The 72,089-nt window shown below is 35.4% G+C and overlaps 1 protein-coding gene and 1 non-coding gene across 2 annotated transcripts; one reads left to right on the top strand and one right to left on the bottom strand.

The window, feature by feature from the left end:
- Positions 1 to 31,380: 31,380 nt before the first annotated feature.
- LOC143389938 (transport and Golgi organization protein 1 homolog) lies at positions 31,381 to 56,368 on the bottom strand. Its single transcript, XM_076842648.1, has 24 exons — positions 56,307 to 56,368; positions 50,284 to 50,415; positions 48,034 to 48,055; positions 47,040 to 47,128; positions 46,722 to 46,799; positions 46,525 to 46,635; positions 45,217 to 45,288; positions 44,915 to 45,019; positions 44,149 to 44,271; positions 43,942 to 44,050; positions 42,853 to 42,908; positions 42,674 to 42,764; positions 42,361 to 42,502; positions 37,526 to 37,627; positions 36,611 to 36,671; positions 36,463 to 36,498; positions 36,319 to 36,386; positions 36,107 to 36,207; positions 35,789 to 35,926; positions 34,955 to 35,023; positions 34,775 to 34,851; positions 34,578 to 34,649; positions 32,991 to 33,153; positions 31,381 to 31,980 (listed from the first exon to the last, which is right to left on the bottom strand). Exons 1-24 carry the CDS (start codon positions 56,349 to 56,351, stop codon positions 31,667 to 31,669), a joined length of 2,376 nt encoding a protein of 791 aa, XP_076698763.1. The 5' UTR covers positions 56,352 to 56,368; the 3' UTR covers positions 31,381 to 31,666.
- On the top strand, positions 53,165 to 53,271 carry LOC143389956 (U6 spliceosomal RNA). Its single transcript, XR_013090191.1, has one exon. It is a non-coding gene; the product is annotated as a U6 spliceosomal RNA (small nuclear RNA).
- Positions 56,369 to 72,089: the final 15,721 nt, after the last annotated feature.

Below are 72,089 nucleotides of genomic sequence, written 5' to 3'. Positions count from 1 at the left end.
TTTTGGCTTAAAGAGTGTTATTGGATAATGGGTGTTCCCTGAAAGCTCACATGTGGAAAAACACATGAGAGTTTAAAGGTAAAATGATTGGATTATGAGAATCATAATTAAATTATTGTACTTAGTCCCCTAATAGGAATTAACTGGATGGTAACTGTAGGTAGCTAGATGTGATTGGATGACTTGGGTCACAGGGGGCCTGCCTTTAGGGATATATATTTTGTCCATGGTGAGGAATATATTTCTCTCTACTTCCTAGTGTGATTTCCTGAACTGCTTTTTTTTTCTCTCTGCTTTTTACCACACTCCTCCACTGTGATGTTCTGCCCCACACTGAGCCACAAGGAATAGAACCAGCTATCTATAGACTGAACCCTCTGAATATTCCCCAAATAAACTTTCCTTCTTTAAAATTGTTCTTCTGAAGTCCTTTGGTCACAAAAGTGAAAAAGCTGACTAAAACAAAGAGTTTAGAAATAGGCCATCACATACTATACTCTTGTAATACTAGTAAAAGTTGATACTTAACTATGCAGCCCAATTATGTTAAAATTTCAATTTGAAGGTCTGAAAAAACTGGATCTGTGAATTATTGAAGCAAAGATGTCCTCTTTGGAGTCCAATGAGAATAAATAGAATTTTATTACTGGAATTAAGAAACAGTAAATTTTCTAACATTTATAAGTGGTAAGATTATTTTGATGATCACCTCTCCTCTGAGTTCAATTGAAATTTTGAAATGGTGATTTTAAAGATATTATGATATATAAAATCATCAAAGTTGAGCTGCTTATGTGAAATTAACAGTTATTCAACTAATGCTCAGTGTAACCCAGATTTTTCTGCTTATTGAAGGTAGATACTTTCTAAATTTTCCAATGTATCTTAGTCCTTCTACTCATTTATGACTTTGAAAAGAGATACTCAGAATATGAGTAGCTTTTTATTACATGTACATATAGATGGAAGGAGGATCCATAAATTTAATATTCTGCTTATTTTCAAGATCATTCCCCCTTAACATCTGCCCTTTTTTGTGTTGCTAAGGTTGGAACCCTGTACACTGCACATTATGCACACATGGTTTACCACTTAACTGTGCCACCAGTCCCAAATTCTAACTTCAGATTGGTGAGTTTCATCATTCATGTCTAAGATTAATTTTTATATGGTTGAATTTAGTTAAACATTTCTGTTGCTCTTAACAATACCAAAAGTGAAAATAAATATGAATTTACATTTTGTTCATGTTATGGTTCTTTGGTCTGTATTATTATAATATAGTTTATAATATACATTAATGTCACAAAATAATCAATACTTTATTGGTTCTTCTAATTTAAATGTTTGGGAGTATTTCACATACTTTACTTCCCAGATAAATTTTAGTAAAAAAAAAAATTTGTTTTGTCTCTTATTAAAACAAAATCATCCAAAAAGTTTTATGGGGAAAAAAAATGAAGAAAACAAAATGTTGTCTTTTCAATGATGAGGTTTATTTACATACATGGTATTTATAATTGAGTATTTCATATGTTTCTAAAAATTTCTGTTTTTTAATAATTTCTACATAATTCTATTGAAAGCCTCTATACATATGATATGTTACAAAGATATCATTTTTATAAAATATTTATGTGTTACTTTGTTTTGTTAAATAAAATGTAATAAAACCAAATATGTTTCTGGGCTCTAAATTTACTTTTTTTCAAAGTTTAGTACTTCTTTCTTTTTGAACATGCTTCCTCTTTTATACCAGCCCCCATATTTTAACTGTATGAAGTAATATAGCAGTAGCCTTATGCTATCATATAACTATATACTATAATGGCTCACTATGATACTTATTGAGGAGCATTATGAATAACAGTTGTTTACAACTTCATCTTTAGTTCAGAGGATTTATTTCATGTTCTCTTAAATGCTATGTAATTTTTTTTTTATCTAATGTTGTTTTTTATTTCACCAATTTGGTTTTTTTTTTTAATTTTTGAACATTTCTCTTTATATAAAGTCATTATTCAAGTCCCTAACTGCTTTTCTCTTGGTCTGTAATTCACTTCATTTTTTATCAAAATGCTTAGTTGTATGTAAGGTCTAGTTCTCTCACAGTCACTTGTCTTTATACCTTTCAATGGTATAATTTTGAATAAAATTTTTATCATAATGTTGCCGAGTTTATAATTTTTTAACATTTTGTAATTTTTTAGAAGAAATAGCACCTTTTTTGTGATTGTTGAGATTGAAATTAAGGGTGCCATTTCACTGAATTACATTCCTAGCATTTTTTTTAATTTAATTTTGAGATGAGATGTTAGTAAGTTTCCCATGCTGGCCTTAAAATTTCAATCATTATGCCTTATCCTCCCAAATAGATGGTATTAGAAGCATGTATTAGGATATTAACACTATACACCCCCCATTTTTATTTTGGTGAGACACTTCTTCAGCACATATACCCAGCTTTTAATAATCTCTTTGAAGTAATCAGTCATGACTTTTAAAATTTAAATTACATTTATATCACTTTTCCTAGTACAGTCATGTATTACTAACTAAAATTATTTCTAGTATTTTTAAAACTAATTTAATAAATGATGTGGGGTTCTTTATTGCTTTTGTTTTTGTTTTGTTTGTTTGATTGTTTTCCAGAGATTATTTTGTCATCTCTTTAGGGCTTGATGAAGAGTCTTCTTCTTTTTTTTCCAGAATAATTATATCCCCTATTATTGAATGGGTCCATGTAAAATGTGTTGAAAATAATGATTTTTAAATGTTCATTCAATCCTCACATTTCCAAGGCTATTGGGGGCAGGGAAAGGACAATATTAATAACCAAGAAATGATTACTAGTGGGAGCACAGTACCATTGTCTCACTTGAAGTGTAATATAGATGTTTCAGTGATAAGATAGTGTAAGAACCATCACCCTAGGTTTTGGGGATCCTATAAATCACCATGAATGGCTTTAAATCTTACTCTTCTTCAAAATAAAATTTTTGCTACTTGCTTGAAAAATGAAGCACTATGTATGAGAAAGGTGAATAAGACTTAAGTTCTCTGGAGGTGCTGAGGTTGATCTTCAATTATAGTGTATAAATAGTCCAATCAGGAGGGTCTTACAATTTTCTCATCTTTTCCAAGAATAAGGAATGGAACATTCAGATGTACTGACCTTAAGTAACAAAAAATGCATTTCAGGGAGATGATATCACCATGTAAGTTTTTAGGGCAGAATCTTGGAAATAGGAAGAAAATCTATGCATATATATGCATATCTATAGAAAATAAAATATTTGAGTGAAAACACTGAAAAGTATTTCTTTAACTCCATTGGGATCACATAAAAATGAAAAAAAATAGCTCATTTAATTTTAGTTACAACATAGTTACAATATTTTTAAATGTTGTAAAACACGCTCATGGATGCTAAACAAAACTAATGATATATAATGTACTTAATTTAGTAAGTAATACTGAAAAGTCATAAACATATCACAAAACTTTTGCTACCACATCAATAGGTACCTACTCTGTAGCAATATATCTTATCTAAATGCAACTTAGTTGCATATGCAAGTTTTTCATAACATAAGATTTAAGATTCACCTTGGCATGGTGGCATATGCCTAAAATGTCAGCAGCTGGGGGTGGTGAGGGAGGAACATTGAAAGTTCAAAGCCAGCCTCAGCAAAAGCAGGGTGCTAAGAAAATTATTGATGCCCTGTATCTAAATAAAATACAAAGAAAAGGGCTGAGGATATGTCTGAGTGTTCAAGTGCCCCTGAGTTCAATCTTCAGTTCCAGCTAGAAGAAAAAATATAAATAATTATAGAAAATACAAAATAGGCTTGTGGATGTGACTCAGTGGTCAAGTACTCCTAGGTAAGAATACTAATTTTAACCTTAAAAGCAGTTGAAGAAGCATGAATTATAATATTTTTATACTGAAAAATCTATTTTACCTTTTTTTTGAGATTTTAAATCTCACTGTGCCTCATATAGATAGATAAGTAAAATGGCAACTTGTAGCAGTAATTCACTTGCAGGTCAGCATGGGAAAAGAAAGAAGAAGAAGACGCATAGCAAGCGAAGCAGCAGCAGAAAAAAAGTCCTTTATTGTGTACAAGCAATCTTTTTACAGTATTGTGAACAAAGAAGGCAGCCTTCCAACATCAATAAATCAGGTCTTTCAGCTAATTAAACATAGCATACAGAAGTTTTACTTTCTAATCAAAAGTGACCTGCTTCTCATGGCTAATCTACTTTCAGCCCGGAGTATGTTGAGCTCTGCTCTTTGTTAAGAACAGATAATAAAATTTTTCTCAGCTCCCTCCTAGCCCACTTGGCAGAACATCCTGTTTGCAGGCAAGTCCTCCCAAGGACAGCAAACACCTCGTTTTCAAGCATGTCCGCTGTTACCTTATCTAAACCTTGAAGGAGCCTCTCGTTTGCGAGCAGGCATGTCCGCTGTTACCTATCTATACCTTGACAGAATATCCCGTTTGCAGGCAGACTCCATCAAGGACAGTAATAGTAACACAGTCACATCTGATTCTCTACAGCAACTAAAAGTATAACTTTAATATATTTGAACACTGCTAAGGAAGAAGTTCACATAATCTTGGGTGACTCTGGCTACACCTAAAAGCCTAGTTACTGATATAGAAGACAATCTCTTATGTGAGGATCCATCACAGTATGTGTGTGTGTGTGTGTGTGTGTGTGTGTGTGTGTGTGTGTGTGTGTATTTAGATATATTTTATTTTGTGAGCCTTGAAATTCAGGTTTACAGCACAGTATTTTTTTTCAAATCTAAAAGCGCACCCTCAGTTTATTTGAAGAGCACTTATTAGTTGATGGCTAAATTTTACAAGAAATATAAAAGTATCACTTTTACATGATTCTCCTGAGAATTGAATATCATAAAATGCAATCCCTTAGTGAATATTCAACCAGGGGCTGTATGTGTACCTCATTGGTAGAGTACTTGTGTAATGTGCATGAGGCCCTAGTTTCAATTTTTGGAACCATAAAAAATATCATAAGAAAACGTACAGAAAAAAGCTCAGATTTCTCACAGTGGCCACCATCACAGTCTCAAACCCTCTGTTGACTTTCACTTCTTTCCTTTCTTTTTACTCAGTTTCTCACATTTGCATTTGTGTTTACTTTACAAATATCCTCATAAAACAAATCTTTACCTCATGGAAAGTATGATGATGACAAAACTAAGATATCAAAAAAAGATATTCTCAGTGCCCCTTATTTTATGAAACTACAAGTCAAAGACTTCTGTAATTCCAGTGGCTAAGAAGGATGAGGCAGAAGTTTTTTAAGTTCAAAACCAGCCTCAGCAATGAGCAGAGTGCTAAGCAACTTAGTGAGACCCTGTCCCTAAATAAATTACAAGATTGAGCTGAAGTTAAATATTAAGTGCTCCTGAGTTTAATCCCCAGTACCCCCTGCAATAAGGTCAAAGGTTTTGATATAAAACTTAGAAGACACAAATATCTATGAGCTAGAAAAGTAGATGGGACTCTAATTTTGGCCAAATCACATTCATTCAATATGAGATGACAGAAAAAACAGTCAACAAAATGCTCATGTTTCCAATTGACAAAGTGTGGAACCAACCTGGATGCCTTTCTATAGGGAAATAAAGACATGGATACACACAAACACACACAATGGAATATTACTGAGCATTAAAAGAGAATAAAATTATGGCATTTGCAGGTAAATGGATGGAGTTGGAGAATATCATGTTAAGTGAAGGAAATCAATCCCTCCCCCCCAAAAAAGACAAATTCATTCTCTGATAAGCAGACACTAATTCATAACTTTGAGAAGTGTGGGAACAGTGGAGTAATTTTGGATATGTTCAAGGGGACTACGGGAAGAGGAGGGGCAATGAAAACAAGAAAGATGGTGAAATGAGACCAACATCATTAACCTGGGTAATTTTATGAATGCATGAACGGTGTGACCCTATTTTTTGTACTACCACAGATGGAAAACTGTGTGCTCTAGGTGTGTACAATGAATCAAAGAATATTCTACTGTTCTTTATAGCTGATTAGATAAAAATAAATAAATAAATAAATTTTAAAAATTGCCCAAGTTAGTTCACATCACAAGGAAGATTTGAATAGGAATCAAAACTACACATACATACAAATTAGAAATTAAGATCTGCTCTTTAAGCTATTCCTGAAACTCAGAAAATTCAATAAAGCTTTAATCATGTTTTCTAGCAGCTTTGGTTAATGTTTTGATAAATATTACTTAATGCTGTTCAATAATGATCATAATAAAAATTTGTTCATATAAAAGGCTTCATATGCACTAATCTCTGATTTTCTACTACTGCTAAAAATAAAAGAATTAGACACGTATTAGAATAAAATAACCGGAAATTATTCTCTTACATTAATGGATAACTTAAATACTAGATTTTGAATGTGAGTGACTGTGAATGGACTCATATAAAAGTCATGGAAAGGCTATCTTACATCTAAAGGCTCTAAGAGAAGATTTTTTTTTACATTTTCTCATATCTAATGGCTTCTGGTATTCCTTTGTTTATGAGCATAAACGCTTCCCTTCTGTGTTTATTGGGCCTCCTAAACAAAGAAGATAGATAAGCCTTTCTCATAGGGAAGATGTTGCTAACATAGCGAGTAATTACCCTCTAACTCCAACAGGGTCTGACAACCTATTTTAGGATATGAAAGACCCTCAAAAAGATTTGTATTTTCAAATATTGTTTTCAAAGATTGACAAAAGTCAGTTTATTTTGCAGAATGAGTGATGTAGTTCTGTGCCTCTGCAGTCCAGAACAGTTGGTAAAAGAGCCAGAAACATAATATTAGGACAGGGAATTACATTTCAGAGCTGACAAAATCTTGAATACAAAAGAAAACATAAATTCAGAGAGAATCATAGCCATATAAGCCCATTTGACAGAATTAAATTTATAAGAAAAACAGAGGACAGAGGCATTTTAAAACAATTTAGTGTATTTTTTTCTATATTGTTATCAATGTTTTCCACAATTATAGATTTCTGGATCATGTTGATTACTACTTCATGTACCTACAATGGATATGGCACACTGAATTTACACCCATACTCATGCACTTATCACTTATCTTTTTTCTCTATAGAAATGCATATGTATATGAACATATTTTTCCCACATTTCCAAGATTTTGCCCTGAAATTTCTGTGATATCACTTCTCTGAAATGCATTTTTGTTATTTCACGTAAGTACATCTAAGTGTTTTACTCCATATAGTTTGAAAATATGCGACAATTTTAAGGCCCTTCTTATTTGCCATTTATACACTATAATTAAAGATCAACATCAGCACCTTCAGAAAATTTAAGTCTAATTCACCTTTTGGCAGGTAGGAGAAATTTTATTTTTAAAAAGAGTAATAGATTTAAAGTCATTCACGTTGACTTAGAGAATCCCAAAAACCTAGGGTGGTGGTGCTAACACAACCTTACCACTGAAACATATGGATTACACTCCAGGTCGAACACTTGTACTATGCTTCCACTGGAAATAGTTTCTTGGTTATGAATATTGACTTTTCTCTGCCCCAATATTCTTTGAAATGTGGAAATTGCATGAACTCTCTAGAATCATTTTCAACACAATTAGCATAAACCCATTCGATAATAGGAGACCTCCATATTTTTTAAAAAAACAAAGAGCTTTCACCAACCTAAAGAGGTGATAAAATAATCTCTGAGTAAAAAAAAAATAACAGTCATTCATTAGATTGGTTTTAAAAAATATTAAAAAAAATTTAGTTAGTAATACATAACTGTACTCTAGAAAAAGTAATATAAATGTAATTTTAATTTTTGAAGTTGCTACTGATTACTTCAAAGAGAGTATAAAAAGTTGGGTACATGGGCTGGAGTTGTGTCTCAGTGGTAGAGTACTTGGCTAGCATGTGCAAGACACTGACTTTGATTCTCAGCACCACATATAAGTAAATAAATATCCATCAAAAACTAATAAAATATTTTTTAAAAGCTTGGTACAATTCTTTATGCCTGTAATTCTTGTGGCTTAAAATGCTGGGAAAGGAGGATTTTGAGTTCAAATCCAGCCTCAGCACAAGCAGAGTGCTAAGCAACTTAGTGACACCATGTCTCTAAATAATATACACAATAGTGCTCTGGGAATGTCTCAGTGATCAGGTTCCACTGGGTTCAATCCCAGACACCATAATAAAAAGTGGATTTTTAGTGTTAACATTATAATATATGCCTCTAATGCCATCAATTTGGGAGGATAAGGCATGAGGATTGAAATTTTAAGGACAGGTTGGGCAGCTTACTAACATGGTGTTTCAACATTAAATTCAAAAAATGGCTGGGAATGTAATTTATTAAAATGGCATCCTAGATATCAATCTCAATAATCATAAAAAAGAGGTGTTATATCTTCTCAAAAAGTTACACAAAATAAGTTAAAAATTTATAAACTGGGCAAAACTAAAATAAAAATTTTATTCATAAATGATAGCATTGAAAGGTACAAAGAGAAGTGACAGTGGGAGACAGACAGGACAAGCAAGGTGTTAAGCAACTCAGTGATATTCTGTCTCTAAATAATATAAAAATTGTGCTCTGGGTGTGGCTCAGTGATCACACCAAGAGCTAGAACTCACATACAACTAAGCACTTTTAATTAAAAAAAGAAGTGAAATACACAACAAGGGAGAAGCAGGTAAGAGACTTAAATTACCAATTTATTTTGATGAAATTTTCAAAATAATAATAATAATAATAACATTTTAACAAATGAGAGAAATAGAAAATAGCATCAGATACAAAAATTACATAGTATTGATGAGAACAGAAAACAAATTTTCATTAACTAGAAATGTAGTTGTATATAACAGTTATTGTTCTGTACAAAGTGTTTACTTATTTAATATATATGATGCTTCTCACTAAGTATCATAGTGAGCGAGGATAATACTTAGTTACATTATAGCATAAGGCTACTTCTATATTATTTCATACAGTAGAATTATGGGGGCTGGAATAAAGAGGAGGTATATTTAAGAAGAAAGAAATACTAAAGTTTGAGGCAAAATTGAACTTTAGAACCTAGAAATATTTTGGTTTCATTACACCCTATTTATCAAAGTGAACAAAATATTACATAAGTATTATATAAAAGTGATATCTGTATAACATATTACATGTATAGAGGCTTTCAAGGGAATTATGTAGAGCTTATTACAAAATAGAAATTTTCAGAAACACATAAAAAACTGAATTAGAAATACCATGTGTGTAAATAAACCTCATCACTGTAAAGACAACCATTTTTTTCTCAATTTAAAGTACAATATTTCCCCATAAAAATTTTAGCATGATTTTGTTTTAATAAAAGCAGAGAGAAAACCAAACTTTTTTTTCTGAAATTTATATGGGAAGTAAAATATGCAAAATACTCACAAACCTTTAATTCAGAAGAACAAATAAAATAGTGATTGTTATGTGACACTAATGTATATTATAAACTATATTGCAATAATACAGATGAAAGAATCATAACATGAACAAAATCTGAATTCATATTTATGTTCATTTTGGTATTGCTAAGAGCAACAGAAAGGTCTATCTAAATTCAATCATGTGAAAAATAACATTAGACGTGAATGGATGAAACTCACCAATTTAAACTTAGAAATTGGGACTGATGGCACAATTCATGTGTGCATAATGTGCAGGGTACTGGGTTACAACCTTAGCAACACAAAAAAAAAGATGATGTTAAGGAGAAAATTATACTGAAAATAAAGAAGAATTTTAAAATTATGGATCATTCTTCCACCTATAAATACACTTAACAAAAAACTATTAATGTTATAAGTGTCTTCTTTTAAAGTAAAAAAAAAATGAGTAGACTGACTAAGAAACATTGCACAATTTAGAAAATATCTACCTTTAATCAGTACAAAATGCTAGATTACACTGGGCATTAGATTTATGTTGAGCAAAGTACCACATTTGGGACCAAATTTCCAAAGGCCAGAATAACCCTCAGTAAAGAAAAATGTGGGAGAAATGGTCCACATGTATCTAAGGCACAGAAAATGTCTGATTTTCTAGGTATCATGAATATATTCCCAACAGTTTCGTGAGCTGGGATAAATGAAAAGAAGTAGCCAAATATCAAAGGTGCCAGTTCATCTCAAGACATTATCAGCATATTTTATCAACTGTTCTTGCTGGCAGTATTGTATTGTGGGTGTAGTAGTGTAAAATAAAGTGAATCACCAATACCCTGAGTGAGATTTTAGACCTTCCAGAGCCCTGTCCCAACTCTGCTGACCACAGTAATAACTCCACAACTACCGAATGCTTCTAAAATAAAGTTTTTCAACTTTAACAATTTTTTTTCAAGTTATTATGTTCTGAAGTTTCCAATTTTAGATGCAAAGGTAACTGAGCATGTGCAAATATCTGTAAATTGCAAACAAATAAATTTGCATTCTTTTTCTAGGACTTTTATGGACTATGGTTTCTAACAGTCATTCACAAAAGAAGTCAGAAAATAAAATCCCTATTTATTCCCAAGATATCTTTACACAACACTCTTACACTGGCTACTTTGCATAAACTTGTCTCAGGGATTTAATGCATAAATCAAGTAAATTTCCTGCAGCCTGTACAGTGTTTTTGGAATGGCTACTATAATAATCAAGTAGTCATACATATAGTGGTAATATAGGGTTACTAATTACAACAAACTGTGTTTGTGTTTTGCTTCGAAAATGATGATGGAATTCAAAAGTAATGTGTTATAAAAGAAATCATGAAAAAGCAAGTAAAGCAACATGGAAATATACATGGGTTCTGATACAGGGAGTGAATGAAAGTAAATCGTATGCATATCAATTTGTGAATTGTGGATAAAAAGATACATCCTATGATGTATCATTTCTGAAGAAAGAGGAATATAACAATTTTGAATGAAAATTTACTTCAAAATACACATCATGTCCCATATGAATATACTTTCATAGATGTTAAACTGGGTCACTTACTGTAGAAATATTAGGGTTAGTACACAATATTCCCTGAAGTTCATTTTGAGTATTCAGAAATGAATATCTATGTCAAGAAAATGAATATTTCTGAGAAATATCTTGTGAAAAGTTGATTATAAATCCACACAGATGGACATGAAAGAATCAAGGTAGTATAAGTATATGACACATGTATTTCATGTTTGCAAATCCAAACTATATATATATATATATATATATATATATATATATATATATATATATATATATATAAATGTAATAATATGTATGCCAATCAAAATTCATAATGGGATATATATCCTTCACATATGTACCCAAAATATTCATTTTCCTCTACATTGTTTCATGTATAAACTTGTTGAAGTATAAAGCCCACCACAGCTTGAATTGTCAGTTACCTCAGTGTATTGGGGGGCAGTGAGCTCTTCATGAAATGTGTATTTTTCAAACTGAGAGTGCCATCAAGAATATACCTGTGATGGCAGTAGGATTATATATATGTATACAGAAATACACATTGTGACCCAGGTGACAGAGACAGGGAGTCAGGAAGTTACATATTTGTTAATTTTGAAAATTCATGGAGAAGTAAAACGAGAAAAATATGTGACAGGTTTTATAATATGTATCTCTGATGAAGAAAAAGGCAAATCTAAGTATACACCATGCCTCCTATCAAACGTTTCTACTTCTATTCCTTTAGGATTATTTTTATCGATGTTAGGATAAGGAGTCAGAGTCTAGTAGGTTATGGGTTAGTGTCAGAGATTCAATATTTCAAATGGCAAAACGGAAAATGAGTATAATATATATGCGAACATGTGGCACATAAAAATCTTCCACTGTCATCCGCCACAATGCCTTGACATTACTATCACCCCAAATAAGACACAATGAGAGGAGAAGAGAAAAAAAATCTGTGAATACATATCTGGAATTGGAAATTCTGAGGAGCTCACAAACTTGGGTGTGGCAGAAGAGATCCCAAAAGTAGGGGACAGGGTAAATGTTCCCCAAACATGGGAGCTTTGCTGGCCTAATGACTTCTTGACTATCTGCCTCTGACATTTGTGCACTAGAAATATAGCTTTGTGCTTTAGCTTCCTTTGTAGTGAGACCATCAAAGCTTGTTCTGAGTCTATTTGAACAAGAGGACATGGGTTCATATTTTCCAATATGAACAGGAGGAAGCAGAGCGGAATCCTCTCTTCGTAGGTAACTGTGGCCATGGGGGTATGAATGTCTCCCTGGGTGGATTGTGAAGCCTTTGGCTCACCCTCCAGTTTTAATGGATTTCTTGCAGCTTCCCTGGAAAATTGGTGTTTGTTTTTGAAATACAAAGAGGTCAACTGGGACACAGTGCTGGAGGGAGCTCTGTCACGTGGCGTGAGTCAGGGTCTCAAGGAAAACACACAAACTGGGCTGCTATCCCATATATCTTTCCCACTTGAGCGTAGCAACTTGATTCTGAGCATCGCACCAAATCCTCTCCCCACAACAACATGCCTTTATATTTTAGGGTCTGATGGCTGCACCTTGTCAGTCACATGTCATTTGGAAGCCAATGACAAAACCACAGGGGCCCACCACCGATGTTGGATCACACACCTGGACTCCATTGCTCCAGGCCCAGTTCCCTGCTGGCTCCTACTCACTGGCATCTCTGTTCTTCACCATGGTCATGAATTCCACTCAGTCAAAAACGGCACTTGCTGGTTCAGTCATGATGAGCAACAGGAGATCTAAACGTTCTCCAGGGATTTCTGCTCATGGGATTCTCAAAAACTTCATGGTATTAGCCTAGCCATATTTAAAGAATGAAGAAGCAGGCACTGTGGGTTTTGATTCATTCAGGAGCCATTAGGTGTTGAGGAATCTGCTTTCAGTAAAAGCTCTGGAGATCGCACACAGGCAACACTTTTCAAGGAGTGGTGAAAGGTCACAGGAATCCAGGCCCATTGGGGTCGAAAATATGAGGTTCATGTGAGTTTTGGCTCTCAACTATAGCTGAAAAGGCTTTCACAGCAAAATCATGTGAAATCCTGGCTGAGATTCCCAGTGCTGTGGAGAAAGCCACCCTCGGCCTAGATCTCAGTTTCCAAAGGCTCCTCTAATGCCTGGCCTTGTAAAATCCCAACTCAATTCAAGGCAATAGTTTTTTGAGATCAGTTCCAGAACTCAGTCTCTAATGGCATCACACCAGAGTTCAAGTTGAGGTGGACCCAGTCATCTTTTCCAACCCCCACACAAAAGACCGCTATTCTAACCAAAACACTACAACATGGCCCTCATCTTCTTCCATACAGACACTCATCATAACATTATGGCTGGGGGTTTGCATAGGGGGAGCAGTCTAAGATGGTGTGCAAAGTAAGCTCTCATGCCCATCATATGCCAAATGTCTTGGTGGCCTGGACACCCTTCCTGAGAAATAGGATAGATAAAATGGGCCTGTAGTTAATACTGCTCTGCTTCTCAAATTAGAGGCCTCCTGACTGCCAGGGGTAGATTCTTTATGTGTACTGGACTCAAGAAAAAACCCAAACACCTGTATCCTAGTTACTGGAGGTCTTGCAACAATTCATTTGACCCAGAGGATCCCTGTTCTTACTTCATAGGGGTCAGGAGCCTGACCAGAGGAAGGCAAGAGACTTCATCCAATAGTGCACTTCTTTTTCATCCTTTTAGATTGGGATGGACACATGGGATTTTTCTTGAGTTTCCTGGGGTGCTGAGAATGTAATTCACAGCCACACACAGGGCCAAGAGTCTGATTCAGACACAGCTTTTACAAAGCACTTTACTTCAAAGGCACAGATTAGGCCTCTTCATTTCCATTTGAAACTGTTTTCTTGAGGAGTCCCAAAGGAGTTCCCTAAGGCAAACACCTCCCTGACATTCAGGGGATCAGAACAATAGGGAAGAAAGAAGCCTGGAGAAAAACTTTTCTTTAATTGAACACTGTGGCACTGACAGCTCCTAATCATGCAACTTTGGTTACTATCTATCCAAGCAGGGATTCTCCAGAGAGATCCTTACCAGTCATGCTAATTTTTGAGTTTTCTGAGATGCTTGGCATGCCCTTCAGCAATCCAGTCCATGGCCATGTCACAGAGCTTGAATGTGGTACACATCTTGGACCCAAAACCACGAACCCCTTCAGAGAGTGGCCAAAATTCAGGAAGAATACAGGAACTTAGGATCTTGGTAGGTGTTGCCCATCTGCAAGGCAAGCAGCAGTCCATTCATAAATTGGCCATGAGGAGTCCTGCAAAGATTTCCACTAGACAGCACACATTCACGGCTGCATTCTTCTCTCTACTCTCTTTAACCACAACCCAATGGGATCCACTGACATAAAAAGGCTCACTAGTTAACAGTCCATTTCAATCCAACAACAACAGCAAAAAACATTTTTCTTTCATGTTCTCAGAACATGAGACAAAATGACAAATTGAAACACACACCCACTAAGACACACAAACTGCCCCTGTATTTGGTCTGCATCTATCCACTCTGTCCTCTGAGTGGTGGGTGAAAATATGTTCCCCAGCTGTGGCCTGCCCTGTCTCAGCTCTTGTCTCCTTGGCCGTCTCTGTGTAGTTGTCAGGAGCCAGCAATGAGCCAACACTTCTTTCTCAGGAAAGGCCCCTGTTCAGACCATTCAAGGCATTTGGCTATCCACACATCACTAGGTGCCAAGAAAGGATGACTCTGGCCTTGGTACAGACAAACAAGTGAGCCCACTGAGACTGGAACTGCCTCTGGGTGCCTTGCCTCCTGGATCCCAAGTTCAGAGAGTTCCATCACCAAGGAAGTGACATGAGGTCACTTCCTTCAGGGAAGTTAATGAGGTCACTGCCTTGGCAACCACTTTGTCCTAACAGTTGTTTCCAAGAGTCCCATGAGATGGAGGCTGCCCCACCTTCCTGTGATATTTTCACAAGACATAAAGCTCTATATACCCTAGGAGCCTGGGATCAGCAATCCACACAGGCCTGATTGTGTTCATCTTCCCTGCATTGAGAAGAGAGAGGCTGATTCAGCCACATCCCTTCATCCTGACTGGGTTGTTGGCCATGGTAGATGACTTTTGACTGCAGAGGTCCTACCTCGCTGCCTACATTTGCTCCAGGGATCATTTCTGCATCTACCTTTGAGATTCTCAGCAGCTGTAGGATTCCCTACATACCTGTATGGCAAGATCAACTCAGGACCTGCTGTTATGTGAAAATTGATTGAGGGAACAGAGTATGATTAAGGGTCATATCATGTTCGATTTGGGTTAAGAGTCATTCCGCTGGATGAATACGGGTATAGGGCAACTGGGATATTTGTAACAATGTAAGGTGAAATGTAAGTAAGAAAATAGAAAACTAGGTAAGATCTGAAGCACACAAGGGTGTTGGGCCCTTGATTTGGATACATAGTTTTCAATTATGTTCTGCAGAGACGAATCCTCTAAATCCATATACAATGGCATAAGATCTTGTACCTGGGACTACTGAATGTAAAAAAGAACTTCCAGTAAAATAGAGAGAGTAGGCAGGATTCCAGACTAGGGTAAGGAAGAAGAGTGAGTTTAGGATTTGGACAAAAGGCCCTTTTTGCAATCCAATGAATTTCTATTAGAGAGTAAATGGGAATGTCAGCACACAAAAAGAGTCAGTCACAACAATGCACTTGGGGAAATAGGGATGTTAGGAGATTGGGGAAAGTATAAAATGAGTGATAAGATCAGGGATGTTTTCAACAGGGGGATGGTTGAAAACACTATTTTAGGAAGAAACAAGTGTATACTCACCATAGGATTGAAATTTGAAAACAATAGGCAATGCAGACGTAGATGATTTTAGTAATCCATGCTGTCATTAAAATTAGGCTTTGGTAGAATCATAAGATAAGTGTGAGTTTTGCATTTTGTGTCCAGAAGATGATGTGATGAAAAGAATACATGGAGCAGGTGACATGCGTATTTCTTCCACCATTTCTGGGAGCATGTTTTGAAACCTTATCATTTAGAGTTTGGGGATAAAAATAGGTGTACCCTGGGTCTACGTACATAGAGATGATGCATGAATAGACCATATGGTGAATAAAAAGTATAATAGTTTATTATTCTAAATAATGGATTGAAATGATATTTTCAAAAATACATGAAATCTGGTATTCACATACAAACATTCAATCCAAGTAGTCATACATCTACTGGTAATATTAGGGTTACTAATTACAACAAACTGTGTTTGTGTTTTGCTTCGAAAATGATATTAAGACAGTACGTGGCACATCACAAATACTCACAAGTGTTAGCTATTTCTTATTTACATAGCAATTCCATGTGGAAGAACATTTCTTCTGATCTTTGCTCTAGATCTGAGAGCAGATGATCTAGCTGGAATAGCACAGTTTACACTGGAGTGTGTGTAGTGATTTCTTTCTTATTCTTGTTAGTCTTTAGATTTTATGAATGTACTTGACTTGTTCTCATATTACACTATGAAATTGGATATGTTAATTCTTCACTTAGAAATCTTCCTTTTAATGCATTGGCTCAATTTACAACTATCATGGTTTTATCTTTGATGCAAAAACATGCACCCTTTTTCATATAACCTGGGAGCTATAGATGATATGGTATTATTTTAGTGTTTGATCTTCTTTTATGTTTATTATTTCTTCACTCATTGATATAGATTCTCTAGTCATTTGTTTACTAGAGCATGATAACCTCTAGAACTGGAAATTCAGTCATTCATTCAATAAAATATTTCTTCAACAAAGATCTGTTTATTCCTTGTGCATTCTACAAAAGGAACAGTTCCCACACCTTTCAGGATGCTTATTGTGTAGTCAGCAAGACAGAGCCAAAAGCACATGATTATGATTAGAGATGTGCACCAATGTCATAGGTTGGCAAAAAGAAGGGCTGAGGGAGTTCAATAAATCTAGCCAGATTTAGGACTCACTGAGTATGTAGGAGTTGACCATGCAGAGAGAGAGCACATCATAGACCATTCTGAAACACCTTAAATAGGCACCTTTCTATGTAATCTATGATCTTAATTACAGTCAGCTTCCTTCATCATGGAGCACAATGTTTGACATTCTACCTTGAATTAAACAAGAAATTCAGACTTGCAATCACTGCCTCCATATTAAATTATTCGAAGCATAATGATTACATTAAACATTACTGTGTAGTCTCAGGCAAAAAGACTGTTGGTAAGGAATGTAGCATCAGCCCTACCATTTTAACTGAAAGATCTAGATGATGACAGATTTTAAAATTGACTCATCCCAAAGTAACAACAAGTTTAATATCAACTTGGAAAAAAATAATCTTAACATCAAAAAGACTTTGAAAGTTGTAAAGCAATCGTCTTTTGACTGTCAAAAAAAAAAGGGTAGTAAAGAGGTAAGACATAAAAGAGGTAACATTCTTGGGGGTTTTGTGGGGTGGGGTAGGGTGGGTTCTTTTTTTGTCTTTTTTGGAACTAGGCGTCAAATCCAGGATTTTGCAAATGCAAGGCAGACACTTTGCCACAGAGCTACATCCCAACCCAACATTCTTAATATATAAAGAAAAATTTTAATTTTAATAACCAAAGCAGAATACATGAGAGGAACAGACGACATGAGCGAGTGTGCGTGCGTGCGCACACGCACACACACACACACACACACATACACACACACACAGACATTTATAAATACCCATTAAACATATAAAAAGATACTCAACTTTATTTTTAATAAAAAAACATAAATTAAAGCTACTGTTGGTGAGTCTTAGGGGAAATAGGTACTTATTAATCACTGGTGGGAATAGAAAAATGGTACAGTTCTTTTGGAGGGAAATTGAGCATTCTCTAACAACATATAAGTACATATTTTTTCCTTAGCAATCCCATTCCTGAGAATTTACTCTGGAGATGCACCCGCAAAATACAGGAAAAAGAGGGGGGGAAACACTTGCATATATACCAGATTCTCTGTTGAGGTGTTTTTTATAATGATAAAAAGTTCGAAATAATGTAACTGCCATATGAAGATTGACTGAATAAACTATGATACATAGGATGCCGTAGAAAATAATTCAGAAAATCTCCATGAACTAATGAGTGATTTTCCAAAACATATTATTAGCAGAATTTATCAAGGTAGTTCGCATTAGCAGATTAAGGGGAAAGATTTCATAATGTTGTCAACAATGCAGAAAAAGTTCTCAGTTAAGTTTGAAATACAGCCTTGATTTTAAACAATTCTTGGCAAAGAACAGAAAAACATCCTTAACTTGATAAAACATGGCTACATGACATTTACAGCCCAAAATCATTTAATGATGAATTTGAACAAAACAAGAGTGTCTATTACTTCTTTTCATCAGAATTGTTTTGGAAGCCCTAGCTACTGCACTAGGATAAGAAAAATGAAATATAAAAGGAGGGATGTTCTTTATTTGCATATTTATGAATATATAGAGAATATGCAAAAAACCTATTCATAACTCATTAATAAGATAATGCGGTTTCTGGATATAAAATCTGTACAAACAAATCAATTCTATCTCAAACAAGTAATAGTTGCTTAGAAAATGAACCATTATAATATTTATAGTAGTATTAAATAATATCAAGGACCTTATTATAAATTCAACAAAAGAAATATAAGAATTTTATGTAGAAAATAAACCTTTGTTGAAAGAAAGAAAAGAATATCAAAAGGAAAAAAAACTGGAGTAATCTTGAAATTAGGGAAAAAGATGGAAGAGTGACTTAATAATTGTTATGGTTGGTGAGATGTTGAATTGTACATTCTCTTTTACTTTTTTCATTTCTCTTGATTGAATTGTTTATGAGAATGCATTTTATAAAAACAGTGAAGTCATTATTCTTTTTTTCATTTGTTCATAATAGTTATTCTTGACATTAGATTCATTTGGATTAATTATAAATGCATGGAATATAATTTGCTCCAATTCGGTTCCTTCACCCTCCCCATCCTCCCTCCCACTGTTCCCTTTGATCCACTTTACTGATCTATTTATTTACATTTTTTAAAATTAGCATCTTATATATATTCAAAATGATGAGTTTCATCATAGTATATTCACATATGTGCATTGGAAAGGTAGTTTGGGTTCATTCCACAGTTTTTCCCTACCCACTCCCCATTGCCTTCTTTTTCTTTTATTGATTTTATTTTTTTAAATACATGACAATGGAGTGTATTACAATTCTTATTACACATATAGAGCACAATTTTTTATATCTTTGTATAAAGCATATTCACGCCAATTCACGTTATACATCTACTTGGTTTTTTTTTTCATTACTAATCTTATTACACATATATGCCACAATTTTTCATATCTCTGTTTCTATATAAAGTAGGTTGACAGCCAATTTGTGTCTTCAGACATGTACTTTGGATAATGATGTCCATCACATTCATTCCACATTCATTAGGAGGCTAATTCCCTGCCTCCTCCCTTTCCCTCACTCCCCTCTTCCCTATCTACAATCCATCTATTCATCCCATGTTCCTCCTCCCTACCCTATTATAAGTCAGCCTCCTTATATCAGAGAAAACATTTCACATTTGTTTTTTGGGGATTGGCTAACTTCACTTAGCATTATCTTCTCCAATGCCAACCATTTACCTGCAAATGCCATGATTTTATTCTCTTTTTAAAAAGTTCATTGTGTATATATGCCACATTTTTAAAAATCCATTCATCCACTGAAGGGCATGTAGGTTGGCTCCACAGTTTAGCTATTGTGAATTGTGCTGCTATAAACATTGATGTGGCTCTGTCCCTGTAGTATGTTGTTTTTAAGTCCTTTGAGTATAGTCCAAGGAGAGCAATAGCTCGGTCAAATGGTGGTTCCATTCCCAGATTTTCAAAGAATCTCCATACTGCTTTCCAGATTGGCTACACCAATTTGCAGTCTCACCAGCAATGTCTGAGTATGCCTTTTTCCCTACATCCTTGCCAACACTTATTGTTGTTTGTCTTCATAATAGCTGCCATTCTGATTAGAGTTGTATCTTAGTTTTGATTTGCATTTCTCTGATTGCTAGAGATGTTGAAAATTTTTTCATATATTTGTTGATTGATTGTATATCCTCTTCTGAGAAGTGTTTGTTGAAGTAGTTGGCCCATTTTTTGATTGGGTTACTTGTTTTTTAGCTTTTTGAGTTCTTTATATACCCTAGAGACTAGTGCTCTATCTGATGTGTGAGGGGTAAAGATTTTCTCCCAGGATGTAGGCTCTCTGTTCACCTCACGGATTGTTTATTTTGCTGAGAAAAAACTTTTTAGTTTGAATCCATCCCATTTATTGATTCCTGGTTTTAATTCTTGTGCCATAGGAGTCTTATTAAGGAAGTTGGGGCCTAACCCATATGATGAAGATTAGGGCCTACCTTTTTCTTCTGTTAGACACAGAGTCTCTGGCTTAATTCCTAGGTCCTTGATCCATTTTAAGTTTTGTGCATGGTGAGAGTTATGAGTTTAATTTCATTTTGTTGCATATGGATTTCCAGTTTTCCCAGAACCATTTGTTGAAAATGCTAACTTTTTTCCAGTGCATGTTTTTGGCACCTTTGTCTAAAAACTGCCCCATTTACAGTAACCTCAAAAAAAAAATAAGATACTTGAGAATCAACGAAAGAAGTCAAAGATCTATACAGTGAAAACTACAGAACCCTAAACAGAGAAATCAAAGAAGATCTTAGAAGATGGAAAGATCTACACATTCCCTTCTTAAAAAGAGAAAGGGAGGAGGAGGGAGGGAGAGGGGGAAGGTGGGCAGGGTCAGATCAGAATATGATAGCCCAAAGAGTGGGGTTTTGGCCTGCTGAGAACTTCTAACTGAAGGAGATTGGAATCCCGAAAGCAACCTCAGCAGCAAAGCCTCTTCCCTCCTCCTGCCCTCCTGTCCTTCACCCTTCTCTCCCAAAGCCTTCTCTCATAAAACCTAGAAAGCACTCTCTCTCTCTCTCTCTCTCTCTCTCTCTCTCTCTCTCTCTCTCTCTCTCTCTCCCCTACCCTCCCTGCTATTCCCTTCCTGCCCCCTTACCCTCCCTTCCCCCCTCCCTTAAAAACCCTCATTCCAGACAGGACCTGCCTTAGGTCCAGAAGAAAAGAAGGCTATACAGAGAGGCCAAGAAGAATCTGACCAGACAGGGCTTGCTAGGACCCTGGCAGCCTTTTACCATTAGCTCACACCCCCTTTCCAGTCATTTCTACATGGCCATCCATTCTTCATGGCACATAAACATAAAAAGAGGAGTTTTCCCTGGATCTGTAGGTCTTTATTTCTGAAGGCTTTTAGGTCAAATAAAGTTCTATTAAATAAATGTTATGATTTTTAAAATGTAAAGATACATACTAGTTCATAAATTAGAAGAAGCAATTTATAAAGATAGACTCTTTCTGAAACTCATCTGAATTTTTATTGCAGTTCCTAGACCTTTTATACAGCTATAGAATTAAGATACTGTATTAGTGATAAGAGGATAAACAGTCCGGTAAGACAGAAAACTCAGAAAGTGATTACCACATGATTTATGATTGAGGTGGGACTGCAGATCAGTGGTGGAAAATGTCAGTTTTTTTAATGAGTAGTGCTGAGACAATTGAGTATTTATGTGAAATTGAATGAAATTAAAGCTCCTACTATACACCATAGACAATAATTCTGTGTGACATATAGAATTAAGTGTGAATGGCAAAACAATAAAATGCTTTCAAGATAATACCTTTATGATTTTGGAGTGGGGTAAGTTTTCTTAAATATAACATAAAAAGCACTGATTGTAAAGGAAGATATTAAGAAATTTGATATTACTAGCAGTAAGTATTTATCATAATCAGAAGACACCATGACAGACAAAAGTCATTTTTAACATTCAAAACTAATACTTGGTGTTAGAAGTTAGCAACGGTTGCTATCTTTTGGAAGAGTGAATTGGATCGGGTGTGGGGAAGGACACTCCCAGGAGGCTGATCATATCTTTCCTAGATCTGATGCTAGTTATACAGGTGTATTCACTTTGTGAAAGTTCAGCAAACTGTGCTAACAATTTGTACATTTTAAAATGTAAATGCTCTACTTCAAAAAAAAGTCTTTATAAAAGAAAACTACTAAGAAGCTATTGTAAAACATTTGTCCAACAAAATAATAGAGACCTCCTACAGCTCAATAAGATAGACATCTCAATAAAAAATCGAGCAAAATATCTGAACACACTTCAGAAAAGAGGAAATCATTTATTTGATTTATTCGAAAAGGTGCTCAACCTTATTAATCTTCAGAGGAATGCAAATTAAAATGATTGATCTCTTTATACCAAAATTGGCTAACATGAAGAATATGAGAAAACAGTACCTAGTGAGGATGTGGAGCAATGGGAACACTACTGCACTTGGGCTAGGAATAAAAATTGGCACAACCACCTTGGGAAATGGATTGTCATTACATAGTAGGTATGGAGGTAACATGCCAGGTGACTTAATGATTCCTCTGTTTCAGAAATGGGTGCTTATGGGCACCAGAAGATGTTCAGAAGAGTATTTATAATAGCCTTGTTAACTATATCCAAACACTTGATGTAATTCAAATATCTATCAACACAAGAATTTGTACATAAACTGTAGCATATTTATACAGCTATGTACTACATAATAGAATGAACTTTTCTGCAGAAAAATTCATATATGATATACATACATGTGAATATGTATGTATATAAATATAAATGTATACATATTCACATTTTTCATAAAATTTCAGAGGTGTTTCTTAGCTCTCTGAAGTTCATCCCAGATGTCCAGGTACAAGCCCCTCTTCTAAAAGTACCCTCATTTGTCAATCAAAGAAGATGCATAAAAGGTATTATGTATATATTTAATGATATCAGCCTGAGCCCATTTAGGTTTGTTAATGCAACAGTGGAATGCAGCCTTCAGGCCTTCCCATTCTTGCATTTGTCTGTATTGTCTTCATATTTGTTTAAATTAGAAAGTAATACATTCTTAACAGCATTGTTGAGGTATAATTTGTTTATCATAACATTTCCCTTCTGTAAGAATAAAATTCATTGATTTTTGACACCTCTATAGAGTTTTGCATCTGTCATCACTATACAAGTTCAGAACATTTCCATCAACTCCCCAAATTTCCTCAAGCCATATTTGCCATCAATCAAATGTGTATTTTCAAATTTAGTGTGTTGATTGCTTCATGTATTTCAAATAACTCATCATTAAAAGTAGCATAACACATTGATGAATAGAAACTTGAAAAACATCAACCAAAATCTTTTGTTAAATGTATTTTGAGGTTCAGTATACATACTTGATTAAAATCAGCTTATTTGCATCTGTTCTCTATTGGTAGTTTAAAAAAAGGGAACATACTGAACAGTTGATTTCTTCCTTCATATGTTCTTTGTGGGTGAATGTTGTCATGTTGTTCTGGGTGGGTTTTTAGTTTTAAAAATTTTAGTTGGTTTTGGGGAAAATGTTCAGTTATACAAATGGCCCTTTTATATGGCAGTCTGTATAGTACTAATTTCTGAGAATAAATTATACAAAATAGAAGAATAGAAGTTAGACTATATAGTTAAATTAAAACATAAATATCAAATTGTAAATTATTCTTTATTAGGAGTAACTAAAGGAAAGAATGTATTGATCAACTCTGATATTAAATGTCTCAGACATTAGAACAGAATAACAAGTATTTTAAAAGCTTTTCTTGTCTTTGTTCTACCACTTCATATTAAGATGCTGAGTATAATATAGAAGTACATATGGAATATAAATATTATGTGAGCATATTATACTATTATGTATAATTGGGCTTCCTCAAGTGATGTTTTTAACAAACTTTTATTATACATACTATACACTATTATTATAGAAATTATTATTTCTGCTTAAAGGTGATTGTATGGTTGGGAAATGCAGATATATTATGTGTAAAATTAAATATTTTTCTAAAAAAGTATAAATCAGATGTTCATGAATTTTGGAAATAAAAATACACAATGCCTAGCTAGTTCTTAAGAGGTAGGCTATATCTTCTGTTTGTCAAAGTATTTACTCTGAATTATTAGTGGAGCTAAATTTATTGAGGTTTCTCTGTTGCCAGGTACTTTATTACCAAGGTTGCCATCAAAACCGGGAATGACGTTACTCACTATCAGGATTGAGAAAATTGGTCTGAAAGACGCTGGACAGTGCATCGATCCCTATATTACACTTAGTGTAAAGGGTAAATAAGTGGCAAATTGCATTATGTTTTTTCTCATATGGGACAAAGTTTTTGACAGGGGATGGTCTTGTATATGTGACAACTTACTTTAATGCATTTTATAATGAGGCAAAATCCTAGAAGAGATCATAACAGAACATAGTTCTGAAAGACTTACAAAATATATTTCCTACTTGCTTTTGAGTTTGTATAGATTTTTGCTCTTCAGATTCCAGCTAACGTGCGGACTAAACATACACATTATCCTTAACAGCAGCTACAGCCTTCAGGATGTAGATTAACAATAGCACTCCTCACCTTCCATGGGTGTGTAGTTTTCTACACAAAGCCCCATGTCCTGTTTTCCCATCTCTCCTGCTTCAGCCCCTCTTCTTCCTGTGCTACTGAGGTATCTACATAGGTGAGTCCTACAGAGGCAGATGAAAATCAGGGGACAGGGAAGTAGGGTGCGTCCATAACATCCATGCCCTGAAAGCAATCCCGTGGGATGATGATGTGATTAAGGAATAAATTATACCATTTTACAGAAATAACTATAGTTAGTACAAATGACATTTTCATCTGTAGTTTTGCACCAAAGGAACAGATTGGTGCTGAAATTAAATGGAGGAACTTTTATCAATTGCAGAAATAAAGTCAGGTCCATGGGTTCATTAGTGCTAATTAAAAGAAAAATATGACCACAAAGAAAAAGATTTATTTAAAGAACATAATCCACAGCACTAATACTGGTATACTTTTAAATTCCGATGTTATCAGTTATCAAATATATAGTGTACTGGAAAATATTTACATTGTTTGATAGACCATTTGTAAAACTGCATACTCATTCAGAAAGTATACTTAAAACACAAAAATATTTAATGATGCTGTAAATGTTAAGTTACCTTTGCATATGTTAAACTGAAATATTTTTATGTAAATATTTTTTAATATTAAATGTACTAAATTGTTTTTGAGCTTTTTGAAACACATAAATGAATAACACATAAACACTGAGGAGTTATTAAATGAGTCCATGTTGAATTTGATTAAACTGAGATTTTAAAACCCAGAAAATTAAAACTATATATAATGTAACATCTGGTTGTTGTAAATTCAGGGTATGTTGTAAACAGTGTAACCAGAATTTAGATAATATATATGAAAAATTATTCATTAACAAAAGGGTTTTTGTTGGCTGTTCTCATCCATTTTTGGTTCTTAACAGGGAAATTAGGATAAGGTTAGGTTTAAAGGATTTTCTAAATAAGCCATATACTTGATCAAAGTTAGAAATTCGTGGCAGAGCTCCATTGTGGCAAATTATATACTCCAGATTTTTTTTTTTTTTTGCATAGAAAAATATAGTGGGCTATTCCCTAAGGAAAACATGTTTGTTCTTTTTACCATTTGACTATGAAGATCAAGTTTTGTCCACTTGGCCATGTAAAGGCTTCCTTGTCCCCTTCATGAGGTCTCCTATCCAGTCTATATTCATTTCTCTCCACATACCCCATGAACTTCAACAACTCTCACATACTTGCTCACACCAAATAGGAATCTCTTAGCCTGGGAATCTCCTCTCAGCTCTTTCCATGCCTCTTTAGGAACTGTAACCTTTGCAGTTTCTAGATTTTCCGTCTGTATATGTGAATGCTCATAAGCAGAAACTTATGTTTCTCCAGATCTGAATGGCATAGATTTAACTCCTTTGCAAGATACTCCTGTGGCTTCAAGAAGATACATATGTTCATTTTAATGTGGACATTGAGCTCCAGAAGCATATTGAAAAATTAACCAAAGGTTTGTAATTATCAGTTACTGACTTCTTAAGGACTTATTAAGGACAGTACTTATCTGGGATTGTGTTGATAGTGTACTTAACACAAGATTTTATGTCACATAGTTATGAATATTGACTTAAAGAAAGTCAAATCAACATTTTTTTTAAATATGAGAATTACCAGTTGCATTATCTAGCTGTGTAATAATGTGGTTAAATATTATTTGACAGGGAAGTTTTTCTCATAATACAGAGTTAAGGAAGCAGGTTCTCTAATAATTACCTTAAGTCCTTTTAGGAACCTAATGATTACTTTCTAACAGTTAAAGAATTATTTTTTTTTCTTTCAATAAGATGCATTGGGTAAAAAGATACTATAACTGGCAGTTAGTTTGTAAGAATATGGAAAGGACAATCTGGGCATGGTGGTTTCAGGAGGGAGAGAAATAAAATATCAAAGGAACTCTTTTAAATTTCTATTCTATCTAATATAGGTGCTTATTGAAACCATTTCTATAGGTACTGCTGATACTTAAGTAACTTCTGTTTTTCTTGTGGTATTTAATATTTTATATTCTTTGGTAGTTTAGGATTCTACCTGTGTACATAACTTACATTCTTGCTATACAATTTTGTTGTACTTTGTAAAATTAAATAATATGGAGAAATGTCACTCAGACATCGTAGAAGAGCTTGGAGTGACAGCCACAGTGAGTTATCAACAGTTGTGTCATCAGACTGTTTGACACATGTTACTTTGTAAAATCATAGGCTTCTGGTGACACACAAGAAATGTGTGGTCTCTGGCTTATGTGGTTTGTTTTAATTCCTTAGGTGCAGCTATCTTTTTTGAATTCAAACACGCAAGCCTAAAAAACGGTTTACCAGCACTAAGTGTTTTGCTTTCATGGAGATGGATGAGATTAAACCTGGTCCAATTGTAATAGAACTGTAAGTGATATACATATAGGATTCATACTGTTCTAATGGTTACTAGTTCATGTTTCTTCTTAGTCCCTCTTATCTAGAATGTAACATTGGAGTAAATCAATCATCAAAGTATTTTAAACAATCATCTTTCTATTGTGGTTACAGATACAAGAAACCCACTGACTTTAAAAGAAAGAAATTGCAGTTATTGACCAAGAAACCACTTTATCTTCATCTACATCAAACTTTGCACAAGGAATGATTCTGACATGAGTAATGTGGAATTTCTGTGAATTTTACCACTCAGTAGAAACCATCATAGCTCTGGCTAGCATATTCATCCTTCAGGAGGCAGGAAGTGAGCCGTACCTATAGGCCAGTGAGTCCATTGCAAAGCTGTATCACAGAACTAAAGTCCAGCACCTCATTGTTATGACTCCTTTGGATACAAGGTTTATTGTAGATTTTGAAACATGTTTTTACTTTCCTATTAATTGTGCAATTAATAGTCTTTTTCCTAATTTACCACTGTTCCTACCCTGCTTCCTGGAACAATACTGCTGTGGTAGGTATGCTCATCTTCAAACTTTAAAATACAGCAATAAGAATGTGCTAGAGTTTACACATTTGCTCACTTTTGCTCCAATATGGTGTTTTGATTTGAATTAACTTCAAACTTTTGAATTGAAGTGGGTAGGATAGTACCAGATTGCTTTGAAAGGAAATTGGATCAGTTATGGTCTGTCTTATAGGCTGTTCCCTGGAGCTGGCCTAAATTCACCCTCATCTGATAGTTCTACTTAGAAATAGTATGCCTTGACCACATCAATATCTTATATGGGAGTGGTGCCCCCCAGATTGTAGCTGTGATTTTTTTCCAGATGACCAGATTGTTTTTCTGAAAGTGAGCATATTTTTAGTCATGTTTATTAGTTGTTCTACATCACATTGCTATTGTTTCTAGGGTTAACATTAATGATTCTAGGGTTAACATTAAAACCATCTCTCTCAGAATAATTATAAATTTTTGGGTGGGTTTAAATCATGTCATCTAAAAATAATTGAGTCAGATGCTAATGAGATACTGCTGTTTTTCTGACAACTGATTGTGAAACCTTAAAACCTGCATACCTTGTCTTTATAAAGTGATGAGTATCCAAAATCTGGAAAGATATTCTATTTTTTTAAATATAGGTAGATACAACTGCCATTTATTTCCTATTTAGATATATTGACATTCATATGAAAATATGCAGGTCATTAGCCTATTATAATTTCACCATTTACATTACTTTTAACTTAATGATGAGACATAAATAAAACTTTCATAGTACACAAGGTGGATATTTGATACACAGAACATAAAGATTTGTGAGGAGCTTTTTTGTGGGTTACATGTAGAACCCATGTATTTTAATATTCACTATTTTAAATGAACAATGCATGAAGGGAATGCAATACTTGGCCTATTTTTAAACTAGTGTAAACCCTAATCATACCATCTGTTTGCTTTTTAAAACGAATAACAGTTATTTTAGCCCTTGCACTTCAAGAGATCTAGTCTTTAATTTTTCAGTTGTCTGTTAGGTCAATTTTGTTTACTAGATGAATGTTAATAAAACTATATGAGCCTGAAAAAATTCTCAACCAAATTTAGTCTTTTCTTTCATCTGGATTGGGTTAATTTCACAAGTGCAAAAATAGTTCAGTCTACAGTAGTTCTAGGAAATGAAGAATTTGCCTTAATAAAATGTTCACTCAACTGAAACTCCAAGTAGTCAAAATTTCCAGACTGTAAACTTCTCAAGAGAAGGGCCTCATCTTCTCCATGTCATGTAAACTTTCCAAGGTGATTGGCAGCACTCTGTACCCTGTGGAGTACTCAGTACCTTTTTGTTTGATGTTACTGATGTTTGAAGTTGCTCCCTTAAAATCTACTATTAAAATGTAGCAAAACTGATACATTGTTTTTTTCTGTTTTTTTCATAGACTATAAAACATGTATATCAAAGTGATAATTTAAAAAAAAAAAACCTTTTTTTTTTTGGTTGTAGATGCACACAGTACCTTTATATTTATATGTGGTGCTGAGGATCAAACCTAGTGCCTCACATGCAACTCCAGCCCCTCAAAGTGATAATTTATATGAAGAAACATTTAGCATCCTTCACATAAGAATGCTTTTTTTTTAACCTCTATTTATTTATGTGATGCTGAGGATTAAACCCAAGGCCTTGCCTGTGCTAGGCAAGTACTCTACCACTGAGCCACAACCCCAGCTGCCACCAAAGAATGAGGTTATATGAAAAAAAAGACGATGCTTTGTATGAATGTCTTTCATCAGCATTAAACAAACTTAAATTGAACATTGTCATCAGCTTAGCTTTAATTCAGACCTGAATGACCAAACATCCCCCGCCAAAAAAGGTGGTTTTACCTTGAAGCAATTAACACAAAACAATCTGTATCTCACAAATTAGTTGTTTAAATTTACTTTCTAGTGTAGGAGGGGATGAGTCACTGGACAATAATTACAACTATAGCAGTAATACTTTCAGGTTGAAACACTACTGCTTCACAAATGAAATGATTTTAGTAACTAAACTCAAACACAATTTGCTGGAGAGGACTACTAAAACTTTTTTGAGATACAAAAGTATAATTGAATCAAGGGACAGTATTCTCTCACAACCGGTATATGGGCAACTACCTTGGGCTTTGCTACAGAAGTGGTACAATCAGATGGATGTAAGGAGAGGCAACTATGGGTGGGTTCAGAACTGCTCAGATAAACTACGTAGAACGCATTATAGCTTACTAATAGAATAAATACAAAAAAGGGTTTAGAGGGAAAACTAATGTTGCTTTGAATAAAAAAATAAATCTTCCTTTCCTTGAAAATCTATCTTCCTAGCTGACATCACCTTTATTTAAATGCTATTCTAAAATTAGAAGTTATAGTAACTTCGGCATTGCTTTGTGTCCTGTAGAGGTTGAAAGATACATTCAAAATTGGTGTTTGTGATTTAAATTTTATTTTACATGGTTAAAAATGGCATAAGCTATTATATGGTTTTCCTCTTACACATAGCTGCTGCTTCTGATATTAAATGGAGGCTATGTAGATTGAATTCTTCCTAACGGACTCAAATTCTTTTTGATTCTGAGTCATCTTCAGTAGTTTAGAGATTTTGTTTCACAGAGATTTTGTTTCACACTGAAGCTTTTGCCCCTATTTTGAGAATACTTAGGGGACATAAAAAGAACAATGATATGTTCTAGGTTTCAACAATCCTATTACTTTCTAGAACTTTAAAGAATGGAAGAATATGGTCTAGCAGTAAACAAAAGTACCAGGCTTTTATAATTTTATTTAAATCTTAAACCTCTTAAAATGTACTGTTAAAATTGCTGTAATTAAAATTACAGCTCTGGAGAGCTAGTTCTTAGAAACATTGTTTTAAAGACAGTAGTTACAGATTCAGGACTTGCTTTAATTGATTTTTAAATAAAATATATTTGAGTATCTGTAAAAAAAAGGAATTTAATTCAGCCCATAGTTGCTGATTAAAGACATAAGCCTTAGAGTTTCATTCATTCTTTCTCAGAGGATTATACTTTTCTAATTTTTTTATCATATTCCTTGAAAATCAGTGGCAAGGTATGGGAAAGAGAAGAGTGTGTGTGTGTACATTTTTTAAAAGAAATTTCCTTATTTTTTATAGACACAACATACCACCCTATATTTTACTGTTGTAATGCAATAATGGCGAAAGCAGTAGAACTTCAGGTCAAACAACTCTTGCTACTAATGTAAACTCATTCTCAGAAAACCATTCTCACATGGACAGTCATTAGAAAAAAGAACATGAATGTGCTACAAAAATAGAGCCACAAGACTTCTCACAAGTAAAAGAAATTCCTTTGTATAAGTCCACAGTTGACCAAGGTCCAGCCTCCTTAACAGTGAGCAACAGGAAATATGCTGCCAAGTCACCATCTTCAGTTCTGTGAGTTTACATGCTTCCCCAATGGCACAAAGTCTCATGACGATCCAATGAATCAACAGACACTTGGGAAATATTAATATACAATTTTTTATGAACTATTACAACAAAGAACTTCAGCAAGAAGGAAAATGAAGTTTATGATCTTTGAGTAAACATTTTTAGCGTAACAGTCTCTGCGACCAGATATTTAAAAAGAAAAAATCAAGCTTATAAAACACCATTTCTCTGTCATCAACTGGAATACACTAAAAATAGGATAATGGAAATACATGTTCTTAAAGCATTTCCACAGGAAATGTCCATAATTATGACATTCTAAATCATTTAGCAATTGTACATGCTACATTAACTAAAACAAAGGTATTCCTTATTGCATATTTTAAAGTTGGAAGGATACTCTAGTTTAAGTGGGGGATATTTAGGGGGAAAATATTTTGGCTCCAAATGTATACTGCGCCAAGGCAGCTTCATTCTAAAAACATAAACCATTTAAAATAAACTTATATATTTTGAAGCCAATAATCCTTCAACATAATGAATAGTTCATAGTCCACTTTCTGACTAAGTGTCAGAGGTTAATTTTATGGGCCCTGTTTTAAGGCCTGTGAACAGCCCTCACTACTCTGAGAATCAGGTGTAGGTGGAGGTTCATCTTTAAAGCCTGAAGACATTAAGTCTTTTGCAGCAGGTGGTGGCCCATAGTCTTGGAGACCATGAGTTGGGGGTGGTAATGGGGCACCAGGAATGAAGTACTCTCTTGGGCCAAATGAGTCTAAAGGTCTAAATGGTGCAGGCCCTGGAAAAAAATCACGAGGGTCTAAAGGCAAATCCCGTTGTCCAGGTGGAACACCTGGTGCATATTCTCTGAAGCCTATTGGTGGACGCATAACAGGACCTGGAAAATAAAAAGGAAGTTATGTAAATACCCAGAAATTTCTGAACTTGGGTGATTTCAAGTATGTTAATATAGTCTTTAATTTCTCCCAAGCCTAGAACATCAACTGGTGAACATCCTGACTTTCCAGATGAGGCAAACTGAAATGGAACAAGTTTAGGTTATAGCCTGGCCAACCAGCCATGAAGCCATATATTAAGGATTTAAACATGGCTCTACCTAGCTCCAGGCTTCTCTTTTTTCTTTCCCTACTATATAATTGCAGAATTAATTCTATCTCACAAGAGCTCCATTTATATTTGGAAGTACTATATTACCATGACAAAATGATAGATTATGAAATAAGGACTTTACTACATCAAAGAAATTTTGATAAAAGGAAATCCCACTATTTATTACTGTATCCATTAAAAATTCATGAAGTATTTCAGCATGGACTTTACACATGCCATCAGAATCAAGGTGCATGCCCTCCTGGAAAAGGCCTTCCACAGCCACCTAATTAAATCAGCAACATTTATTAGGTCACTGTTAAATCCTCCTCTTTAACACTTCCCTCTGACTTTTCTCAAGGTAAGGAGGGTTTGACTTTTCCTTTTCTATATGCAATAACCTACTGCTTATGCTTCCATCATGGGTGATTACAAACTTTATGTTATAGGATTTTCATATCTGTGACAAAATTTTAAGTTATGGCATGTGTCTCATCCACCTTTCCATCTATTGCAGTGCATATCAACATATTTTCAACAAATATCTGCAGAAGTAATATTTCTGGCTTTTCTCTATATAGCCCCTTATCCTTGTCTATGAGATAGCTATTGCCTATCTCAGTATAAGATTATGTAGTGTCCCATATGTCCCAGAAAACTGGAGGAAAAATTAAAATGTACTCAGCTCTATCCTTTCATTGTTAAGACCTGAGATAGCAACCAACTGTTTTAGCAAGCAATAGAAATGAAAGATGAATGTGATTTATAAGTCAATCACTACTGTTCAGATCATCATACCAAATGGTGGAGGAATTGGCCAAGGCCCAAAAGGCCCACCGAGCTGAAATGGCGGTCCATACCAAAAGGGAGGTGGTGGAGGCCGTCCCATCGGGGGCCCCATAGGGGGGCCCATGAAGGGTACCCCTGAGAAAGGAGGGGGCCCTTTCATAGCCATATTAACCTGCAATTTAAGATTTGAAAGCAGTTAAAAGTTTTAAAATTCCTATGTATTAAGACAAAGTACCAACACCGATAAAAACTAAAACCCAAAACAGGCACCTGTCCAGAGAACACCATCAGTGCAACAAAGCTCTACCCACCCCTCCTGTGTATTCCCACTGACAGCTTACAGAAGTTAGAAGGATTCCACAAGAGGGAGCACTTTGTTACTGATTATATCTGCACAGGAAAGGGAAAGGCAAGAGGACTGGCAGAGGTTATTAACAGAGGTGATTTCTGACCAGTATGTCATGCTGTATTCACTACAACCTATTTCAAAGGGAGTTCCCCCTCCCCATCACTTCCCTTTCATCACAATAGCTCATTACTTCCATATTAAGAATGAACAGAATAAAATGAATAATCCATTCTCTACCCATGTAATAATAGCTACTATTATTACAGCTAGCTATTCAGAGTATCTTCAGTAAGTCTTTCATATATTATTCAAACTCTGAGATCTTTAAGTAGACTGTCTTGTTTTAAATAAGAGGGAACAAAAGCAAATGGATTATCATAATTTATTGAAGGCCACACTGCATATTAAAGGATCTCAATCCCAGGTCTGCCTCCAAGTCATGCTTTTCCCACCTCTACTCCTCTATAACAACGGGTCTTTGCTCTCTTTTAAATCTTCTACTACAAAGGGGTTTGGGGGTCTTATCTAAGCTGCCCTTAGATTGCTCCAGAGATGTATATTCCTGAAATATGTATACACTGGAACTTGAGAAGTATTTTCCAACACAATGCTATATACACAAATTAGGAAGACAAGGCTTTAATATTTACTTTCATTTACTGTACACCATTTGAGATATTGATTTATCATTTCCTATGAGTAGTGGGTTTGAAACTAAACAATTAAAAATTTATTTTATTATAGAGCTGCAGAAGACCTACCAGATATAATAGCAACACAGTTACAAGAGAATGCACTTATGTGAACAAATGAGACCATTGCTTGGGACTGGCTCAAGAGGTCATTTCAGATTATCATTGTTGCACTGAAACAGTATTTCACTTTCAGAAAATCTGATACCAATCTAATTCAAATCACTCAAAATAGGGTTTGCAAAAATGGAGGAATTCTTAAATAGCATTCTTCCAAACAAAAATAAAAATGATGAATTATATAATTTATAATGAATTTACTTTGCCTTAGAACATTCAACACAAAACACCATATAAAGTTAGAGTGATAACTTTTCACATTCTGTAGTTCATTATAGTTGTACACACTTAAGCCACATTTCCAAGTTAAGGAGAGAAGTAAGCTCAATATTGCATGCAGTTTAAAGCAAACAAGATCAGTGTCATGCTCTGAATATCCTTCCCAGAAATGCACAGAATAAAACCCAATTCAGTTCTCAACCTCTACGTACTTACTCCAACTGGATGCTCAGTCAAAGAAGTAATGGTAGAAACTGAGGGGGTCTCAAGTTCTTGGGGAACAGTTTGCTTTTTAAGAAACAAATGGGATACTACAAATAGAACACAAAGAAGGATAAAGCAAAGACCAAGTACTGTAGGAAAGCTACATGTTCCTGCACGACCACGTGATTCACAGTAACTACAGAACTTACCTTGCCCTTATCCATCACCTTAGCTGGAGAAGAACTTCTGGAGCTGCTGTTCATGTGAGCTGGACCACATCCTGAGTCTGTTAGAGATCAAAGAATGGATTCAGACTTATTCTAACATGACAAGAATAAAAATCCTGCATCCACAATTACAGATTCTTTGAAATTACTTGGTCTCTTTACCAGAGGCAATGGGTTTCCCAGATGCCTCAGAAGACCATTGAGTACGAGGTAAAGGTCCATCCATTGACCATTGGGAAAGAAAGATCAGAGCCCTTGTACGTATTTTTCAGAAGAAATAAACCACTGGTGGACAGGTCAGGGTTCAACAATAACTAGAAAGCAACATTAAAAATGGGTTGCCCAGGGGTTGGGGTCGTAGCTCAGTTGTAGAGTGTTTGCCTAGCATGTGTGAGGCACTGGGTTTGATTCTCAGCATCACACCATTTACAATTAAAAATATTTTTTTTAAAAAATGGGTTGCCCAATACATAAATCACAATTTATGAAGAGACTTAAGTAAAATAAAGAACTGCCTTGGGTTGATAGAACAACAAATTAATACGTACTGGTCCTAAACTTTAAGCTATAGACTTGAAGTATGTGTAGGTTGGCTTTTCTTTAGTCTGTATAACCTGACTTCCAATCTTACCAAGACTACAGTCCTATTTAAAATTGGAAATAAGACTCAGTATTTCATATTGGAAATATGTATGCTACATAAAGTTTAAGGCTACTTTTATAATATTTGGGAAAGGAACATCATAGAGATTTAATTTAAAGATAAAGGTTTACACTTCACAGTGTAAAGTTTAAAAGAATAAAACAATACAGGGACCTCCAGGGGGAAAAAAAAATGTTTTCTATTCTAGAACAGATTTTACAGAAAACATTCACTAAGATAAAGTAAGAAATTATTGTACAGGCCCAAATTCTATGTTTTCATTAGAATATTCAAAAGGGAAAAAAAACAAAACCTTGAAGCAGTTTACTATAAAGCAACATGTGAATGCTCACCAAATCCATTTCTAGGCATATCTCTTTGATTAAGAGTAGCAGAAGGAGGTCTCCCAGCTGGCTCTGCTGTCAGTGGAGGGGAACATTCTCCACCACTCACGGGGGATAGACCAAAAGAGCCATTATGGCTCAGTGGACCTAAAGACAATGCCGTATTACTACTTTAAGGCAGCCTTCTCCCTGACAACAACCCCCACACCTCCCGCTTTAGCAAATCATTCAGATTATTTCATAACAATTACACACAGAAATAAAAAGTAATTTACATACATTCTGCACCAAGAAATAAAATAGCACCTTTTACAAAGTGTCCCCTACCTCTCTGAGGAGGATTTTGTAAATTTGGTCTCCCCAGCATTGGTTTTACAATCACAGGTTCATATTGCCGCATTGCCATCTTTTGGGTCATTTCCAGTAGTCTTGAATATTGAGAAAGAATGGGCTGAATTATGAAACAGCAATCATAGATAATATCCAGCATAACCTTAAAACACTATAAAACATACAGTAAGATACCAAAAATCACATACTTCTGTCTCAAATTAGCAGCTTCCTTTTTCTCTTCAGCTATAGCTCTTTCTGCAGAACGAGCTTTGAGCTATTAAAGAGAAAATATTCAAATTCAGTTGCGGTAGGCTATGCAAAAAATAAAGAAAAGGGGGAAAAAATCTTACCCAATTATCATGAGCTTTCTTCTCATGAATAGCAATCTGAAAAAGACAACACATTAAAAATGTTTTTAGGGACTCATTATAATAGCCTATAATTGTCTGTATTAGATATCAAAGAATTCTGCAACTATAGGACAGTATTAATTACTACCTGGTTTTTAAATGAGCGCTTGGTTTTCTGTAATTCTTCTTCCATCTCTTCAATTCTCCGCCTAAGAATTACAACAATTGAGTAAAATTTGAAACATTCTGACCATTTTCCCTTTATTCCATCAGCTATACTTTTAAAGACTTTTAATATACATAAGAAAAACATTTCTATAGTTATATGAATCCAGTGTGATCAAAACTAATACTACAGGCCAGGTGCCATGCCACATGCCAGTAATCACAATGATTGGGAAGCTGAGGCAGGAGGATCACAAGTTCGAGGTCAGTCTCAGCAATTAAGTGGGGACCTATGCAACTGAGACCCTGTCTCAAAGTAAAAAAAAAGGTCTAAGGATGTAGCTTAGTAGTAAAGCACCAAAAATAAATAAATAAATAAATAAATAAAAACCTAATACTAATAACTTCTTTATCATTTAATTGCTAGAGATTCTGAATTGATAAATTATAATTTCCTTAACTATTCATCAGTGTGTTCTCAAGTAATTCTGCTAGAAATATCTTCCTCCTTAAAACTTTTTTTCTTTTTTTCAAATTATATCCATAGACGATTTCCAAGGTCTATCAAATGCCACACTTTTGTGGGTCTTGATATAACACACAGCAAACTGATTTCTTAAAGAATTACTACAACATACAAAACCCCCAGAACTGTTTGCATTGACCAAGTTCCCTATGGTCTTGCCCATTGGGTACAAGTAAATTTTTGTTAACATTTTTCATTTGTTAAGTTGAAATTTATTTTTTCTCCTGTGTGAATTGAATGTGTTCATATCCTCTCGTTATTTATACTTCCATGCTATTTTCTTCGATCTACATAATGTAAAAAAAAAGATTAAAAAGAAAGCTAACACTAATTCATTAGACAATGACACCCTCCTTTAGAAACTGAACTCACTTGTAATTTTTAACTTCCTGTATAGCAGAAACCACCTTTCCATCTGCAGCTGACAGCTGCTGCTCTTTTTCTAGTCTCTCACATTCTTCTTGACTCAGTTTCCTAAAATAAAGCCAGTTATCAAATCAAAAGTTTCTCTTTGTGAATATCACTTCCCACAATTCTATAAAATGCTTAGGGACATAAAATAGGAATTCAAACCTGCAATTTCATAAATCAAACTCTGGCAAATCACTTACATTTTCTAACTTCTCCTCTTAATTTTCTACTTACCAGTAAATAAAATAAATGTGAAAACAACATGTGCCCCAAGGGCAAGTCTCCTGTGTGTAAGATAATAAAAACTCACTTTACTTCAATGTGGAAGATCAGGACTGATCAACCTAACATAATTAAACATAATAGAATAAAGCAGGGGATAATTCTTTTCTCATTTCTGCCATGGGTAGGACACTAAGTATATCTTTGTCATGGAGGAACTCTTTTCTCAATCCAAGACTGGTACCATAATAAAGATATAGTCAGTCAAAGAAAAAATCTTCTAAAATATGTCTTTTAGCTATGCAATTAACCACAGAACATTTTTCACACTTTAGATATCTATTTCAAAAGAATTGTAAATTAAGCAAAAAAGACAAACTTGAATTTTGATAATGTCTATCAACCAGAAAAAGAAGCCAAACTGACCCACTATCAGAGTATTATCTACTGACAAGTTTTAACTCTGATCATGAAACTCAAGATGTTCATCTTAAGCAAAAAGACAAATCTGAGTTTTGATAATGTCTATCAACCAGAAAAAGAAGCCAAACTGACCCACTATCAGAGTATTATCTACTGACAAGTTTTAACTCTGATCATGAAACTGACACAAAGGTAGCCACATTTAATGATTAAAAAAATACTATTTTCTGCTATCCTTGTACTACTTTAGCCATAGTTCCAATTCAAAAGATAATTAACTTGAAACTTAATTTTCCATAAATCAGAAGAACTACAGTAAAAAAGGATTACTGATACCAAATAGAAAAAGGGGATTATATATTCTTATATAGCTTCTCATTTAATTCTTCAGCAAGTATTTTATGAGTGGCTATAATATACTAGTTACCTTGTAAGATGCTAAAGAATAAAAGAGCTCACTGTTTCAGGTATAAATGATGCCTAAAGGAATATAATAATTTTGCCCACTGCCTTAAGAAGGAATATGGAGAAAACTGAATCTTGAAGGACAGAGAGAATTTTGTTTCCAATTTTCAAAGAGTTAGTCTGAGAGCACTAAGAACAATCAAAATATTTTTATAAGAATATAAAATTGTGTTTGAAGGGATCCAAGCTAAAAAGTCAGTGAAGATATATGTATGTGGCCAAGATCCATTAGAAAAAGGAATCTCAGAATTACAAGTAAGGCTGGCACTTTAAGGTACTTTTCTCCTATTGAAGATAACACAAAGATATGAGCCTGAACCAAGCCTTCATTAAATTCCTGGGCTTAGAGGAAAAAAGAGGCTACCAATAAAGGAACCTTAATAAAAGCCCTAGCCTTTGAGTTTAGATTAGAAAGTACTGCACACTTAAGTGATGAACAGGCAAAAAATCTAAAAGGAACAATGCTGAAACATTGAAAAGACAAGTCATTTTTGAATTATCTTAATTGATGACTAAGTTTAAAGTGAGAATCTTACTCAAGTAACCTCAACACTTTTCTATAAGAAGATAACTTTGTCTTAGTCCTCAAATTTCATCTATAATTATCACAACAATGTTGGCCAATCAAAACTGACCAGGCACTCCATAAGACAAAATTCTGTGAGAAAAAATACCACAGAAAAGGAAACCACCTAATGGGGTTATCCACACATGTTTTAAAATCACTGTGCTTTATATAGTCAAAAAAGTAAAGGCAAGATTATGAATTTCAGGGCTGGGAATATAGTTTAGTTGGTAGAGTGCTGCCTTGCACGCACAAGGGTCTGGGTTCAAACACCAGCACCACAAAAGAGGGAAAAAAAAGATTATGAATTTTGTCAAAGGATTAGAAACTATAAAACCAAGAAATAGTTGGGTATGGTGACCTACCTACAGTCGAAGATACTCAGGAGGCAGAGGCAGAATTATGAGATTAAAGATAGCTTGGAAACCAGTAAGACCCTAGTCCCTTATGAGAAAGAGCAAGGAGTCTGGGAAGGTAGCTCAATAGTAGAGCACATGGCTCAAGGTCCTGGGTTTGAGCTGTAGTACTGAAATAGGACTGAGGTTGTGGCTCAGTGGTGAAGCACGGGCCCCACATGTGTGGGGCACTGGGATCAGTCCTCAACACCACATAAAATAAATAAAATATTGTGTCGGGCTGGGGATGTGGCTCAAGCGGTAGCGTTCTCGCCTGGCATGCGTGCGGCCCAGCTTCAATCCTCAGCACCCCATGCAAACGAAGACGTTGTGTCTGCCAAAAACTAAAAAATAAATTTTAAATTCTCTTTCTCTCTCTCTTAAAAAAATCCTATAAAAAATAAAATATTGTGTCCATCTACAACTAAAATAATATTTTAAACCCTGAATTTTTTAAAATCCTAAACTCAATGAATGATTTTAGCAGCAGATTTGGGAAGAAAAATAAATCCTAGCGCTTTTAAGACAGATCAGAAGAAAATATCCAGAAGAAGTAAATCCAGAATGTAGGAGGCAGGGGAAATCAAATTCTAATATGCATTATTATAATCAGAAGAGAGAATGAGGTAAAATCAACATTTAGAAAAAGACTCAAAAATTCAAGAAGTGTTTAATGGTCCCAAGCAACATAACTGCAAGAGGAAAAGTGGGTGGGGTGGGGAAAACTACACCTAGGCACTTCCCAATACAACTGTTAAAAAAACAGAGAAAGGACTACAGAAACTAGGGGAGGAATAAGACCAAACAACAATGATAATGGACTCCTTAAAGAAAAAATTTAAAACAAATGGTAATTAATTGGATATTTTTAAATTGCTAAAACTAAGTAACAGTCAAAATTCAGTAGCCAAAAGAAAGATCCTTTAAAAATGGAAACTGGTTTTAACTCTAATCATGAAGTTCATGTCAACCTAAGACAGATTATAAAGGTAGCAATATTTAGTGGATAAAATACTATTCTCTGTTTATCCTTGTACTACCTTTGATACACTAATCAAATCTATCATTAAAGGACAATGTTCAAATAGAATGAAAATAATTTCAAATAAGAAACCAACAGTGTAGAATGCAGAACTACAGAAACTTTAAATATGTGTATAAATTGAATGAATGTATTGTGGAGTTCACAGTATATGAAGTACTAACATACAATGCCACAACAGTTTTCTGATTCAGGAGCTACTTAAAGCCCATAAAAAAATAATAAACCTATTAATCTATGTCAGGTTTTTATTAAATCCAGAATATATACCATGGACTTTAAATTATGAGAAGATGAATAAAATTATAATTATATAATTATAATTCCAATATAATTTATGATTACAACAAGCTTATACAGGGGATGAGGAAAATAATTAAAAATATTTAAACTATTAAAAAGATACAAGGAAGAAAAAAAGAACAGGTCATCAAATAGAAAGCAAATTCTTCATAAACCACAGGCACATATTGACATGGACAGACTTATATTTTAGAAAGTCCACTCAAGCGGCTATAGAGAAAACTACTAAGAATTTGAAATAAGTTATATACAAATATAAAAAATGGAGAATGAAGACAGATGATCTAGGTTAGAAACAGAAAAGATGACACAGGCATGAGCTAACATAGTACCTAGGGATGAGTAAAAAGAGTACAAACCACAGATGATGACTGAATGAATTTTGGAGGAGTTGAGAAAAATAGTGCTACAATTTAATTGCATTACAAAGAAAATTGATTGCCATTTAGGTCATTCAGATTACTAGTAGGGACAGAGAAAACAAGTGTTCTTTTTAAAAAAAGTGATAAAATGAGAAATGTTTCTTTGAAACAGACCAGGAATTTAGAACTGGCCTGTACAAAAATTTGAGATTCTAAAAAGGTCACTTGGAGATCACAGAATTTTAGAAAAGTTAATGGAAAGATTTCAATATTTAATGCATTAATTAGGCAACAGAAGTCAAAGAGTAAAATCAGGTGCAAACAAATAAAATCTGACACAACCTATTTTTAGAGAATTCAAGTATTTTTGTGGATTAAAAACTTCAAATGAACTTTCAAAAAATAACTAGCTCCACACTGAGAAGATTAATGTATATATACTACAAAAAAGTACTTCTGTAATCATAACTCCTAAGGTCCTTGCCACAGTTCAATTTTGTGTAAACATCTGAGATATTCAAGTACAAAACTTGTACCATCAATAAGTAAATATTATTCCTTTTTGAAGTTTTTATTCTACTAAAACATGTCATTGCAAAATCACTTAGTATTTTTAAAGGTCCAGAGTTAGAGATACAAGTTCAAAACATTAGAATTACATAACTGATCACAATGAAAGGTAATTAAATAAATAGGGGGGATCATAGAAAGGGTCTAGAACTTTGAGAGGTATTTCCACATCAGTGACTGTTAATACCATTTTACCACTTCCTGCCTTCATATGAATTTGACAATTGATTATGATGTCCTCACAGCCTTAGTTTATGGTTCCAACTACCTCAGGACTCTTAAGACTGACGATGGAAAGAAAAATGCAACTTATAGGAAACAAAACACAAAGGAAAAAAGACAAATCTCTACTTATTACAACTAGAAGAAATTGTAAATAATCTTAAGAAAAGATAAAATTATCTATTAGTTCACACAGTGATAACAATAACAAACAATGAAAATCTTACTTTTGTATTGCCATCTCATCGTTCTGGTAGAGTTCATTTAAAATCTCCACTTTCTGCCTTAGAGTTTTGCATTCCTCTTCCAGTCCAACTTTAGAAGACTGTAGTGAATTGCAGTCACCTTCTTCTAATTTCTTTATTTTGTCTGTAAAGGATAAAACAGCTTATCTCTATATGTGTACAAGGAATTAAGAACTTGTTTGAGGGAGTAGTGCCAAGAAAAGTAAGAAGCATGAAAGCAAGAAGCCATTCTTTATCTTTCCAATAAAATTTTAAGTCTTTCCAACATGGCAATTTCTTCTCAAGAAGAACCCACCTTCTAGATTACATTTTGTGGACATCGAGGCTCTTAGCTTAGGTTGTAAAAGTTTTAGATCCTCTTCAACTACTGATATTGTAGTTTGTGTCTAAAAATTGCAGAAAAGAGAGGTATTCTTAAAAGTGAGGCACAGGAAGAATTCACAGGCACTATGGGACTCTTACAAAGAACTATACCCGAGAGACATCCATCATCTGCTTAATTTGATCTTTGATCTTCTCATTCCGATCACCTAAAAAACAAAAGACTTTAGCTTTTTCTTTCCTTACTTTTAACTCTATATTCTCCTAACTTCCCCAAACTAAATAATGATTGTGTTCAAACACCAGAAGAAAAAAAAATCAATTAAATAACTAAACTAGACTAATGACTTTTAAGAGAATTGAAAGCTTAGATTTAAAAAAAAAAAGAGAGAGAGAGGTGAATTTCAGGCTGGGGTTGTGGCTCAGTGGTAGAGTGCTCACCTAGTATGTGTGAGGCACCGAGTTTGATCCTCAGCATAAAAATAAATAAAAGTACTGTGTCTGTCTTAAAAACAAAAAAAAGGTGAATTTCTAGTTTGCACAACTAAAATGTTATCTATGCTATTCTTGTAAGATAAAAACTGTTCTTCTCTCTCAGATCTATCTTCACCTGGGCAAGTAAGTGTCTTATTTAGAAAGATTCAATCCTCTATTTTCTCCTTGAATCTACTACCAGGTGTGGTTTGAAATACTTGCTATGTAAGCAATATCCAACTAGGGAGAAAACATCTGGAAATATTTTCCTCATCAGTAAACACTGTTACACTCCCTCTCTCTAGCTTTCTGATAGTCTCTAGCCTCTGTTCTCACAGCCTTAGTTTATGGTTCCAAGTACCTCCGGACTCTTAAGACTGACTGTGGACCTTAAAACCACAGAGCCATAGAGATGATGATTATCAAAATCAACTATCATCTGCATAAGTTAAGAAACAAATTTCTCTTACTGTACAATGTTCAATACTCTAAGTATTGTATAGGATGTGACTATTGTAGCTGCAGTGTACTTACTAGTTTTCAATGGGATAGAAAAAGTCAGTGTTCTTCACATGCCTATTGCTACATTATACCCCAGCAACCCACCTCTGCCAATGCAACAGACATATCTATAGATCCAGTGATATGTGTCTACAACCCTGAAGCTTAAGAAGAAAATCAGCCAGCTGAAAAGTGGCATCTGTATAAATACTTAATTAAAGACAGGAAAGAAAAAAAAGGATTCAACCTCCCTGAGACTGTTCTTACCTGCTACCTCTCCATTGGTTAATTCATCTGACTCATCTTCTCTATTTTGATCCTCAGATTCAGATTCACATTGTAACCGATTCAACTGTGTGATATAATTAGTCAAAGCCTAGAAAAGAAGCAAAAGGTTGGAAGATTCTCAATTTTAATTTAGAAGATTTCAGGAGAATTCATGAGATAAAACATGTATTTGGAGCATAAACTTACATTAATAGTATCATCTTTGTGATTAAGAGCTACAAGTAAATCTTTCTGGGTCTTCTCAAATGATTTGATGTGTTCACTGAGCTCAGCGTGTGATGTACACCAGTCTTTGACTTCCTGCTGCAACTGAAAAGTCAAAACACATGAATTCCTATGGGTTAGGGAGGGGTTTCTGCACTGGATACATCAGGACTACAAGACTTAGACAAAGAAATAGAGAACCATACTCCTCGGTGGCCTGCCTCAATCGAGGGGGTTGAGACCTTGGTTAAGGAAGAGGGCAGAGTGGCCCCAACTCTCACAGCTGCAGTAAGAACATCAGAGCTCTCAGGAAGTTGACCCTGTTTATTGCATTCCCCAGAAAATTGCTGCCAATTCAAATAATTTACCTCCAGCAGGAATGGCTGGGCACATATGACTGTCTCCTAAATTTAGACTCCTTATCATGTAACCTTCCCTTGGCCGGTGAATCAGTAACTACTCAAAAGAGGATCATAAAATACTTAATTTTCTGGTTTAAAAAAGTCTCATTGAGGCTATGCAAGTTAATAACTGATTGACATTTGATAAGAAAAGCAATAATCCAAAAATCCAAAACAGATGGAGAACATATATATGCACTCAATTTAGGGAGCCTGTTTAAACTTTGCATATCTAGAAAAGGTCCTACATGAATATTCCTTACCTCAGAAACAGATCCAAGAAAGATACAAGATAATGATATTCACTTCTCTAGTTTACATTATGTATGACATCAAATTTTCTTTACCTGCTCTTTCATCTTCGTAAGCATGGTATTTTCTTTCTGAAGCTGACAGCATTCCAACTTCACCTTCTCTTCACGAAGCTTAGCTTCATTAAAGACAATTTGAAGCTAATGCAAAACACTAGAGTTAGTGAATTAATTCCAAAGAAAAAACAAAGTTATACTTTCCCAAACCAGACATCATATAGTTCTCATTTTTTGCACATTTTAGCACACTTCAAATTTTTGGTCCGCAACAAAACTAAGATGTAGTATTAATATCCCATTATGCCAACAATCCCATTAGCAAGAGTTGGCAGCTTTACCTCTGAAAATTCAGAAGTATTCACTGAAATGACATCTTTAAGCTTCTCTATAGATTTCTTATTTTCCATTATCTGCCAGGTGAAAACAGAACACAAAATATGCATTAGGATTTCAGTAGAAATAGTGATATGTGTGTGTGTGTGTGTGTGTATGTGTGTGTGTGTATATGTGTGTGTGTGTACACACATATATATACTAAAAAAGATAAACACAACAAAATATTTGTCAAGCCATCCCATTACATTTCAGGTAAATGCAGGGGATCCAGCTTTGGACTAAGCAAAAAATCAAGAACTAAAAGAGATGAGGAAAAATGAAGTCATAATTATTTCATGGCATCCACAACTTTACTGTTTATGAGATAACCAGAAAAAAAGGTCAAAATATAGAAAATCATAATGCAATAATAAAATGTTTTAAAGCATAGAAAATTAATTAATTACTGTTTCAAATAAATCAGTTCAAATTAGTAATTTTTTTTCTAGTGATAGAGAAAAAAATTTCCCAAGATGATTTTTAAAATTTTCTTATCTGAAGTAAAAAATGAAAAAATTTAAGGGAGAATAGACTAATCTCACATACAGAAGAATTCCAAAAAATTTATAAAGATATTCGCTCCTTAAGGAAGTGGACATAACTCCGCAATCTTTGTTTGCAATGCCTGGGATTGAATCCTGGGCCTCATGCATGCTAGGCAAGTGCTCTACCATGAGCTGCATCCTGAGCTCGTAACTCTTCATACTTTAACTGTGGGCTGTGCATGATAACTTCCAAAGAATATAATATGAAAAGGATTGGAAAGAATTTTTACAGTGGAGAAATCTGATAAATACTACCTCAGCTAGGTGATCAAGCTTACTTGGGGGTAGGATATTTCAGAACACACTCTCTACTATCTTTTGCAACTTTTATGTAATTACAGAAACTTATAGAAATTGAAAATGAAATATGTAAGTAAAATTTTTTTAAGTACAGAAAATTGATTAATTCATTACTCTTTCAAGTAAAAAGTAAACAAATACTGTTCAATTGGACAATAGTTTTTTAGTTGATCTGCATGTTTCCAAGGGCAGAGCAAAGCAATATGAAAATTATCCAAGGTTGAGAATAAAAATATTTCCTAGGCCCATAAAAATAATTTGTTGTATCAGTACTTAAAAGTTCCACAAAATGGGCACAGAAGTGGGTTCAACTTCCTTGACTCCTAATCTTACTTTAGTTAACAGCTGGACTAAGTTCAACTTAACCAATTTTACAAAATATTTCAAAAGCCAAATTACAGCAACACTTAGCAGCAAAACTCTTACCAAGTCGTGATTCTTAGCATTCTGTTCTCTTTCAGATTCTAACATAACATGAAGACTTTTAGCTCTCTCATCCAGAAATTCTTTAGCTTTTTCAAGAAGCTTTATTTTATCCTGGGAAAAAAGGTGTCAAGATTACTCACTCATTACATTTACTTTTGAGTTTAGAATGCAATTCCCCCCAAAGAAGGGATTTTTACCTTATATTTAGTTGCTTCATCAGAAAGAATCATATTTTGTTTCATGGTTTCTTGGATCTGTTTCTTTGATTCCTTCATCTATGTAAATAAAGCATTCAGAATTAAGATACACAAATTATAGTGCTACTATACAAGTTACTTCCAGACAAGTGACCCTTTCCAGAAGAAAGCAGTACTTAATACATATGACTGCTTAGAATTTGGATGATTTGTAGGAAATAATGAAATAAAAATTTTAAAATACGATTTTTAAATTAAAACAGATAGAAATGATTCAAGCTAGAACCAAGGGAGAAAGAAACAAAAAAATAATTATACCTTCTGTTCATACTTTGAAAATTTCTGTATCAGTTCTTCATCTTCTTTCATGAAATTGATTATCTTTTGGGCAATTTGCTGTTCAGTGACTAAAAGGGGGAAATACACAAGATTATTATAATCACTAAATTAAATTAAATTACTCAATCTACTAAAAACAAAGACATGTTATATGGTACTATGAGGAAATACTTCTTAGCATAACTATTATGCTTTTAAAAAGCAATCTATGCTTATTAGCAATAAGAGTATAAAATTATTAAAATTTAAGAAAAATATAAGAACAATGATATTTTGCTGGGCGCGGTGGTGCACACCTGTAATCCCAGTGGCTCAGGAGGCTGAGCCAGAAGGATCCCAAGTTCAAAGCCAGCCTCAGCAAGAGCGAGACACTAAGCAACTAAGTGAGACTTGGTCTCTAAATATAGGGGGTTGAGGATGTGGCTCAGTAGAGTGCCCCAGAGTTCAATCCCAGGTACCCCTCCCATCCAAAATGATATTTCAATTTAAGCTTATTTCACAGATGGGAAATACAGTAAAGTGTTGTAGCTTGATATTCCTCCCTTCTCAAAACACTTTCTTTTCAGAAAATGGAATCATTTAATTCTTTGCAAAGAAAAACAGAAATGAAAGCATACTGATTCACATTACCATTCTTTAAATTATCTACTCAATTACTTAATGCATGATTAAATCATTAGCATAGAAATACTCTTCAAATGTAATACATCTGCATTACATCAATATTCAAAGTTAATCTGCCCCAAATTAAAACTTATCATCTCCCTATCCACAATTTGTTCCTCCTCTTTATCTCCTATCTCAGAGTTGGAAACATCATAATCTACTCAGTTATCCATGCTAGCAACCTAGGAATAGTAAAATTTTCAGGAGTTAAAAAAGTAATAGACATTAAAAGTCACTGTATCTACTTCTAACATACATAAAACACACATCAAACACCAATACAAGTTTAAGAAACCTAAAAATTTACCTTGATATACTCTATCTTTTACCTAGAAGAGAGAAAAAAGATTAAATTTGATGTCAAACATCTGCTCAATAGAAACAGCATTCCTAAAACAACAGTCAGAATCATAACCAAGTGAGAATTTAATAACATCCTGGTTCAGAATAATAAATTTATAGGATTAAAAATAAATAAAGGTTAACAAGCATTTTAAATTTAATAGGTAGTGATATTTCATAAATAGGCTCTGACATAAAAACAATAAGATATGTACCTTATTTCACAGTAAAGATGTGTGTGTGTATGTGTGTGTGTGTGTGTGTGTGTGTGTACTCAAAATCATTTACTTGAGAATTCTAAATAACCAGGATAAAGTCTAGAAACAATGACTATTCAAAAGGAATCTGAGGAAACAATATTAAAGGCATAATCTTTGTACTAAGATATGCCACTTTCACTCACCAGAAAACATATTAGAACTCCAATTTAAATTTGGCTATTGGCTGAATTTAGAAACTAAGAGGCTGCATCATCTTATTTCTACAAACCACTAAATATATAGCAAGAAATCTGAAAGGGAAGACTGCTAGAAGAAAATGCACAAGCAACAATAGAAATGACAATTAACATATTCTGGAAAGGACAAAAACAATCATTTCCTAAAGACAGCAATAAACTGCCTGATAATAAAACCTAAGCAGAAATTTTTAAAAAACATCACTAAATTTCTTTGTAACTTAGCATATACTTGTCCTTTCAAATGTTATAAATGGTGATGGGATACTCAGATGTGTCCATGGATCATCCATGGGATCTTCGTAATAGGAAATTGCATTCAGAAAACTCCAACACAGAAAGAAATGGCATTTCTTTAATGTCATAGCCTTGCTAACCTTTTACTCAAAATGACAACAGAGGAAAATGGGAAGTAGCATAAAAGCAGTCATCTAAGGAAGAGACTAAAGCTCCAAAGTCAAATGCTGAAACTGAGAAGCAACAACTAGGAACCAGATCCCACATAACCTAGTGAAAAGAGAAACAGGTCCCGGGGTTCTTGAAATGAAAGAAACAAGAGAGAAATATAAAGTGTTTTCATGTTTTTCCCTTCTCTTTATCCTTCTATTTCTTTTTTCCTTTTAGCTGAGAAAAAGTTCAATGAGATTGAACTGTGAAAATTCCTCACAGGAATCCAGGAAAATGATTCTTCTATTTAAGAAGGGAATACTTTTTAAGAGATTTTACACTCAATTGTACAAGGAGAGGAAACTTATCTTAACAATGATATGTCTGATATAATTAAGAAATCAGAAAAAGGATACTCAGATTTGAAAAGATTTGTATCCAATGCTTTTGGCCTCTTTAACTGTTAGGCTTTTCATATGCAAAGTCCATTTACCTAAAATAATTTTCTTCCAATTATGTTAAATAACTATGAAACAGAATGACCTACAGTACAAACATAAGTATGTATAAGCTTATATATATACGCTTATACATATGTGTACACACATACACAGAGACAGACTAATTCTGCTCAGAAAAAAAAGACTTAATGAACAAAACATTTAATTGATTTTTGGACAACACATAATCTATACTTACAAATAAAAAGGTATTTTCTGAACATATGATCAAATCATAAAATCTGGGAAAAATATATATAAAAGACTGGAAAAATTATCTCATCTCCTTTTTCTCATTTTACTGTATTTCTTTGTAGCATTTCCCCCTGTTTATATGTGTCTATATTAACATACAGTTCATCAACATTTAAATCTTAGTTTCTGCTTTTTTTTCCACTTCACATTTAATTGTGAGCATTTTCTGTACCTCAAAGCTTTGAAATAGATAAATCTGCCTACTATTCCATTAAGCAAACATACAATAACCCCTAAATGAATTATGTTGTGCTAAGTCTTCAATCTAATACACTGTTCCACTGAAAAACATTACCAAAATCTTCAAAGCATAGTTATTTCTTTAATATAGATTACTAGACATATATGCTACATAAAAGGATATTTATCTAACCTATCCCATCTTTTATCCCACTTTTAAGACTTCTGATACGTATGTAACTACTGGTCAGAATGGCTGTAAGAATTACCAGTTCTACCAGCTGCACCCACACTAAATTATTTTATAAGGTTAGTTTGACTTAAACCACTAATTTGTGTTTTAGCAACTGAAAAGGAAAAAAAGTGGGGGGGCACTGACTGTATAAAATAATCCTTGTGCTTATGTGCTAAGGTATAAGTAAGTTAATTTACTCACAACAAGAACAGTTCTCCAAAAGAAAATGACAAAGGATACCAATCCAAAGAAAACAGTGAAAACTACAGGCTCCCATGGTAGTCCATAAAAATCAGGCCCAGGTTGATACTCATCAGGCAATGTAGTAAACAGCTGAAACAGACAAATTAGAAGAAATGGGAAACCTTAAATTTATAACAAAACAGTCACAAAGAATCATGGCAATTCTAAACCAACCTCCTCGTCAGAAATCCACCTCCTCAATATTTTCCAATAGTTTCTTCAAGAGAAAGGATACTGGCAGTCTCATACTTTTTGTTCACTTGCAGTGTTTTCAAGTATAATGAATCTAAATACTTTTTTAAAAAAATTATTTATGTATCTTTAGTTTCAGGTGGACACATTATTTTGTTTTTATATGGTGCTAAGGATCGAACCCCTAACCCTAACCCTAACCCTGACCATAACCCTAAATCTAACCCTAACCCTAACCCTAACCCTAACCCTAACCCTAACCCTAACCCTGTGCCTCATGCATGCTAGGCAAGCGCTCTACCACTGAACCACAACCCCAGCCTGAATCTAAATAAATTGAGCATACATTTCCAGTTTGTAACAGGCCCTATATCATCACATTGTCTAACACCTGGCTAGAATTCCTCTGGATCATTCTTTTCTCTTAGATAACCTGGTTTTTATAATTTAAAAAATTCATTTAAGACAAAAACTTAAATATATGAAAGAACTAATTAATTTTATGGCAACAAATAAAAACAATGAAACAATAAAAAGATTTCAAGCCCCTTTGGGTATCATTTGATAAGCTAGAAGAATACCTTAATATTCTGAAAAGTGTTTAAATGAAGAAAAGGAAACAAATATTTATCTCCTGCCTTAACTATACAAACCAAATATCTGTGTAAAGAATAATCAATCATAGCCAGGTGCCGTGGCACACACTTGTAATCCCAGTAGCTAGGGAGGCTGAGGAGGGAGGATAGCAAGTTCAAAGTCAGCCTCAGCAAAAGAGAATTGCTAAGCAACTCAGTGAAACACTGTATATAAATAAAATACAAAATAGGGCTGGGGATATGGCTCACTAGCCAAGTGCCCCTGAGTTTAATCCCCAGTACCCCCCGCCCCCGAAAAGAAAAAAGAATAATCAAATTTTTATTTGTGTAGGCATCCCAGCCTTTAAATGAAGAAAGAAAAATCCCAGCAACTCAGACCATTGCTATTTTGCAACCTATAATATATTAGCAAATCTCACCAACGTCACTGTTGACTAGTGGTCAACATCAAAGGAGAGGACATGCATATGTCAATGCAATATTTCCTATTAAGTTTTCATAAGAAACAGAATTGAACCTAAACCTGACTACCAATTTCCAAGAAATATAAAGCAACAGAGAGAGGCTGAGGTTGTTAGCTCAGCACTTGCCTAGAATGCATAAAGCCCGAGGTTCAATCCCCAGCACCACCAAAAAAAAAAAAAGGCAATAGAGAAAATAGGTTAAATTGTTGTACCAGGGGGATTGTCATTTATTCACCAAAACTAAAATATATCCTAGAAGTCCCACAAACATATTATTTTCAATTATTGCAAAAAGTTACAACAAATGGAGAAATCAATAGATAGTAACTTATATGAGACTTGTTCTCCCACTGAAAGCAACCAGAAAGTTGGAATATATATATTTTTGGTACCAGGGATTGAACTCAAGAGCACTTGATCACTGAGCCACATCCCCAGTCTCAGCCCCATTTTGTATTTTATTTAGAGACAGGGTCTCACTGAGTTACTTAGAACCTCACTTTTGCTAAGGCTGGCTTTGAACTCGTGATCCTCTCTCAGCCTCCCGAGCCACTAGGATATTAAGGCATGTGCCACCATGCCCAGTCAAAATATATTTTTAAAGAGCTATTTTTCAGATAGAAAGCCACAAGGTACACGCAACTGTCACACCTAAGAGCAGGAGAACAAATAGGTGAGCATTCTACCTTGAGGCACCCTCTAGACCTCAGTTTGGGAAGGGGAACCCAAATGGGGCCTAACAGTCTCACTGAGGAGAAAGAGACCAGAGTTCCAGGAGATTAAGCAGCCAAAAACATGTAGAGAAAACTACCAGAAAGATGGGAGCCACAAAGAAAAAGAGTTCCAGAAATCTGCATGGAGGTGGTCTTCAGTTTGGAGCTACATTCTAAGCAGTACTTTCGAGGGCCAAGAACAACTATAAGCTAACCAATCCCACAGTTGGCACTGAGCTGGGAGAAATCTGGATTCCAGCTAGCCAGAGAGAGTTGACATACAAAAACAGTATGGTCAACAAGCTCATGAAGAAGTATTTGATCCAGGCATGATGGCACATGTCTGTAATCCCAGCAACTCAGAAGGTTGAGGTAGGAGGATCCCAAGTTTGAGGCTGGCAACTTATCAAGAGCCTAAGCAAGTTAGTGAGACCCTATCTCAAAAAAAAAAAGTTCACTCAATATCATTAATTATCAGGAAATAAACTCACAAAGACATACCCACTAGAATGGCCCAAGTGAAGTGAAGATGAAGTGGAAGTCTCCTAAATTGCTGGTGGAAGTATAAAATGATTGTGGTCATTTTTTAGCATGGCTTGACAGTATCACATAAGATAAAAACATACATTAAACGTAGGAGGCAATTGCGCTCCTAGATATGAGTCCACTTATAGGGGCATATATATGAAATAGTACTGTAGGAAAAATGAATCTATAGTTTTAAAAAAAAGTTATCAGTGGTTGCCTGGAACAGGTGGTGAAGGAACTCACTGGGAAAGATCCCAAGGAAACCCCTTTTCTAGTGAAAAAACTGTTCTATATCTTGATTATGGTAGTTTTTACATGGGTATCTACATTTGTTAAAACTCAGAGTGTGATTGCTTTGGCAGCACATATACTAAAATTGGGACAATACAGAAAACATTAGCATGGTCCCTGAGCAAGGATGACACCCACATTTGTGAAGCATTCCATAGTTTTGTGGAAACAACCCTTCAACAGATGAATGGATAAAGAAACTGTGGTACATCTACAAATGAAATGTTACTTATAGCATTAAAAGAGAAAAAAATTATGGCATCTGCGGGTGAATGGAAATATCAGGCTAAGGGAAGTAAGCCAATCCCCAAAACCAAAAGCTGTATGTTCTCTCTGAAAGTGGATGCTGACCCATAATGGGGGTGAGGTGGGTGGCAAGGGGCATGGAAAGAATGGAGGAACTTTGATTGGGCAAAGGGGAGGTAGGACAGGCGAGAGGGCATAGGGATAGGAAAGATGGTGGAATGAGATGAACTTCATTACCCGAGGTACATGTAGCACTACTACACGTGTTGTGCACAACTAGGAAAAGTTTTGTTCCATTTATGTACAATGAATCGAAATGCATTCTGCTATCATGTATAACCAATTAGAACAAATTAAAAAAAAAAACTCACTGATATTGGCTATCAAGGAATTACTGTTAAGTTGGGTGATGGCCCGTGGGTTCATTATACTATTCTCTATGCTTTTCTTTAAAGCTTTTCTAATTAAATTTATTTTTTAATTAGTACATAGAAATAAACATTATAATTATTGAAGTAGGTAACATGACATTTTGATGCATGTATACACTATGTAATGTTTAAATCAAGTTAAATATATCTACCTCCTCAAACATCATTTATGGTAAAACTTTCACAATCTTTTCTTCTAGTATTCTGAAATGTACAGTATGTTATGGTTACCTATAGTCCCCTACTATTCTCTGCTCTTATTTGAAAGTTTCCATGATAAAAATACTAAAAATAATTTTTAAATTAAGATATAAGTTCAAATATTTAAAGGATTTCTATGTAGAAAATAATTCACTTTTATAGAGGAAATCATGTGGAGGAAAATTTGGAGTCAATACAAGGATGAACTAGACAACAGAAGAACATATAGCCTTGTAAGAGAGTGACTCATGCTAGGAAATACTGGTGTACAGGCCTCATAACTACTCGTCAGGGCCACAGTAAAGAAAATTACAGCAATGAGTGAGAAACTAGACTAACAGCCTTCCAAGGTTTCTTCTAACACTAAGATTCTACTAAGATTCCATTGATCAATGACTCTGATTGGTGCACATCTCCCAAACACATCAGAGCCTATTACTCTCCAGTCCTATCAGATATCATACTACTTGTTTAAGATTTTACATTGACTTGTTCATAATTTTTACATATATTATTTAAGTCCTTTTCTTAAAGCTTTCAAAAATCACAATCATGCCTTATACCTGTTAGACTCTTTTAGTCCTCGCACAATGTCCTGTACATACTGGGCCATCAAAATGCCTTTTTGAAGGCTCCTTTCAAATTAGTCTCGTAACATTGTGCCTCTTCTTTGCCACTCACGTCAATATCTTACCTATCACCGCAAAATCACTGACCATACCTGCACCACATTCGTGTACCCCAACCTAGACCTAGAGGAGGGCTCTGTGCATACCTAAAAATATGAATAAAGAAATCCTTCCCATATCGTGAGGCTGTAAACTTTCCAAGTGATGTTGATTCATTCTGATAATCAAATTATGACTGTGGAAGACTGCTTTAATCACTGGAAATATCATTATTGTAACTGCCTGGCTTGTACATACTCCTTACCCAGGTGGCTGCCACCACCATGAACAAACATGGAGCCAACTGAAAAATGATTCATTTCTCCCCATCACATCTTTTCCACCCTGGTGGTCTTTCCTCCCCAGGTATTCATTGTCTTTATACCACCTCTGACTGCCTACATGAGAATTAGGGGGTGCGTGGGGGTAAAAACCTTACAAAATGCCAGACACCTCACCAGACACTTTACCTTGTCAAATCATTTAATTCTTATGATTGGAGTAAGCATTATCTACATTTTTCAGATGGGGAATCTGATATTCAAAGTTTAGTTATTTGCCCAAACTTCTAAATGATAACCTTGGGATTTGAAACCAGATCTACCTGGCTTCAAAATCTATACATTTTACAATGAAAACAACAACATCACTTTTCTTACACAAGTCTTGAAATAACACAACCTACAGGAAACAACTTCAGTTGAGAAGGATTACTGTCACAATGGCCCTAGGACCATCTTATCCTCCAATCTCTAAAAGCTTTCTCATTCCTATTTAAACTCTAAAAGTCCAATATCAACAAATACCATTAGGGTGAGGTAAGTCCTAAAATGCTTAGATAAGCTTCTAAACAGATTAAATGTCTTGTTTGGATCATGATTTTCTTTAGAAAGGTCAGCCTTAAGTGATTCTTTCTAAGAAACAGATCTAACCTAATTCCTTTCATTCTTAAAACTTTCTAAGGATCCCCACTATTAATGGTCTAATGCTACTTTGGCTCATGACTTCCTTTAAGATTTGCTGGCCTCTCCAACAGACCATCCCCCTCCAACTTCACACTTTATACAACACCAACTACTCACATTCTCCTGGCCTCCCCAAATATCCTTTTCTTCATGTTTCCATTTCTCTGAACACATTTCTTCTGACTGCCAGCTTCCCGCACCATCCTCCACCCCAGCCTGTCTAATCAACAACAAACCACATGTCACACTCCTGTTTGCTTTGCCTGTGCTTCAAACACATCTCAACTACTTTCTGACCTTATTGATCACCCTTCCAATCATAATAAATGATTTTATGGACAATAATGTTCTACCATCAAATAAATACCTCTCTTTCTGCCATTATCTTACTGTGTTTCAAGTGAATGCTATTATCTCCCTGCCAGAATGAAAGGTTCTGAGGGGAAGAACCAAGTTTTTACAGGTGTACAAATGTCCAGCCTTGGTAGACAGCAAATCTTCCTCATATGCTAAACTAAGTAGCCATTAAGCCACACCCCTATGGCTTTTGTTTTAGGAGCTATCTACTCAAAGGGTCAGGAGTCATTTTCATAAAGACATTTTAAGTTCTTCACTTCATGACCAGAAGCCACTTAAAAACTAATAAATAATCAACATTCTAATTGAAGAAACTATGTCAAACTTACCATCTTAGTGAAATAAAGCAAGAATGAATATAACAAGGAAAGCATGTTGTCCAAAAGGGTAGCATCTGCTGGCTCTTCCACCTTTGTCTCCTTTAGTTGGTTTTCTGTATCACCATCATCAACAGGAGTACCTTCTGTTATAAGTAGCTCTAAAGTTGAAAGGGGAAATGGCTATTTTATTTTATGCTATAGAATAAGAATTGTCTCTCTTCAGTTTCAATATTCATCAAGTGTTTCACTATATATGAGTCACAGTGCCTGGAATATGTGGCTCTCCTAAAGACAATTAACACAGAGAAGAAAACTTCAAAATCCTAATTAGAGCTGTCAGACCCTTCAATTATAAAATGAACAATCTCCAGTCTACTCTCCACTACTTCCATGGCCATACAACTGCTATCAGAACAATATTTACTAAAGGAAAATTTTTAAAACCAGAGATACATAGACAGGGTCACATTCAACAAACATGGGTTTAGTGCTGGTGAAACATTGTGTTAAAAATTTTAGGAAAGCTGAAAGAGAGGGAGTCTTGGTTTGCAGATTTACAGGTGGAATGAGCCAAGGCTTAACACAGCATCTGGCACCTGGCAGAGATACTCAACAACTATTAATTGAGTGGACAGATGAGAGCTATTTAAAAAGAACACAGTAATACCAAGAGAGACTAAAGAGAATTGGGTACAGACCTGCATTGAGGCTCTGTGAATGAGGTAGAATTCCAGTTAGACCTGAGAGCTTGTAGGGGTGGAATTTCAGTATGAGTTACATGAGCCTGGGGTACGTTTGATTAAACAGCTAGGAGTCCAACATGCAGTTATTAAGAAGTTGGACCAGTTGGGCTGGGGATGTGGCTCAAGCGGTAGTGCACTCGTCTGGCCGTGCGGCCAGGGTTCGATCTTCAGCACCACATAGAAAAAAAAAAAAAGATGTTGTGTCCGCCGATAACTAAAAAATAAATTATTAAAACTAACTCTCTCTCTCTCCCTCTCTCTAAAAAAAAAAGGAAGTTGGGCCAGTTGCCTCTAAGGTCTTTCTCAACCCTGAGATTCCATTCACTACTATTTTTTTTAAGCTTTTGCCTAATTTTTAAATTTTTTTTTAGTTTTTGATGGACCTTTATTTTATTTATTTGTATGCAGTGCTGAGAATCAAACCCAGTGCCTCACATGTTAGACAAGCACTCTACCACTGAGCTACAACCCCAGGCCCTCCATTCACTATTGGTCTATGAATTTGACTGCTGGTGAAGTCTGCCCATTGGCTCAGCATCTCAGCACCTGAGACACATTAAATGACATTTGGGAAGATTTTACCTATAAAGGTGATTGACATCATTTTGTGGTGGAACCTAAAAGGCCAGGGAAATAATTCATGCTTAATTTTGTAAGCCAAGTTTTCCCTAATCTTGAAAGTTTTGGAGCATGAAAATAACAAATCTTAATGGTGCGTGATTCATTTTCAGAACCTTATGGAGTTAAAGACAGTTCAGAAGTCAGTAGTGTTCATATATGGATGCAATGTCTTCTGGAAAATGGGAGAACTGATATGTTATTCCTTCTCAAATTAGCTGAATCCCCCCTGCTATGAGTTCTCCTACACTCTGTGTGTGCAGATGGGGGCGGGGTCAGGATCAGTGCTGCTAAGCCATGCACTGGTGCAGGATAATGCTATAGCTATGCTTACACACCAGAACCTTTAAAAACACAAAATACAGTAATTATGGCTTCATAGCACCATACTGGATGGATAAAATAAAACAATTAGTCATCATCTAATTTACTGATAAAATGAGAGTGAGCAACACAAAAGTAGAATGCTATTGATGCCATTATTGGGGATTTTTTTGAAAAATTGTTTCTCATCTCCCACTGGATACTGTGCACTATGATGAAGTATTCATAAGTGTCAGTCTAAAATGGATTGCAGTTCTGTACTGTTTCCTGTAAGTATATAGTATAAAGATCTGGACCATTGACTGCATTTGAAAAAGTTTAATTACCATGTCCAGGAAGCAAGTCAAAACAGGACTTGAGCTATATTACATTCCATTTAGAAGAAAAGGGAAAAAACACAGAATTTATGAGACTATGAACAGTGATTCTCAAGCTAACTTGTACCAGGCCAGACTTTCCTGGAAGGCCTGCTAAACACAGATTGTGGGTCCCACCCCCAGGGTTTCTGGTGCTGTTGGTCAGGTTGAAAATTACAGTTTTAGAGCATAAGTCCTTTGAAGAATAATATTTTAGTTGTAAATGGTTTACACAAGCTAGTCATAGCTAAACATTTGCTTTTAGGTGAGTTACAGTCTCTGGCCTATTTTTGATTTCTAGTCATCTTTATTCTTGATTTTCTCTCACTTAAGAGATTTTTTTTTTTTGAACTCACATGTACCTATATCACTCTCTGCTCTATTTTGTACCTTTGGCAACAAATATCCTTGAAAGCCTTCATTATGATAATGCCTCTACTTTGTAGAGAAAAATTGGCAAGCTTTACCTGGGTCTACTTTATCAGTATTTGGGATCTGAGTCACTTCTAAGACACCCATGTCCTCAGTCACAGGTTGACTCAAGAGGCTGGGCTCTTCAGGATGGTTCATATTTAAATGATGACTCAGGAGGCGAGGCTCTTCATGAAGATTTCTATTAAGATGATTTGTGTTCTCTTTAGGAAAATCATCTTCATGGGGTGGCTGCATCTCTACAGGGAAGAAGAATGCATTGAGCCAGCTGGATGACACTATCTACCCCCCACTTAAGCCCAATGATCAGCACTCCCCCTCAGCACACAGCTCCAGATACCTCAACACTGCCCTCCATGTCCTGGCATGCGCCCATGAGAACAACTGGGCAAGGATACGGGAGGGTTAATTGTTTTCATCCCATTTAAAGGATGACTGAACTATACAGTCAAATTTATAAAGAAGCCTTTAATCCAAAGTATTTCATAAACAAATACATTTATGATAGAGGCTTCAATAACTTACCTTCCCTTGGCAAACCAACATACACCCACATGAATAAATATGCAGAAGAGAATTCTGGTCCAGAACAAAAATGTGAAATGTCTATTCTGCTCAGAAATAACAGGAACTCTTTCATCTACAAGTGTGCTGGTCTCAACGAGCCAGTATAGAGAAGGGAATTCCGTAAGTCTAGCTTGCTAATGTGCCTTTCAAATATGTTCAAAGTAACCTAGGAGCCAAATGGTAAACCTATCTCCTTCCTGAGCTCAGGACATAGACCAATAGGATCCAGAGCAAAGATTATCTCTTTACAGCTTCATATTCTACCCTGAACATTCACTTGTACTTTGCATTCTTATCCAAAATATATCTGCTTTGATTAAATGTACAACTGTTTTCTTCCCCAAATTATCAGGTAAAATTAGCATTCTTGGGATGTAAATTTTCCAATGGCTTTATGTCCTTCTGGAATTCTTATCATATACTCTCAGTTGAAATATTTCATTTTGAAAAACAATGGATAGAGATGATCAAATATGAAACCAGGAAACAGAAAGCTTTTATCAGGATATTGGCTCATTGTCAGTTTGACGAATATTTAATTGAAAGACTTCTATGTGTCAAGCACTACATTATAAGGCTTGTCATCCTGGTTCCATCCTTGATTAATATGAATGCAAGGACCTTAGAACCCAGAGGAGTAAAACCAGAATAAGTGACCTCTCCCCCAAGAGACTGGAAATAGCATGGTATCCACAAAAGATAAATGCTGGGGAGGGGAATTCAGGCAAGCTATCCATTAAAAGTTATTCTAGGGCTAGGGTTGAGTGACAGAGCACTTGCCTAGTGCAGGTGAGGCACTGGGTTCGATCCTCAGCACCACATAAAAAGAGATTAAATTCTTAAAAAAAAAAAAAGTTATGCTAGTCACTCCACACCCACATGATCTAGTACAGATATTTTATGATTAAGAAATTGTGTTTAATAAAGCCCTTTTATAATTTTAACATAAAATCTGTACTGTTAACAGGTCTACTTTTGTGCATTAGTTTCTCATATATATCTTTCTCTTTAGTTTTTTATAAAATTTCTCTTTGAACATGCTAACCAATCCCAACTGTCCTAAAGGAAAAAAAGAATAAGCAATGTCCTTTCATGCTCTAGCCCAAAAGAATGAATAAAGGAACATATGGGGCTCCTGAGTCAGCCTTCTTTCTCCTTTAGGCACATGGAAACTGAACAGAACTTTACAATAATACACAAAAACACCTGGATGGAACAACTCCTTTTCTCCAGCTCAAGCCGCAAGCAGGTATTTACCTTCAGCTTTAGCCCAGATTTCCTGTAGAGGAGGCGCTGTTATCAATAGAGCAGTCTCCTCCACTGTGGAGTGCTTGTACCTCACAAAATAGATCAAGTATTGGATATCATCAAGCACTGCAGCCTCTTCAAATATGTTAGTTTCCTTTATTCCTATGTCTCTAATATCATTCACATGATTATCAAGCATTTGCTCTGCTAAGCTCAGAATGTGTGACTCAGAGGCACGGAAGACCTTATCTAGAACTTTTTCCACGTTATAGGGCAGGCTCTCCTGCTGTGCCGACTTCAGCTTTAATGACATTTCCTGCAACATGGCTTCCAGTTCTTGGACATCAAAGTACTTCAGGAAGCCTTGCAAGGACTTTTGTTCTGTAAAGAAGCTGCAGATTATGGGCAAGTCTTCCTCCTGATCGCTAAGTTCTGGCTTTAGGGCTATATGTGGACTCTGTGGGAGTATATCATCTTCAAGATCTGCAGAAGCAGGACCCTGGCTTTCTGCGTCCGTGATATGCCCTATGTCCTCAAGGTCCTCTTTTGAAATTTCTTTTCCAATAGCCTTTTCTGTAGACCCTAAAGTGCTCAGATGTTCCTTAGGGTTGTCTTTTTCAAGATCGTCAGAATCTTTATCCTGAAATACTTCACATATCCCTGAAGTCTGAGTGTTTTCCTCATCACTTCCGTCAAAGAGTCCCTGGGCTTCCTCATCTGCCAGCGGACTTTCCTCCTTTCCCATTTCCATATCACCTCGTTCCTTGTCCATCATGTCTACCCTTTTGGCTGTGGTTTCACTTTTCTTAAAAATCTCCCAAATTATACTCATTTCTTGTTTGTTTTCTTTGGTTTCCTAGATCAGGATTGATAGTCTCTAAAGACACACGCAGGGTCCCAAGGCTCTTGTCACTCCTGCGCCCCATCCGTCCTCCTGCGACCCCCTAGCCCAGCCCACGGGGCTGGGGACTGGGGGGGATCGGAGCCCCATGCAGCCCCAAAGAGCCACCGCGGAGACCCCGGGCCGCCCGCCCACCTGTGCACTCACTGCTGCATTCGTCGTCTGCACAGAGTTTGTTCTTCCAGAAGCGCCGGCCGGTGCTCGGGTCCGGTTGGCCCAGCACTCGCCAGGTCAGACAGAGCACGAACAGCCAGAAGAGCAGCCCAGGCGCCGCAGCCATGTTGTGGTCACCTCGGGGAGGCGGTGACGCGGTGGAGTAGGCTGCGGCGGGCGTTGGGGCTCAGGGGGTGGGTGGGTAGCAAGGCGTGGAGGCGTGGCGCCCGGGAAGGCTTCAGCCTTTCCCGGTTGACACGTCAGCAGGAATATATGGGGGTCGATGCACTGGCTCTACTCGGGAACACACGGAGCCAGAGCTCCCCGTCCTTCTATAGTGGAGACCTTCTCCTCAACTGAAGACCTTCTCCTCTAGTCGCTGCCGTGGCAACTAGGACTCTCTTTCTCGTCCAATCACCTGCCTTTGCTTCTGTGCCCTCAGAAGCCACCCTCCACATGATTCCATTTGTCACCCACCCATCCCCCGCCACTCTGCCAACTGGTCCTTTCTGGCTTTCCTCAATGTCTCATTTCTGGTCCATCCTGAACTAGCCTACTACACTTCACCATCACTCCCATCCCCCATTCCTGGTCTGGTACCTTCTTTTCTGAACTACCAAATCCCACCCATGACTTGTCACAGCTAGTCTATGGTTCCAAGCTCCCTCCCCTTCAAACTCCTAGAGGTTCCTTGAAGCCCCACCCCAAGATCCCTCTGATTAGGAAAGGGGAAAGTGGGAAAGTGAATGGAACTGTGAGTGAGGGTGTAAACTGGAGACTATGGCCTGCTTTTTTTAAGGCGGGGACAAGTGAGGGCAGAGAGATGGACAGTAGTCTTCAGGCTAAGATCTTGAGATTCTTATCTTTATCCATAAGGGAAGAAATCATTTAATTCAACAGCATATTTTTAACTTTCATTTTGTGCTACCATTCTTGCCAGATGCTGGACAAAGCCCTAGCATGGTGTGGAAGTGGATGAAAATCAAAAGACAAGATATCTGGTCCTGGTCCAAAAAAGTCCACAACTTAGTGGGAACCAACTGTCAAAACCGATTGTCAGAGAAGAAAGCTATTAGCTAACATTTCTTGAACACTTTCTTTATGTCCAGTTGTTATTCTGAAGGTTTTATACATATCAATTCATTTAATCTTCATAACAATAGTACCTTACAGTAGTAGTAGGTCCTATTCCAATCCTTATTTTAGAGTAAATTGAGGCAGTCACACATCCAGTGAGTAATGGAGCTAAGTTTCAAACCCAAGGAGTAGACTCCTTTTCATCACAACCCATCAACTAACAAGCAAATGTTGTACTTTCTGACAAGAGGAGCAAAATCTGATTTAAATCATAATATAGCTGAATTACTGATATGTACAGTTAAGGGGGGGAAAGGCACAAGCTAGCCAGCCCAAGGAAGAGTGTCTGCAATGCTCCCATCCTTGGTGGAGCCATTCTCAGTTGTCTGTGACCAAGGGCTTGTTACTATAGTCTCTGCTAAAGTTATTCATCAACCTGCAACAATGAACCCATCAGTTGTTTCCCAAAATTAACTGAATCTTTAAAACTTAGAGAAAAGAATGTAGTCCACCCTGTTCATAATGTTAAATAAAGAAAACAATGGAAAAAAGGTGTGCAGAAACATTTGTCTACAGGGGCCATGAGAAGTCCCCGTTGGTCCAGTGTACTTCTGTGCTTTCTGGAGAACCAGTGGATCATAGAGAGGAACTGAGTCATTCTTCATTTCTTTTCTACCATGTGTTTATTATGTTATAAAATGTATCTAGTAGGCATCTCTAACAACATGTTGAAAACTGAACTCATTTTTCTCTCAAAATCTGCTCCTTTCAGTCTTCCCTATCTCAGAAATAAGAATGACAATTTAATTCCCATTATCCAGGTGCTCAAAGCCCAAAACTTACAAACCATCTTTCATCTCTTTTCTCTCACATTCCAACTCCAGTCCATTAGACAATATTATGTCTTTATTTTTATAATTTTATTGAGACATAGTTGACCTATAATAAATTGCAAATGTTTAAGGTGTACAATTTGATAAGTTTTGACATGAATGTACCCATGAGACTATCACCAAAATCAAAAGAGTCTTTCATCCTTCTTTGTAATCCCTCCCCTCTCCTTTTCTGGCTGTCTCCAAACATCTCCTGTCATTATAGATTGTTTTGCATTTTCTAGAATTTGATATAAATTATACAGCATTTTATTTATTTATTTTTCTGACTTCCTTCTTTCCAAGTAAGCATTTGAAACAGGCCCAGAATCTGACCACTCCTCTGCATCTGCTAAGCCAATATACAGGCCAAACCCACATCATAAGTCACCTGAATGATTTCCATAGCCTTCTTCTGTCCTTGCTTCTGCCCTCATTTTCCCCCAATATCTATTGTCCTGATGGCAACTAGAGTGATATTTTTAAATATAAATTTGATTGTGTCTCTCTGTTGAAAATCTTCCTATAGCTTCCCATTTCCAAATAAAAGGCAATGACTTTAGCCAGGCCTGGTCGTACTCATCTGTAATCCCAGAAGCTCAGGAGGCTGTCAGGAGGATCCTGAGTTCAAAGTCAGCCTCAGAAATGTAGTGAGTCCCTAAGCAACTCTGTGAGACCCTATCTCTAAATAAAATATTTTTAAAAGGACTGTGGGTGTTGCTCAGTGTTTAAGTGTCCCTGGGGGTTCAATCTCTGGTATCAGGAAAAAAAAAAGGAAAAAAGCCATGACTTTATTATGGACTGCCCTGCCTTATTATGGACTGCTCTTAATCAATGTGACTCCCCTCATCCTTTTCTCCCCATTTCCTAACATTCTTCTCTTGCTCTGTTAGTTCCATTTAAATACACCAAGCCCACCCCTGCTTCAGAGCATATACACTTGCAACTTTGCCTCAACCTTAACTCCCCAAATCATCTGACTAGCTAACTACCCCCTCACTTTATCATGTCTTTGTAACAGTGGCATTTCATGTGATAAAGGCCTTCCCTGGCCACCCTACACAAAATAGAGCCTCTTGCCATGACTATCAAGCCCATCACCCTGCCTTTCTTTCTCTTCACACTTGCCTTACCACTTTAGACTTCTCTTACTACTTGCCTTACATTTATTTATCTACTTGACTGCTCCAACCCAACCCCAAACACAATTTCCAACATGAGCAGGAAATTAGTTGTTTTGTTCACTACTGTTATATCAGTGACTAGGGAAATGCCTAGAATGTATGAGAGAGTTAACAAATGATTTGTTGGATAAACTCATGGTTCCAATGATATCATAAATATACTACACTATTAACCTAAACACATATATTAACTATTAAGTCCCCATATATAAACAGTACTGAGAGGAAATAAGCTATGGGAACAAGGCATTTAAGGTCTACCTCTCAGCAGCATGCATCCTCAACTCCAGGAATATACCCCTGAATGTTTGTATTGAATAAAAACATAGCTGTTGTGGAGAGTAGTTGTTTGGTTACATGATACTGGAATATTTAAGCAGATCTTTAAAAACTAGTTTTAATTTTTTCTTATTTTTCTTATTATAGAATATGGTATGTTGTAGAATTTTTCTTATTATAGAATAGAGATTAATGATAATTCATTGATGGAAAAATCAGAATAGCAAAATGATCTAATTGCATATTATCTTCTTGATATTTACTTTGACTCATAATCAGATATAATTTTATATGCATAGTTAGTGCTTCCAGTTACTGAAAAACAAGCTGCTTAGTTTGTAGAGTTTTCAATATTTTGATTTATCAGTATTATTTTTTAAACTTATTGCTTTAAAGACATATTAACTAGTCTGGTGGATAATGAGAATAAAATTTCTCAACTGGCCACAATAAGGTAGTGGTAGTTCTTTCTACCAGGATACATACAATTAGTGGATGAATCAGCATTCACTTTTACTCATAGCATTTAAATATGTGGCATTGATGATTAATATAAGGTTATGTTAAAAACCGTCAGAAAAGTAACAGGATAGAATGTGGTGGTGATTGTTGGCATGGAGATAAATAATCTCAAGTGCATTATTCTTTAATACCTCAAAGGGAATTCTTACGGGGTAAGGGTTGAGTAATTGTTAAAGGTAAATGTATCCAGTTTGGGTGGAGGGGACATAAAATTCTAAGTATGAAGGGTTCCTAAATGTCAGAGTACAATCTAAATGAGACAAGAAAAACATATCTGAAGCAAATAATTGGCAGCATAATAACATATACCATTGGAAACTTGTGAAGGCACTTGCCTAGGAGCATTCAGAAGGCCTAACACTGCCGTTACCAGGAAGAACCTCATCTATTGTAAATGATGTGCCAGAGAATAGTGTTAAAAATTATGGAGGACTAAATCTCTCCAAGATGGGCAACAGATTTACCCTTGCATATGAAACATTGGAAAAAAGTGGACAAAATACAAACAACAACAGTTCTCAGATATTAGATAGTAAGCAGCATAAGAGTGACCTCTAAGATAAAGTTAAGCATGAGAGATGAGTGCTAGGATTATCCCAATTTACTCCCTGGAAAGAATTTTTCAGGCCACATTTAGAGAAGGGAAACTCAAATAGAAAATCTCCTGAGTTGAAGAGATGGATTTTAAAAGTCTGAAGAGACCGATGCAGGTAGAAGTCAGAGATCAGAGTAAAGGAGAGAGTAGAGAACTGCAGAGGGAGAGAGAGTGTGTACATGTACTAGCTCTCTAGACATCTATGGAGGGTTCCCCTGAAGTCTGTGGTTAAGTAACAATGGGCACACATGTAAGGCCAGAGAAAGAATCTTCAGAAAGGAACAGGATGGAAGGTGGTGGTGATTGCTGGCATGGAGATCAATTTTTGTAATCACCAGCTGGAATGGAAAATCTATAATAAAAGGGCATCAAGTAACATAGTCAGTAAAAGGCAAAAATTAGCCCAAAATTGAAGGTAACTCCTGTCTAGCAGAATCTTAAAGATAAAAATGTTTCCAAGATAGTTCAGAAAAAAGTTGTACACAGCTCAAGAATATTTAAAAGAATACAAAATATCCAATACTCAACAAGGTAAATTCACAATGTTTGGAATCCAATAAAAATGTATGAGGCATGCAAAGAGGTAGGAAAATATAACCCATGTTGAAAAGAAAATTAATAGAAATGATCATTAATTACACTGTGATAGAGTTATTATACAAGGACATTAATACAGTTGTATACCATATGTTCAAGATGCTATGGAAAAGCATAAGCATGTAAAGGAGAAAAAAGAAGATATAAAAGTGATCTAATTCAAACTCAGATAAAACAATGGCAAAGGTGAAAATTACACTGAATGAGATTAACAGCAAATTCTAGATTGAAGAAGTCAATATCAGCAAACTGAATATGCAGTGATAAAGACTCTCCAAAATGAAACACGGAGAAAGAGACTGAACTGAACAGAGCATCACTATGCACAGCTTCAACCAGTCCAATATATGTGTTATGGTAGTTCCTAAAAGAGGTGAGAAAAACACATTTGAAGAAATAATAAATAAAAATGTTCCATATCTCATGAACACTCAGATTCAAAAAGCTCAATGAACAAGAAAAATGATAAAGATGACACAAATATACACTAAATGCTTAAAACCAGTGCTAAGAAAAAATTGAAAAACATCTACAGAAAACAGATACCATTATGTACAAAGGAGTGATAGTAAAATGTCAAAATTCATTCAAGAACCATGCAAACCAGAAAACAGTACATCAATATTTTCAAGTTCTGAAAGAAAAAAAACACTGACATCCTAGAATTGCATTCCAAATGAAAATATATTTCAAAATGATGTAGTCTTTAATGCAAAAGAATTAAGTTAAACCCTACCCCACATAAAAATTACCTCAAAATGGACCACAGACATAAATATAAGAACTCAAAATGGACAACACATATATATGTAAGAACCAAAACCAAATGTAAGAAAGCATAAGTAAATCTTGGAGTAGACAATGACTTCGTAGTTAAGACACCAAAGGCCCGAGCACCAAAAGAAAAAATAATAAAGTAATAAACTTCATCAAATTTAAAACTTTTAAAGGCTACCATCGAAGAAAGTGAAAATACAATCATAGAAAAAAATATTTACAATTCTTGTAGTTAGAATATAACTACCTAGAATATATAAGCAATTCTTATTGTTCAATATGAAAAGACAAATGGCAAGAAATTAGAATAGACATTTCTCCAAAGAAAATAAGCAAAAGCCAATAAGCAAATGAAAGGATACCCAGCACCATTAAGGAAATGTACAACCTCAGTGAGATACTACTTCACATCTATTAAGATGGTTATAATAAAAAAGGTAATAATAAGTTGGCAAGGATGTGGATCAATGGGAGCCCTCACACACTACTGGTAGGGATAGACTACAGACCTAAATGTAGCAGCTAAACCTATACAACTTCTGGAAGAAAATATAAAAAGCTGCTTGGCAGAGACTCTCTCTGCCTCATGCTCTCTTTTTTCTCTTTCTCCTCTCAGAAATAAATCAGACTTAAAAACTTTGTCTCATGCTGGGCATGGTGGTACATACCTGTAATACCAGTGACTCAAGAGGCTGAGGCAGGGTGATTGCAAATTCAAAGCCAGCCTCAGCAAAAGTGAGGCACTAAGAAACTCAGTGAAACCCTGTCTCTAAATAAAATACAAAATAGGACTGGGGATGTGGCTCAGTGGTGGTATGCCCCTGAGTTCAATCCCCAGTACTAAAAACAACAACAACAACAAACTTTGTCTATTCTATATTCATTGTTATGGAAATGGAAAGGTAAGCTGACAGACTAGGACAAAGTATTGGCAAAACATATCTCTCAAGAGAATGATATCTAGGATATACAAATGATTCTTGCAACTTATTAATAAGAAAAATGACCCAATTTGAAAGAATGGGCAGAAGATTTTTTCTTCACCAAAGTAGATACAAATATGGTGAATGTGCACATGAAAGGATATCCAACATAATTTGAAATGTAAATCAAAACTGCAGTGTTATTACACATACAGTAGGATGGACAAAATTTAAGACTGATCATAACAAATGTTGACAAAGATGAAGACTATGGTATCTCTCTTAGAACTGCAGACTGTAACATGTAGTACAAACAATGGCACAAACTGTTAGAAAACTGTTTGGCAGTTGCTTTAAAAATTAAATCACATCTGTCCAGATATTTACTCCAGAGAAATAAAAGCATACATCCACACTGAGACTTGTGCACAACTATTCATGGTGGTTTTATTTGTAATAGTCAAAAAATCCCCAATGTTGGACTGTGGGAACATGTCATGCCTCAGAACCCTTATACTCATATTAACCATATAGTAGGCATTTGATTACTAACTATTCCATGGATGTAGAGATTGATTTTTTTACTGTTAACAGAACTTCTCTTTTATTAAATATAACAGACAAAAGAAAATCACGTATAGCACAATGAATTATCACAAAGTAAATATATCCACTAAACCCTAACCCAGGTCAAGAAATTGGACATCAAATGCACCTTCATGAGCCCTCTCTCATTGCTCCCCTAATTATTCCCTCCACTCCCCCAGAGTTAGGCACTATTTTAACTTCTAATAACAAGGATTAGTTTTGCCTGTTTTGTTACTTTATTCAGTGTAATCATACACATGTGTTCTTTGGTGTGTGGCTTTTTTAGCTCCATATGTACTTTTATAAGATTTATCCAAGTTGCTGAATGTGAATGTACTTCTTATTTTCATTGCTTAATAATTTTCCACTGTATAAATATAACCTGGTTTCCTTAAAAAAAAAATACCCAATGTATATCAATAGGAAAACAAATAATAAATTTTGGAAACATACTTAGCAAGAATAAAGAACTATTGATAATAGCAAAAACAGGGAGATTGTGAATGAAATAAACTAGACAAAAAGTAATATGCATTGAAAAATTCTTTTTTTTTGTACTCCCTAGTACAAATATCCAAGGGTGCTCTACTGCTGAGCTACATCCCCAGCCCTTTTTATTTTATTTATTCATTTATTATTATTATTATTATTAATATTATTATTATTATTATTATTTGCTATCAGAGATGGAATTCTTGGGAACTCAACCACTGAGCCACATCCCCAGCCCTCTTTTGTATTTTATTTAGAGATAGGTCCCACTGAGTTACTCAGGGCCTCGTTAAGTTGCTAAGGTTGGCTTTGAACTCCCAATTCTCCTGTTTCACCATTCTGAGCCGCTGGGATTACTGGTGTGTGCCACCATGCCCAGTTTAGTTTTTATTTTGAAACAGAGTCTGGCTCAGTTCCCCAAGTTTACCTCAAACTTGCGATCCTCCAGCCTCAGCCTCCTAAATATCTGGGATTAAGACTCTGCCACCACCTCCCAGCAGATTCAGTTATATTTAAAGGTAGAAAGTTATAAACCAGGTGAATCCTAGTAAAGGTCTTAGTAAAAAATTAATAAAAATAAGAGCACTATGCTTGGTCACAATATGGTAAGTCAGAAAATGACAACAAATATGCATTTTCTCTCAGGTTGACCGGAACAATATCATTTCTCAATGGATTTCAAAGGGTCTCCTTCCTTCTTTCCCTGCCCTCCCTCCCTCCCTTCCTTCCTTCCTTCCTTCCTTCCTTTCTGAGTTTTGGGGTGTGTGTGTGTGTGTACATCATCTTCTGTGCCAGTGTAAGAGGTTTAGGCAATGGATCAACCTTTACACCTGTGCCTAAGGACCCCAATCTTGGATCTATCTCCAAGGGTGGAGGTGACTCTAGATCCTCATTATAATCTCGAGAGTGGGAACTCCTAAAAAATAAACAGGTCTTTCTTGGTAACACCAGTTTCCTCTTTGGTAAGAGTTAGTGTAGTGGGAGGGTGGCAAGGGCCCTACCCTGCCACAAAATAAATGCTAAAATGTATTTTGGTACAAATTGTAAACACTAAAGAGTTAAAAGTAAGAGATGAGTCTTGGGATTTGAGTTAGACCTGGATAAGTACATAGGATTCACATTCTATAAAAAGAATAAAAGGCAAATGAATTAAACAGCATAAGAAAGACTCAGCAGAAAGAAATATGTTTAAAGGACAGTAAGGACACCTCATTTTGCTAAGAGGAAAAGATTCTATAAAGGATGACATATTTGTATGCTTAGGTCAGATTATGAAATTCCTTGAAAATCAAGCATAAGGATTTAGACTTAATAGAATAAAAATGCAGAAAATATTAAACTTTAAGTAAAGGGATCATATAACTTAAGTGGAATTTAAACAAGTATCTTGTCCTTAAATCCAGGGAAGATGGAGGTTTAGGCTGGGCATGACCAGTAGGGCTGAGGCATTCCCCACAATTAAAAAGTCATGTCGAAGTGAACTGTACTAATGGGAGTGAGTCATATACAAGGCAATGTCTTCTGCCAGCATCTACTGTTTGTCTAGCCCTGACAAATATTATTCTCCTTTCAACTGTACAAAGAAAGAAACTCAAACATCTGAAATTGCCACTAATATATGGCATGTATATGAGTTCCTGTTTCTGGTTCTGCCTAATTTAACTTGGCATTCTTTTCATGGAGGTCAAATATTTGGTGTGTTGAAATAAATGCAGAACATATATTGGAGACATGGGGCCTATACATCTCAATTTCCACAGTGCACTGTTTGGCTTTTTTTTAATATTTATTTTTTAGTTTTCAGCAGACACAACATCTTTGTTTGTATGTGATGCTGAGGATCGAACCCGGGCCTCATGCATGCCAGGCGAGCACGATACCTCTTGAGCCACATCCCCAGCCCTGCACTGTTTGGCTTGATCCATTTAGTTTTCAGAAATATAAATTATTTCCTTACCAGAACAACAGCAGAAGTAAGGAATATAGCCAAAAGGATTGTAGTAAGAGTCAAAAGTCTAATTGTGTGACTATAGGCAAATCATTAACTTTTCTGAGTCTCAGATATTTCATCTATAAAAATATGGGTCAAAGTTAAAATTGTATAGTTCGTTTTTTAAGAAGAAAATGAGATAATATATGAAAGATTGCCCATTTATGTGGTTTAAATAATTAAACAGCAAAATCCTGGCTGTTACAGCCAATATAGACAATTGACAAAGCAACAAAAGTCTTGGCAATAAATGCTTTCATCACTAAGGAGCCATTTTTAGATAGTGCCTACTCTGGAAACTGTTCTCTTCTCACTGAAACAAAGTAAGGCTGATAACATCCTCCCAAAGTGTGCTTGGAAGATCATAAGCACCTCTTGGAGAAGACAGGGAGAGTGGAGGAGAAAATATGTTCTTTGGGATAACATATAGTCTACCAGAGCATACATTAAAGCAAAGCAAGCCCTCCTGAATCTTCAGCATTTTAACTGATGCATGCAGTATAAAATTAGAAACAGGATCATAAACACTATTATGAAGACTATACTTAGTGGGG

This window comes from Callospermophilus lateralis, unplaced genomic scaffold, assembly GCF_048772815.1.
Source record: "Callospermophilus lateralis isolate mCalLat2 unplaced genomic scaffold, mCalLat2.hap1 Scaffold_74, whole genome shotgun sequence".
Taxonomy (NCBI): domain Eukaryota; kingdom Metazoa; phylum Chordata; class Mammalia; order Rodentia; family Sciuridae; genus Callospermophilus; species Callospermophilus lateralis.
This window is presented reverse-complemented; position numbering and strand designations above follow the sequence as displayed.

Coding starts and splice junctions, on each gene's coding strand:
- LOC143389938 (XM_076842648.1), bottom strand. CDS start 56,351: ATGCTTTCCTTGTTATATTCATTCTTGCTTTATTTCACTAAGATG. Junction 46,636..46,721: donor ATGAAGCAACTAAATATAAG/GTAAAAATCCCT, acceptor CTTTTTTCCCAG/GATAAAATAAAGCTTCTTGA. Junction 42,765..42,852: donor AGATGATGGATGTCTCTCGG/GTATAGTTCTTT, acceptor TGCAATTTTTAG/ACACAAACTACAATATCAGT.